General features: G+C 42.8%; 3 protein-coding genes across 4 annotated transcripts; all 3 read left to right on the top strand.

The window, feature by feature from the left end:
* Window positions 1-1,571: 1,571 nt before the first annotated feature.
* Window positions 1,572-9,454, top strand: LOC109547395 (late cornified envelope protein 7A-like). Of its 2 annotated transcripts, none has more exons than XM_073807543.1 (2): window positions 1,572-8,222; window positions 8,860-9,454. In XM_073807543.1, exon 2 carries the CDS (start codon window positions 8,881-8,883, stop codon window positions 9,262-9,264), a length of 384 nt encoding a protein of 127 aa, XP_073663644.1. In that variant the 5' UTR covers window positions 1,572-8,222; window positions 8,860-8,880; the 3' UTR covers window positions 9,265-9,454. The 2 variants fall into 2 exon arrangements, with proteins under 2 accessions (XP_073663644.1, XP_073663639.1); XM_073807538.1 differs by having other exon boundaries at window positions 1,573-8,222; window positions 8,718-9,453.
* Window positions 9,455-33,078: 23,624 nt separating this feature from the next.
* LOC101337469 (uncharacterized) lies at window positions 33,079-36,454 on the top strand. The gene is made up of 2 exons (XM_019919821.3): window positions 33,079-33,208; window positions 34,475-36,454. Exon 2 carries the CDS (start codon window positions 34,498-34,500, stop codon window positions 35,989-35,991), a length of 1,494 nt encoding a protein of 497 aa, XP_019775380.2. The 5' UTR covers window positions 33,079-33,208; window positions 34,475-34,497; the 3' UTR covers window positions 35,992-36,454.
* A 9,081-nt stretch (window positions 36,455-45,535) lies between these two features.
* LOC117313366 (uncharacterized) lies at window positions 45,536-48,908 on the top strand. Its single transcript, XM_073793986.1, has 2 exons — window positions 45,536-45,557; window positions 47,004-48,908. Exons 1-2 carry the CDS (start codon window positions 45,536-45,538, stop codon window positions 48,443-48,445), a joined length of 1,464 nt encoding a protein of 487 aa, XP_073650087.1. The 3' UTR covers window positions 48,446-48,908.
* Window positions 48,909-72,089: the final 23,181 nt, after the last annotated feature.

Below are 72,089 nucleotides of genomic sequence, written 5' to 3'. Positions count from 1 at the left end.
CCAGACCTAGATTCCACACCCCAGAAATCATCTGCTAAACATAGACTCTGCTCAGCTTCCTCCTTCCGCCATCCCGCCTTAGCAGACTCACTTCCCAGGAGCAATCTCATCACATGGCTTGGGCATAAAGCATGAGATCACAGACACCTTGTGTGGGACTATAGGCATGAGAAAGCCTCATTCCATACCCAGGCACGGATTAGGACCAGTTTGGATTCTCTCGATGAATCAGGGTAGGAGAGGACATAGCATCTCTGTCATAAAACTACATGTAGGAGATCAGAAAACAGTAGGGGACAGCCTATAGGTAGATCAAAGCACACAAGTATTAAATTTGTGACCTAAATAGTTACTATACCTCAGACTAATGATTAGTTCTGAATTTTCTGGTAGATAAAATCTAAAGAGACAAATTATCATATATATATAGTCTTCAAGAGAAGGCTTGCCCTTCCTAACAATGGATTCTAAAAGAAATTGTTTGCAATGATCAGGGATACACTTAAAAACATTATTAGAACAAAATTACAGATGGAGGACAACCACATTGTTTTACCTCCCATTGAGAAAAGCAAGTCACATTAAAACAAATTCCTGCTTATTAACATGGCAGAGAGGGTCAACTGAGAGTATAAGGAAGCCTGAAAACAGAAGGTCTCACAGGTCTAGTCATAGCTTTGTTCACAAAGGATGTAACTCACCCATCTGTGAAACATGGATAATAAAAGTACCTCCATTCTTCATTCTGGTGTGAAATGATGTTCAAATAAGATAAAGGGGTCTAAATAAACCTATCTTACTGCTCTGTTAACCACCTGCTCAGGCTTCTTCTAACACATAACAAGAACAGAACCTAAGTCCCAGACTGCTCTCTCTCTCTACAGATGCTCTGTCAATTCTCTCAAGTCCCTGAATTCTGACGGATCCCTCCTCCTCCCTTGAGCTTCAGTATGCCCTCTCGACATGGACCTGTGATGTCTCCATTCTTCTCCTTCTGATTGAATTCCCAGAAGTTCTACCCTTATCGCTGACAGGTTCTCTCTGTCCTGCTTTGATTGCCAATGGAGTAGAGGGATTGACATACTCTGAACCCCATACAAACTCAGTCCCTGGATCGAACACTAGCTCTACTCATTTTTCTAGTGCCTAGTTAATAAGTTTGCTCTCAGACCCTACAGGCAAATGATTTTTAGGGAACTTTCCTCATTATAGCTTTATATAATAGCTCTGATATATGAGAGCCATTTTTCAAATAGATGACTCCAATTAACCCTGAATTTTTGCCTGATCCATCCCAATGTCCATTGTCACAGCTTGCGGCCTCAACCTATGCATGACTCATGGGGATATTTGGAGGAGATGGTGGTGGACCTGTTGGGGGTGGGAGGTGGGAAGAGTGTCGTGAAACCAGCTTTTCCCAGTCACTGACATGTTCTCATGATATTCATTGTTATTTATAAATCTTTAGAGAAATAAAAATATAGACCCTCAGCACTGAGTGACACTGAACTAGCCAAATAGTAATATAATAATACCAACAACAACACAAAAAGAAACAGCAACAATCTGAGCACCTACTATGTACAACCTGACTTCTAACGACTGTATGCATATTATTTATGTAATCATCACAACAGCTCTATGAAGTAGATGTAATTTTTATCACCATTTTACAGATGAGTAGTCATAGTACAGAGAAGACAAGTGACAAGCCTAACGTTGTACAAATAATAAGTGATGGAACCTGGATTTGAAGCTGGGTGATCCGAGTGCAGATACTAGACATTTAACCCCTATGCTGTGCTCCCAAGAGGATCGTGCTCCCCCTCTGCCCACGCCAAACATAAACACTGGGTGAAGTCAATTGACCTTAAGTGTCATCATAATTCTGCCTCTGTTTTAACTCTGTGAAATGACTTATCTGATCCTTCAACTCTCATGTGTGAAATGAAACCATATAACCAAGCCAAACAACACATTTTATTTGCAGTTAATTCACTCATTCAACAAATGAATAAGTACTGACTCTATGTCAAGAACGGTTTTCGAGGTATTGCCATTATTTCTTTATTATCTGATCTCATGCATTTATTAGATAAAATTTTCTAACAAAAATTACAGAAAGGAAATATCCTACTTTGTGAGGTAATGAGTTCTCCAAATAAAAGCATTTCATTTTAGGCCAGAAAGCATTAGGCATATGGGAGAGGGGATATAAGCACCTGACTAGGTGTTTGCTAAGACCCCTCCAAGGCGGAATGAGTTTGTGAGTTGACAGTGCTCCTTACATCTTTTAACTGCCTGTGAAGATCCCTTGAGGAGCTTGGAGGAAGGGATTAAGAGGCTGAGGAAACACTGCTGCCCGAAGGTTCTAGGGCTGACTTTCATTCTATGGTACTACCATACATACATATTACACTTTAGGACGGTATTTCTCAAACTAGCAGAATCACCCAGAGAATATTTAAACAATGTAAATACTTAGGACCCACCCCTCAGAGATTATAACTCAATAGGTCTTAATTGGGAACCAGGAATCTGCATTTTAACAGTGCTTCCCAGATAGCTCAGATGCACAGAAGGTGTAGAGTCTCTGATCTATAACAGCACCAAGATCAAGACTAAAAGAATTCTTTCCTTGCTTCATGCAGTTCCTTGCTGGGTTAACCCTATTATTCTTCAGCCTAGAACTGTGTGATCTTCACTTGCTCATAAACTTTCCAATATTCAGGTTTTCCATAGGCAGTAACACCTAACTCACAGTGTTGTTCAGAGGAGAAAGTAAAACCTGTGAAATGTAAGACAAATGTGGGGGAATGTGAGGGACTCCCCTTGTGGGACTACTATCTCTAAAGTATGAATGGCTTAGAACTACAGGTTCACAGACTGACAGAGCAGAAAGTCCTGATGCCACAAACTGAGCAACTTGCATGAGGCTTCTTAGTGCCTGCCCCCTATCCTCTTACATTTTATAGAACTGTCCTTCCTAGGTAAAGATAACACTCCTGATCCAACTGGAAACTGGCTTTTCAGTGAGGGGTGGTATTACCATCCCTGCCTTTTCCTTAAGATGTGTTAATTGCAAGCTGAAAGATACAATCTACTGGGTTATCTCTTTTTGACACAGTGGAGAGAATGATGGTGAAGTCTTTAGCATGTGGTTGTGATGAGCCAGAGATATTATGTGTACAGCAGTCACTAAGTATGGGAGGATGGTGGAGCCAAAGATCTGTTCTGTTCACCTTGGTGAACATCAGAAGAGAGGGATGAAGTTATACAAGAGCAGGAAAGCTCTGTTGCTATAGGTTGTGGTGTCTCATTTCTTGGAAGATTTATAAATATCTTCTTGGGATCATTGCCTGGAGGAGAAGCATAGGCAAGGTGATCTCTCTGCATCTTTCTGATCTTAGGACTAAAAGGCATCATTTGTTGGTGACATTTGTAAATACAAACTGCAATAAGAGGTCTTAGTTATTGCTCTACTCACTGAGGTCAACTGAGGGGCCAGGGTAGAGCCCAGGATTCAAAGAGGGATGCTTACATTTGTTACCACAACAACCGTCAAAGATGACTAATCAGAAAGTCACTCAGGTCCTAATATGATCAAGCAGCCCCTAAGCACAGAGGTCTCATCATTACCTCAGAGATCAAGATAAAAACAACACAAATAACCACACTCACTTTACAAGTGAAGACACTGAGGCCTGAAAGAGGCAAATGACCCACAGCTGGTCAGTGTCAGGACTGGGCCTGTGCCTCAGGGATGACCTACTACTTCATTCTAAGGGAGTTTTCTACAGTTGGAGAATTTAGAGAAAGGAGGGGTCGTAATACTGGCACCAGATGACACTGGTGTGTGTTCCCCAATACCACAGGAATAGGACTCAGCAGCCAGGGAATACTTGGGACTGCAATAAAGAATGATGTTTGTACTGTACCTACAGCTTACAGAACCCCACTCAATGCTGGTGTTGGTTTCTTCATTCAAACCACCATCCTATACATGGTGGGCCTACGTCTCTAGTCGACACTATACAGACAGGGGCGGGGGATTGGCTTTTGTGACCATGTCACAGAAGTCATGGGGATGTGTTATGCTGAGCAGATCTTGTCCCTTTCTTCCATCCACTAATTGGGATGGTCTCAGACCCCCGGGGCCAGGTCATTGAACATGGGTCATGTTCATGGGTCATGACTGTTCCTTCTACCCCAAGGAAAGCACAAGCAGCATGGGTCCTTCAGCAATGCAGGTGTGAATCCCACTGCCATTGAGAGGACCATGAATCCTCTCCCAGTGCAGTTTGCCAGAGTCAGACCCACATGTCTGCCTGCCATTTGGAATTCTGTCCCATAGGAGGACTGTTCAAAGATCTGACCACTCAAGTCAGAAAGAAGATCCTTATTTTCCTTTATTTCATCACTTAGGAATTAGCTTGATAAGAATCTCATGCATACCAATGCTGGCCTGATTGGTACCTCACCCTTCCATTAAGGGCACACCCAAGACAGCAGGAATCCAGAGCACGCTTGAATCCTCAGGCAGGCAGGATGGTGAGGAAGTGCTTGGGCAGATGAGGATAGAGTCAAGGAATATATGAGGTCCAGACAGCCCTCGAGGAAGAGAAGACCCTCCATCACCTTCTAACCAGTCCCTCTGTCTACAAGCTCATTAACAAAGAGCTCTCCCGAGTCCAGCTCTGATCCTCACATCAGATTTGTAGCCTGGTTGTCACCATAGACTTCAGCTTAAGTAACCAAATCAAGGCACCTAAGGCCACCTAACCCAAGTAATCTTTCTAAAATAAAAATCTCATCATGTCCCTCCTTTGATTAAAAGGTCAAGGAGGACCCAGTTGTCTCTAGTCAAAAGTTTTTAGGCAGCATGATCTAGTTTTCAGATGAAATTGATTGTTTGCCTCTAATACATAAAGCGGGTAAAGGTGCAATGACTCTATTGCAACAGGGGGTAAATGGAAGGTCCAGATTGCTGTCTGCTCAGGCTCCCCCTCTCAGGTAGCCCAAATTGTCAAGAATTTAGGATAAACGATCATTTAAAATCTGACTCAAAGTTTTTAGGAACCCCCATATCAGTAGAATGGTGAGGGAAAGGAAGGAAACTAAAATGTATTTTCAATGTACTACTTGTCAAACATTATTTGCATTATTACACTAAATAGCTCTATGAGATTCTTATGGTTAACTTTATTTTACAGGTTAAAAAAGAAAAAGAGAGACGAGGCTCAAAAATACTAAATAACATACCCATGGTTCAAAGGCCAGTGCCCCAATTCCAAGACTCATCTTCTTCCAGCTTCTGTGCATGCAAAGACATGAAACTGACACGTAGGCAAGGGTGGAGGCAGGGAGGGAGGGCTGGAAGCACCCCCAGAGCAACAGAGCAACTCATACTGTCTGCAGGTGTGGCTCTCTGAAGAGGTGATGTTTGCACAACCTGGGTAACAGGGTTCCAAAGGATATAATTTTGGAAGCTATTAATCTATAGGCTAAAGTACACAACCCAGCAAGTAAAGCTCTTAATGCTCTGGACCCTCCCTTCCTTTCTGTCCAGTTAGTGTCCCACTTCTTGCTTTTATCCAATAGTATGGCTACTCTGTTTCCAGAAAAGATCAAGCCCTTTCACATCTCCGTGCCTATGCATGTGTTCTGCTTCCCTCTACCTAGAATGCCTGTTTCCCTCTCACCCCCTGACTAACTTGCACTCTGTTTTTGAGCCTCAGTCTTGTTTTATCTGTAACGTGGGATTAACAGCAAGGAACTCAAGAAATAATGTGTTGGAATAATGAAAATAACATGTTTGATGGATGAGAGGTTGAGAATAAATCTTAATTCCCTTCCTTTCTCTCATATCATCCCACTTGTATCATTCATTCCTTAAGGGCAAAGAAGTATCTTAATCTTCGAATTCACAAAATCCTGCACCTAACAGGCACTCAGTGAAAAATTAATGTCATTAAAATGGTCATTTCAAAGTTACTCCAAGAAAGGAGTTTCTGTTGGGATAAATAATTTTTCATTATTTAAACAGTAATTCATTGATGATTTTGGATCAATACAATAGAACAATGTTTTCCAATCTTTGAAAATTATTTGTAATATTTTAGTGGGGGCCATGCAAAGAAGGAGCATAATTTTGCCCATCCCACAGATCTGGGCTTCAATAGCTCACACTCTTAGAGGGAGGGACACGATTAAGCAAGAGTCACATATATACACAATACTCTCTTTTGTCACAACCAGACAAGTTAAATAATTTCCTCTAATAAGTGGGATGAAATAACTAGACTATATGGAGTTGCTTCTTCATCATGTGGCTTACCTTGCAATGTTTCACATCCTCACATACACACCAGCCATCATCTCTCCCCTCTTCATCAAGTTCACCACTGCTCCCAACCTCAGATAAAATAAGTTCAGGGAAAACAGCAAACCAGGAAAGGTAGCACTTGGATGTTAATCCTTGGAGGTCTGATGCTCATAAATGCAAATACACACTTGAAGATGTACTGAGACCATCTGGTCCAGTCTCCTCTGAAACCCAGGGGGAGTAACAGAGCCAGGACTAGATTCCTGACTTCCATTGTCAAGTTCTTGTGGTTCGTTTTTATTGATGACTTTGTCCTGGGAGCAGCCTCCCACACCCGACCCATTTGCTTGCTGCTAACCTGGCCTCCCAGGTACTCTCTCTCCAGGAGTGAAAGGAGAGAGACTTTTGTCTCAACCACAGCTCATTAATTCACTGAGCAAATACTTTTTGAGCACTTACAAGATGTCAGGCATTGTGTAGGTGCTGAGGATAAAGAGTGAACCAGCAAACACTGACATTTCACTCTATCCAGGATGACAGATATAGAAAAATAAATACAAGCATGGTGTTATGAGAAATACCGTAAACTGTGGGAGCATTTCATAGGAGATACAAGGATTCAGAGCAAAGGAATAGGGACAGGCATTAGAAAAGAAAAGGAGCTGATCCTTCTCCAACACAGGAAGTCACAAAGGATGGTTGCAGGCATGAGTAGACTTGGTGGTAGGAAGCGGAGTATTTTACACTTGACGGGTGCTGTTTACCCCATGAAGTAGGGGCAGTATCATCTATCTAGAGGCAGCATCAAGTGTTTCAGAGGTTCAAGAGAGGAGGAAAGGCGTGATGTGTGTGCGCAGTAAATTCAGAGAAGTATACAGGATTGCCAAGCAGTATTTTGGGCTCAACCAGGTGGATGATTATGATCTTAAGATAACGCCAACTTTCCAAAGGATCTGTTTTTGTTTTGTTTTTAATTTTCATAGCAGCTAGGCATAGCAGGGCAGATTCAGCCAGGGTTTGGGTTTTGTCCGTCAAGTGCATTAACAAGCCGAAGGGGCAAGAAAGTTTATTATATTGGCCAAAGAGTGGTTGAAATGATGAACTAAGAAAAGCAAACTAGGAAAGGTTGCTGGTGGGCAGGGCTCTAGTAGGTTCCAGTGGATATAATGAAGGAAGTTGGAAACAAGGAACTGTGATCAAAGAAAGAGGTGGCTGGATTCATGGTCTCAGAGAGTTAGGAGACCTGGCTTCTAGTTCAGACTCTGCAGGACTCAGAGCATCTCCTTCATCTGCTCTGGCTTTCAGTTTCGTCATCCATGTGTGGAGGGTAAATAGTGGCCTGAAATCCTTTCCAGCTGGGCTTTTCTATGAGTCTACATTGTTGGTCAATGTTTTAGGCACTTTGGGATCTGAATCAGATACACTGAGCCTTTGATTGTGGCCCAAGTGTGCTTGGATTATTGGTCCCAAACCTGTTGATCGAGTTTTCAGAAACTCCTTCATATGTTCGGGTGACCCAACATTTGTGGCTTTAGATTTTTATCTCAAGCATGAGTTGGATTCCTCCAGAAACCCTAAATTCAATCCTGAAGCTGCGCCATTATAAACTCCCTTATAAATCACGATCTTCTCATCTTTATGGAAATAATTCCAGGGCTTATGGAGGGGAGGGATGCTCTGGAAAGATACTCATGAACATCCAATAGTGACCCAGTGTGACAAAGTGACGGAGCCACTTGAATGTGGGAAATTGTCATCATAACCACCTGGTTGAGAACAGCTTTCACATGATTTATTCCCTTGAGTTAGGTGCAAGATATGTATAAAAGACGTCAGATCACACTATCTCCTCATTGCATTTGACATATCATCACTTGCCCAAGGGTAGAAGAACAAGGTGAGTGTCCTCATTGATCTGATGGCAATTTGGGGGTGGCTGGGACTGCCACACATCAGCTGAATGAGACAGGTTGGAGAGAATGGGAACCACCTGGTAATTGCAGGAAGATAAGTCTCATGAAGATCATTGGTGTGGCTCAGAAGTAGCAATCCTAGGGGGGATAAATGGTAACCAGAGATTGGGCCAGTGGTGGGGGAGGCTACTTGGTAGGACAAGAGACAGCCACACAGGGCTGAAGGTAGAGCCCATGATGTAAGAATGAAAAGAAGGGAGATGATGAAAACAGGTGGAGTGACCATGGGCTGAGGCTAAACATGTGGTTTCTAGAATGCATAAACCAGATAACGTTATAAAAAAAACTTACGATTTTTGAAACTGCCTAGTGCCCTATGTTACTGCCTTTAAAGTCAGGAGTCGTAGGAGAACCAGGACAGGTAGGAGAAGGTGTTACCAAAGTCTAACTTACCAACTGCCTGATTTCTCCTATGCCAGGAAAGTAGGGCTAATCTGCTGTAAAGACATGGGTCCTGGAACCACAAAATCAATTACAGAACTTCAGACTCTGTAGGAAAAATACTGATACAAATGAGATTTATAATCACTGAACTTTTGAAATATCTGCATTGCTTTATAGAGCAACTGAACATTTTCCAAGATGTCCTGCCAACAAAACCAGCAGAAGTACCAGCTCCCTGCCAAGTGCCTCCCCAAATATCCACACAAGCACCCCCCAAAGGCTCTTCAGGCCCTGGCTCCCTGCCTGCCTCCTGCCCCTTCCTGCTGTGTCCCCAGCTGCTGTATTTCTGGCTTTGGAAGCTGCTGCTCTCTGGTGTCCCACCGGTTTCCAAGTGTCTACCTATGCCAGCCCCAGCCTTCCAACTGCTGTGAGGTGGAACCCTCTGGATGTTCCAGTTGCTGCCATAGTTTTGGGGCTACAGCTGATCTGCAACCTTGGAGGAGCAAAAGAGCCACAGCCAAAGAACAGTCTGGAGCTGACATCACTTCTCACTCTCGGTTTTATTCGTCCCTCTCCTCCTGAATTAAGCTGCCTAGATGTGTACATAATGGATTCCTCTTTTTCCTGAAAATCTCACACTTCCTGGCCTTAGCTCTGGTCCTAGGTCAAGAAGACCTGAACGCTGGAGAAAACTCTACTTCCCAAAGCCTTATCAGTGTGCACAAATAAAGCTTATCTTTCCTGGCACCCAAAACTAATTAGAGTTTGTTGATTTCCCCCATCCTCAGCTTTGAGGAGCTTCCAGGAACCTGGATTCCTTAAGCAGATTCCCACAAATAGCCACCAGATGGGAAATTCCCTCTAGGTAGACCCTGGGTCTGAGCAGCCTGAGAGGGCTGTGAAAAAAATATCCAGAGGGGAATAAGAAGGGGATGTTCCCAAAGTATCAGTGACCCTGTTCCACTGCTATTGCCACATTTGCTACCATCACTGAAATTTCTTCCTACTCATAAAGGACACGATACTTCCCAGTCCCAGAACTTAGCCTCCAGATCATTTTTATTTGGGGGAATCACATGCTTAAGAAGGAAATGCCACAGGGGTACATGTAGTCTTCAGATCTCAGTTCAAAAAGCCATGAAAAACGCTCTCCTTGAGTGAATCCTCCTGACTGAGTCCCTCATGCCTTCTCTTCACACAGGCGCGAGAATCTGGTGGGAATGTACACCACGGTCCAGTGAGCATAATATCCCCGAGAGACATTTGGGCCTTGGTGTTGCTATCCACCCTATGTGATTTCTTTTCCTCCTCTATTTAATGGGACAAATGCCATGGGTTGGGGGGCAAGTTCTCAAGGTACTTTTTCCAACCCAACAGTGGGCCATAGGCAACAGCAATGCTCTGCCCATCCTTCAGGACTATGGTTCTTTTTTAAATTTTTATTTTATATTGGAGCATAGTCGATTAACAATGTTGCATTAGTTTCAGGTGTGCAGCAAAGTGATTCAGTTATACATGTATCTCTTCTTCTTCAAATTCTTTTCCTATTTAGGTTATTACAGAATATCGAGCAGAGTCCCCTGTGCTCTACAGTAGGTCCTTGTTGGTTATCTATTTTAAATATAGCGGTGTGTACATGTCAATCCTAAATTCCCAATCTATCCCTCCCCCCTCCTCCCCCTACCCTGGTAACCATAAATTCGTCCTCTAAGTCTGTGAGCCTGTTTATGTTTTGTAAATAAGTTCATTTGTATCATTTTTTTAGATTCTGCATATAAGCAATATCATATGATATTTGTCTTCTTCTGTCTGACTTACTTTACTTAGTATGATAATCTCCAGATCCACTCATATTGCTGCAAATGGCATTATTTCATTCTTTTTTATAGCTGAGTAATATTCCATTGTATATAGGTACCACATCCTCTTTATCCATTCATCTGTCAATGGACATTTAGGTTGCTTCCTTGTCTTGGCTATTGTAAACAGTGTTGCAATGGACACTGGGGTGCATGTATCCTTTCGAACCATGTTTTTCTCCAGATATATGCCAGGAGTGGGATTGCTGGATCATATGGTAGCTCTGTTTTTAGTTTTTTTGAGAAACCTCCATACTGTTCTCCATAGTGGCTGTACCAATTTACATACCTCCCAACAGCGTAAGAGGATTCCAGTTCTTCCACACCCTCTCCAGCATTTACTGTTGGTAGATTTTTTGATGATGGTCATTCTGATTGGTGTGAGGTGATACCTCATTGTAGTTTTGATTGCATTTCTCTAATAATTAGTGATGTTGAGCACAAAAGCATAATATTAAAATGGCCAAGACAATTCTAAAAACCAGGAGTAATTTGCAGGGACTAGCTCTACCGGATATTATATATTTATAATATATTATGAAGCTGTTATATAGATAGTGTGGTACTAGACCATGAATATACAGACAGATCAATAGGACTCAATGGGAAGCTCAAAGCTGGGACCAAATATATAGGGGAAATTAATTAATTATCACGTAAATTGCATAACTGGGCAGTTTCCAGAAAAAGAAATATTATGGCTCCCAAGCATAATGAAAGAAAATTGAGCTGACTTACTAAGAAAAACTCAAACCTACTCTGAAATATCAGTTTTAACTTATCAGGTTGATAGAGCACAATTAGTTTAATAATGAATTCATTGTGTGAGTTTGTGGGGAAATATGCAGTTTTACACGTTGTGAGGAATGATGTAAATTGGTGAAACATCCATGGAAGAAAAATTGACAACGTCTCTCAGTTTTATCTTTTGAGGAAGCAACTGCACTTAGGGAAATGTATGCTATATCCATTCTCCCCGAGGCACGATGTATGTACAGTGTGTCACCACAGCATTGTTTGCAAGAGCTCAAATTGGGAATTCCCATGTGTCTCTAGATTATTATTCAGACAGCAAACTGAATGAAGATACTCTTTATGTACCGAAATGGAATGATCCCCAACATGAGAAAAAGCAGTGAGCAAAACAATGTGGAGTTTCTCTTATTTTGTTAAAAGAAGGAAAGGTATACATGTTTGTGTGTGGCTTTTAGCATATAAAATATCCCTGGAAAGATATTTGAGAAACTGATTGCTATTGGATGAAGGGATTGGAGTAGCAGGGAGAAATTGCACTGTGTATCCTTTTTACCTTTTGCGTTTCAAACCAGATAAATATATGATAACAATGGATAATATCAAAGGAGAAGTACAGGAAGCTGGGCCTCAGGGACCTGAACCCAGAAGTGAGAGACCACAAGGATTTGCTCCATTACAGAGCAAACTGGACTCAATTTTCTCATCACCAATAAATTTAGCTCCTATAACTAAAGAAGATGGTCATAATCATCCCTAATTTTGATGACAGAGGCAAAAAAAATAAATAAATAGGAGGTAGGAGTGGGGCTGTGAAGGGACACATTCTGTTAGTTTGGATGATGTTTGGAGAACAGACTTTAAAAACAGGTTTCTCACCTTGTGCAAATGAAGTTCGGAGTTATAGCAGAGACCACAGCCCACACACAAAAAAGTAACTAACAATCAGCATTCATGCATTCAACCAACATTGTTTATTCCCTATATGTCAGGGACTATTCTAGAAGCTTGAGGTGAGTCCGTGTGAAAAAAAAAAAACCTTTGCCCATTTGGAGGTGACATTTTGGTGAGAGAAGAAAGACAATAGACAAAAACAGAGCAAAGAAATTATACGTAGAGTATATTGTATGTATACAAAAAGTGTTACCTAGGAAAAGAAAGTAGAACTGTATAAAGGTGATTGGAGTGAGGGAAAGAGTAGCAGATTGTAATTTTAATTAATTAATTAATTGGGGGTATAGTTGTTTTACAGTGTCGTGTTAGTTTCTACTGTACAGTGAAGTGGAGTTCCCTGTGTATACAGCAGGTTCTTATTAGTTATACATATTAGTGTATACATGTCAATCTCAGTCTCCCAGTTCATCCCACCCCTGACCTCCACCCCTTCTTTCCATATGTCCATACGTTTGTTCTCTACATCCGTGTCTCTATTGGCAGATGGTAATTTTAAATAGGAAGATGAGGATGTAATATCTCACTTATAAAGCCACATTTAAGCAAAGACTTGAAGGAAGCAAGGGAGTTAGTGATGAAGATCTCTTGGGGAGACTATTCCAGCCAGTACAAGCAAAGGGCCCCAGGTGGAGGGGTGTGGTGTTTATGCTGAGCTAGAAATGAATAAAATAGAGTCCTTACCCCTCCAAGGGATCCTTGTTTCTCCCATGTTTAGAACCCCTCAGTGGCTCCCATTGTCCTCAGGTTAAATCCAAACCCTTTCCCATGGCGTATAAGGCCCTCATTGGTACAGTGTCCACCCTTTCTCCTTTCTCCCTGCTGTGCTCCAGCCACACCGAGCTTCTCCCCTACACAGGACACCTCCATGTCCCACTCTCTATCTCCCGTTGCCACCCAATCCCTGCTTAAACATCACTCCTTCCGGAAAGCATGCCAGACCCCAAACCCGACCCCATGTGCTCCCTTGGCAACCTGTGCTTCCCCTGCCATCATTCTCATCACATAGTACTGACGCCGTCTACTGTCTCTACACAGAATTAAAAGAGCTTTGAGAATGTCAGCTATTGAGCTTGTACACTTCATGTTCAGGATGGAGCCTGGTAGACAGTAGACAGTATATATGTGTGCGTTAGGCTTATGTCTTAGGTAATCGAACCATTATGTTTTTTTTTTTAACATCTTTATTGGAGTATAATTGCTTTACAATGGTGTGTTAGTTTCTGCTTTATAACAAAGTGAATCAGTTTTACATATACATATGTTCCCATATCTCTTCCCTCTTGTGTCTCCCTCCCTCCCACCCTCACTATCCCACCACTCTAGGTGGTCACAAACCACTGAGCTGATCTCCCTGTGCTATGCGGCTGCTTCCCACTAGCTATCTATTTTACATTTGGTAGTGTATATATGTCCATGCCACTCTCTCACTTCATCCCAGCTTACCCTTCCCCCTCCCCATGTCCTTAAGTCCATTCTCTAGTAGGTCTGTGTCTTTATTCCCGTCTTGCCCCTAGGTTCTTCATGACCTTTTTTTTTTTTTTTTTAGATTCCATATATATGTGTTGGCATACGGTATTTGTTTTTCTCTTTCTGATTTACTTCACTCTGTATGACAGACTCTAGGTCCATCCACCTCACTACAAATAACTCATTATGGGTTTACTCAAGAGCTGCCTGTGCCCTTCAGGAGAGAAGAAACCAAGGGGAACCCTGCTATCCAGGCAGCAGGGGGTGCCGGTGAGTCAGTCACAGTCACAGAATACTGGGGAGAGAGAATGACAAGGTCACAGAGGCTTAGAACCTCAGAAGCTTGGCATCCGGAGGGAACAGAAACCATTTGACTTCTGATAGTCATGGATTCACTAGGCTGCTGAGGGCGGGGGCATATCTGCTGCCAGTCCAGGGAAGACAGTTTTTGGAAGCCAAGCATGAGAACCACGAATTGAAAAGAGACAAAAAAGAAGTGTCCAGAGCAGGTAACCCGGAGAAAACTTGTCGATGGGTCCTGCCTTCATGGCTGTCCATTCATCCATTCATTCATTCCTTAGTACTGAAGTCCACATAATGTCATACACTGTGTTAGATGCTGAGAACAGTGGCGAGCAGGACAGCAAGGATGCCTGTGCCCATGAAACTAACAGACCAGAGGAGAAGCCAGACAATTAGGGAAATCATGATAAAAATGTAGCGAGAAGTGTAGGGAGCACCAAGAGCTTATATCAGGGCCACAAACCCTACGGGTTAGTGTTGTTTTCCTCAAGTGATGTGTAAGCTGAGACTTCAGGTTTGAGTAATATTCAGTGAGGGTGTGGGGATAGATGTTCTAGGCCATGGGAAGAGCAGTACAAAGATCCAGACAGAGGCCAGCAGGATTTAGCAGGGATCTGCTCTGGGCCAGTCTGATGACATGGAAGGAACAGTGGCTAGAGATGAGGCTGGGCTGCTGGGCAGAGGTCAAGGAGAGGGCAGTGAGACAAAGGAGAGAACACTGGCTCAGAACGCATGGGACCTGAGGGCCTTGTCCTTTCCCTCCCTGTGCTTTAGTGCACAGGACTGATTCCTAAGATGCTCTCCATCTTTGATGCAGCACCCCACCCCCAATCGGGACCTGTTCCCGGGACCTGCCCAAAGGGAATGTGCTGGGAGGGGATGTCTGGAAGCAGCCAGGTGAACCCCTGGATGGGAGCTCTGGGTACCCTCTGGCCACTGGGATGAGAACTGCCCCTGTAGAAACAGCCCAGCCTGGACTTGGAAGGATGGAGTCTGACATGCTGGACTTCCTGGTGGACAGGAGGCTCCCAACTGTCAGTCCAGGGGCACTGGCTACAGAGGGATAAAGGTAAGCCACAGACACAGAGGAGGAGAGAAAGAGAGAATGGAAAACAGTGACAGAGAGAGACAGAGAGGCAGGGAGAAGAAATTGTAAAGGAAGCAAAACATGCACAGAGAAAAGCAACAAAAAATTTTAAAGGGCTCACTGTCCACTCTCCCACTCCCCACCTCCCTCCCACCCCCACCTTCTTCTCTACCCTGGTCTCAGGTCTGACCCCCTCATGGGACAGATTCTGACAACACGGAGACTGCGCCAGATACCAGGCTCCTTGCACACGCTCACGTGCGCGTGCGCACACACGCACATGCACAAGCTCAGCCCCCAGGGCTCCAGGGAGCCCAAGTGCACACAGACTTTCTGTCAAACAGCTTCAAAGACCATGGAGGAGGCACCGAGCAAGGCTCCTATGGCCCTTAACTCTCCCCTCTTTTTCCCCATTTTCCTGCTGATGTCTGGGTTCTATTTTCATATCTGTGTGTCTCCTTTTGCCCTGCTTCTCCTTCCTCCTCCATCCCGGGCAAGTCAGGGCATCGACAGGGCAGAACTCTGCCACCTCAGCCTCTCTGCAGCGTCTCTTGACCTGGAGGGAGGGACTGTGTCACTTGTGCCCTACTCCCACCCCTTAGGAGTCCTGGTCCAGTGTCGTGTGCCTAAAACTGAGCAGAGACCTCTTCCCGGATGACAGAATTAGTTCCTGAATAACTGGCAGGCATAAGGTCACAACTGAATTGAGGCCAACACCCTACCCCACAAATCACTTTTGCCTCTCAGGTGAGAACCTGCCCCTGACCCAGCTGAGGCTGCAGCCAGACTGCCAGGGACCTGGGAGTGTGGAGAGTGCAGACCCATGGTAGGGACCCCGTGAGGTGACCCTTCTCAGATTTCTTTTCCTCCTGGTGCTCTAGCTCAGGAGATGCACAGCCTAGTGGACCCCAAAGGGTAGCCACCCCGGTCTGTCCTCAGCCAGCAGCAAGCAACACAGTGACATCCTCCTCAGGCTCATGGCGGTGGCTCCTTCCCCCAGAGAAACCCCACGCCCAGCTCAGTGGGGCCCAGCTTGCACACCCGAGCTGAGTGAGGTGGATCCCCAGAAGCAAGGGCTGAGCTATGGGCCTGACACCCATCATCTGAGACAGCCGAGGCCCTGGGTCTACAGCAAAGTGTGTCATCGGACAGGTTTCCTCCAGGAACCACCTAATGTAAGAATCCCGCACACCTTCTGGGAACCAGATCTGCCTTCAGTGGCAAAGAGGGGATGGTAAGGCTTTCCGTCCCACCCAGGGAACCCTCAGGGAGCCTTTGGTGTGAGGGGGAGTTGTAACTCCTGTCCCCAGGAGTCCCCCCATCCTCACGACACAGAGAAAAGAACAGAAAGATGAGAGCCATGGCTTTCTCAGCACCGGATGGAGTATTTGGAGTAGGGCTGGGAGGGGGTGGTGGATGGCAGGGCAGGGGTGGGATAGAGGACGGGGAAGAATCCACCGGCAGGAGGGACTGAGGCCAGGACAGAAGCAATCTCCTTAGGAGTTATTCACACAGACTCCAATTTTAAAGCCTGATGAACAAATACAATGAAATCTGTTTGGTCCAGCCACGCAGCCATGGTCATAAACTTCAAGTTCTTCCTACCTTGTTCTTGTGCTTCTGCGTGGACACACACACACACACACTCACACACAGGTGGGTGCACACATGCACACACAGATAGATACACAAGTGTGTGTGCCTAGTGGAAAGCCCACGGCAGTAACTGGTTCAGCTTAAAAAAACAGTTTGGAAGGACTTCCCTGGTGGTCCAGTGGTTAGGACTCTGCACTTCCACTGCAGGGGGTCTGGGTTTGATCCCTTGTCGGGGAACTATGATCCCACAAACTACGCAGTTTAAAAAATTTTAAAAAATCAAAAAAAAAAAAAAAAAGAAAAATCATTTTGGGCCAGTGGCTTATCTGTGGGTTCTGGAGGCTGGAGGGTGGTGGCAACTTGATCTCAGCAATTGTCACTTGAACTCCCACACACATCCTCCTCCATCCGGGTGACAGGCTCTGACAGACCTGGCACCTCCCTGATGTGGGTGTGTGGACTTGTGGGATGAGCCCCCATCCGGGGTGCTTGCTCATTTCTTCTCCTCCACGTCTCGCCCTGGGCTAGAAGACACCCCAGGTCCCTCTGCCTGCTGACTCTGGGCCACTTCTAGACACTCTGTCCTGCTCTGGGACCTCCCAGTGGCTTTCGTCCACGTGCCATAAGAGCGACTGGGCAGAAACCATAGCGGTGCTGCCCTAGGGGTCATATATTGAGTCCTAGATGTGTGGACTTAAGGAGAACTTTCCTGGATTTCCTGGGTGGGAGGTAGGTGGGTTGATAAGGAGCAAAGAAAGAGTTGTTTGGGTTTTTCCTACTCCTAGAAGAATCGGGAGATTACAGAAGCCCTGAATGGTTGAATTAGAGGACATCTACAAGGTCCAGTTGTTTCCTCTTCACCCCTAACGCTGCCCCCACACAAAGGAAGAGATAAAGGTCAGAGAGGTGAAGAGAGCTGCCCTGCCCCCTGGCTCAGGAGTCATAGAGCCAGACCTGGAACTCGGTCCTCCATGCCAAGAGCAATGACCTTTCTGTCTCCTTTGCTGGAAACGTCCCCAAGGCAGACACTTCCTACGTGCTGAGGGGCGTGGGGGGGATGATGCTTTCAGGAAGGGCAAGACAAAAGATCCATCTGTCTCAAGATAGTCGGTCACCCTAGAAATAGTCCTGTTGCACCTGGGTCCCTGGGTACCATGTTGGACACCAGACCAAGCACATGCTCTGGGTTGGGATGGAACCTGACTTGAATCCACTTACTAGCAACTGAGGTAGATCTCTGAACTTCAATCATACTGATAGGTAAGATGGGGTGAAAACACCAACTTCTCAGGCTGGCTGTAACCCTTCATGAGATGAAGTTCTTGAAGTGCCTGCCACTGGACTCAGACTCGGCTGCCAAGGGTCACACTCTTCCTCATTAGCTAAGAGACCTTAGGCAAAATTCTTACATATTCCGGTCTTTCCTTTTCTATCTGGAAAACGGCTCCCTAGTGAGGAACCAGCACACTGACCCATATGAAGGCACAGAACTCTGGGACTGGGTTCCCTCTGAGCATCCAGCCTTGCTTTCCCAGCGCTGGTCTGTGTCATCACTCTGAAGATGGATGTATCTGGGGGTCAAAGAAGAGGGGAGTGAATGCAGGCAGCCAGCTTTCCCTCTGAAAATGTTCTTTTTGTTCTAGGACCTCCAAAACTTGAGAAGAGGTGTGACCAACCAAAATGCAACCCAAGCTGCCCACCGAAATGAAGCCCATGCTGCCCGCCGAAGCCTCTGTGTTACATTCAGCCCACGTGCTGCTGTTTGGAGCCCAAGCCTGGGTGCACGTGCCTTAATAAGGAGACTGATCCCACTGCACCAAAAACTCAGAACAATAACTCCCTAAGCCAACAGCAGTCCCAAAGTCCAGAACTGGTGCCCAAATCAGGTCCCCAGGGGCAGAAGCAGCCAAACAAGTAGACTGTCACAAACAAGTGGATGGTGCCATGCCCACCACCTGGTAGAGTCAGGCTAGACCTACTTTTAGAAAAGCTGATTCTCATTGACCACCAATTCCTCCCAACCAGAAGCCCCTATTTCCCTTCATAGCCTCCCAACCTAGGGAGGCCCCAGCTGGAAATGGAAGGTTGAAGAGGCTAGAAACATCTTGCCTAGCGATCCTGATATTAGATAGCACAAAAATAAAAGAGCAATACAAAATTGCCTCTGTTTCCTCCTTTACCTATAAAACCATCTCCCTTGTCCAGCCTAAGTCCAAGAAAATATTCTAGGCATGTCATCAAGGGCCCAGGACCCAGAAAACCAGAGTCCAGAAGTACAAGGCCTCTGCTGAGCCAGAATTAGTGTGACTGACTCATCCCTGTTTTAAAATGAAAGTCCCACGTTCCAGGAATCCCTCCAGTCCCAGGAAAAGGGGGCGGCCAGTCACCTAAGAGCAGGAATTCCAGTGCCCCTGGGCCCCTGCGCACCACCTTTGAGGTCAAACCAGCAAGAGCACATGCCGAGGAGTGATTCCCCTCCCTTATCCCAGAGATTTTCGTAGAGATAGAGCTCTCAGGACTCAGCACAGCACTGCAGCTGGCCCAGGCAGCAGAGTCTTATGGCATCAATACCAGCTCTACGATGGTGGAGCAAGTTGTTGGACCCACTCAGGCTCCATTCCCTCATCTGTAAAATGAGGGTAATGGTACTTACTTCAAAGGGTTTTTATGAGAATTAAATGGGATCATTCATTTAAAGTGCTTGACATAGGATCTGACACATCATGGATACTCAATGCATTGGTTCTCCTCAAACTTCCCTCTCTGTCAACAGGTCTCTATTACTCTCCAAAGAAGCCACCATGCTCCAGCAATTTGTTCCCAAAACACACCTCCGTTAATCTAGGTGGACAGGTAGAAATAGAGAAATCAGTCTCATTCACTATACTTGTAAACTTCATTTTTTCCTGCTTTCTTGGTATACAGCTGACATATTCATCACCTTCAGAATTTTTCTAATGACCTTTTGTGTTTCTTCCCTCATGATTCTCCCTGCCCACCAATCTCCAGAAAACAACTGATCTACTTTTGGTCCCTATAAGTTAGTTTGAACTTTCAAGAATTTTATACAAGTGGTATCATCCAGTATGTATTCTCTTATGCCTGGCTTCTTTCACTTAGCAAAACTACTCTGAGACTCAAACAAGTTGTTGCATGTATCAATTGTTCATTCTTTTTTATTGCTGGGTAGTAAATGCCCTCATTGTACGGATAACACCACATTATGTCTATCCATTCATCTATTGATGGACATTTGGATTGTTTTCAGGTTTTGACTATTACAAATAAAGCTGCCCTGAACGTTCATGACAAGTTTTTGGATGGGTATATGATTTCATTTCTCTTGGATAGAGACCTAAGAGTAGAATAACTGGTAGAATAACTGGTATGGTAGGTATATGTTTTACTTTTTAAGAAATTGCCCAACTGTTTTCCAAACTGCTTGTGCCGTTCTACATTCCCACTGAAAGTACGTGAGAATTCTGGTTGCTGCACATCTTTGCCAACATTTTGTGTGCTCAGTTTTTTATTTTTAGACATTCTAATTGACATGTGTTAATTGAGTTTAATTTGCATTTCCTTAATGGCTACTGGTATGAGCATCTTTCCATGTGCTCATTTGTCTCCAGGTATCTTCCTTGGTGAATTATCTGTTCAAATATTTCCTCCATTACTTTGCTGAGATGTTTGGTTTCTTATTACTGAATTCTGAAAGTTTTTAAAAGATATATATATACATTTTGATATAAGTCCCTTATCAGATAAGCTATCTGCACATATTTACCCCAGTCTGTGGCTCATCTTTTCATGCTCTTAAAGAGTTTCTTTCAAAGAGGAGGAGTTCTTAATTTTGACAAAATCCAATTAATTTTTTTTCTTTTATGGATCTTGCTTTGGGTGTCGTATCTAAGAAATCTTTGCCTAATCCTAGGACACAAAGGTTTTCTCCTATGTGTTCTTCTATAAGTTATTTTTTGTATATGGTGAAAGTTTTGGACAAAGGATTTATTTTGGGGGGGCAGTGTGGAGGGGCATATAGGGATATTCAATTGATCCTTTCTCTACTGAATTGCCTTTGCATCTTTGTCAAAAATCAACTGACCATATTTGTTTGTATTTACCTCCAAATTCTTATTTTGTTACATTGATCTATTTGTCCTTCCTGACACTCTCATCTTATTTACTATAGCTTTAATGTGTCTTGAAGTCAGATAATGTAAGTCCTCTAATTTTGTTCCTTTTCGAAGTTGCTTTAGCTATTCTAGGTCCTTTGCACTGCCATATGAATTTTGCAATAAACTTGTCCATTTCTCCAAAAAAAAAAAAAAAAAGAAAGCCTGCTGAGATTTTGACTGGGATTGAATTAAATCTGTAGATTAACTTGGAGAGGAATGGACATCTTAACAATATTGAGTCTTTCAATTCATAAACATGGAATATCTAACCATTTATATAGGTCATTTTAATTTCTTTTTAAGTTTTGTAGTTTTCAGTGAAAAGGTTTTGCACATATTTTGTCACATTTTCCCTAGGTATTTCATCTATTTTGATCATAATTTAAATGGGGTTTTTAATTTCAGTTTCTGATTATTCATTGTCAGTATATGAAAATGCAATTTTTGTATAATCTTGTATACTGCTTATTAGTTTCAATAGCTTCATGTAAATTCCATAATATTTTCAATATATGTGATCAGGTCATCTGAGCATAAAGAGAGTTTTACTTTTTCCTTTCCAATCTGGATGCTTTTTATCTCTTTTTTTTTGCTGCCATTTGAGGATGGTCCTTCTCTTTCTACTTTGCTGGGAGTTTTTAACAAAAAATGGATGTTGAATTTTGAAAAATATTTTCTTCTGCATCTATCGAAATGATCATACAGTTTTTCTCTTTTGGTCTATTAATATGGTGAATTACATTGATTGATTTTTTTTTAACATCTTTATTGGAGTATAATTGCTTTACAATGGTGTGTTAGTTTCTGCTTTATAATGATTGATTTTTGAATATTAAAACAGCCTTGCATTCCTGAGTCAAACCCTATTTGATTGTGCTGTTAGTCCTTTTTACATGTGTTTAAGTTTGATTTGCTAAATTCTTGTTACCTTTTTGCCTCTATGTTAAGGAGAGATATTGGTCTATAGTTTACTTTTCTTGTAATGCCTTTTTCTGGTTTTGGTGTCAAAATAATGTCCTTATGAAGTGAGAAGTAGTACCTTCTCTTCAGTTTTCTGGAGTAGCTTGTGGAGAATTTGGTATATTTCTTCCTTAGGCGTTTGGTAGAATTCACCAGTGTTTCTTTGTGGGAAAGTTTTTAATTTAAAATATAATTTCTCTAACTGATTTAGAGTTTTTCAGATTATCTATTTCCTCTTGAATGAACTTTGCTAATTTTTTTCTTTTAAGAAATTTATCCATATTATTTGTTTTTGAATTTGTTGGCATAAAGTGTTTTATAATATGTCCTTAACATTTTTTAATACCTATAGAATTTGTAGCAAGGTGACCTCTTTCATTGCTTTTTTAAAAAAATTATTTATTTTTATTTATTTATCTTTGGCTGTGTTGGGTCTTTGTTGCTGCACGTGGGCTTTCTCTAGTTGTGGTGAGCGGGGGCTACTCTTCGTTGTGGTGCACAGGCTTCTCATTGCGGTGGCTTCTCTTGTTGCGGAGCACAGGCTCTAGGTGCATGGGCTTCAGTAGCTGTGGCATGTGGGCTCAGTAGTTGTGGCTTGCGGCTCTAGAGCGCAAGCTCAGTAGCTGTGGCACACGGGCTTAGTTGCTCCGCGGCATGTGGGATTTCCTGGACCAGGGCTCGAACCCGTGTCTCCTGCATTGGCAGACGGATTCTTAACCACTGCACCACCAGGGAAGTCCTTTCATTTCTGATATTGGTGATTTATGTCTTCTCCCTTTTTTTCCTGCTTAGTCTGGCTAGTGTTTTCAACAATTTTATCAATCTTAAAGAATCAGCTTTTTGTTTCATTGGTTTTCTATGTTGTTTTCACTTTTCTGTTTCACTGATGTCTGAGCTGATTTTTATTATTTCCTTTCTTCTGCTTACTCTGGGCTTACTTTGTTCTTCTCTTTTCTAGTTTCTTAACATGAAAGCCAAGGCCATTAACTTGAAGTCTTTCCTCTTCTAGTATGCACATTTAATGTTATTAATTTTCCTCTCAGTACTGTTTTAGCTAGTTTCAAAATTTTTTTATATGTTGTGTCTTAACTTTCTAGATCAAAAGACTTCCTAACTTTTTGAGTTGTCCTTTGATCTATGTGTTAGCTATGTTTTTTTTTTTTTTGCCAAATGTTGGGAGATTTTTAAAAGATCTTTATGTTATTTCTAATTTTATTCCTCTGTAGTCAAATAACACACTTTGTATTACTTGAATCCTTTTAAACTTATTGAGACTTGTTTTATGGGCCAGAATATGCTCTATCTTGGTGAATGCTCCAGGTACACTCAAAAAGAAAGTGGAATCTGTTTTGCACGGAATGTTCTATAGTGTCAATTACGTTAATTTTTGTGACAGTGTGATTTCAGTCTTCTATATTTCTAATGATGCTATGGCCACTTATCAATTATTAAATGAGTAGTGTTGATATCTCTGAAGATAACCATAAACTCTTCTATTATTTCTTGTAACTCTAACAGTTTTGATTCATATATTTTGAAAACTTTTTATTAGATGCATAAATATTTAGGGTTTATTATATCCTCTCCATAAATTGCCTCATAATCATCACAGAATGACTTTCTTTGTCACTGGTGATATTCTTTGCTCTAAAATCTACTTTCAAGTCAATTTAGTCACTTCAGTATTCTTTTGATTGGTATAAGCAAGACATTACTTTTTCCATCACTTTATTTTCACCCTATTAGCATCTTTATATTTAAAATGGGTTCCTTCTAGATAATATATATTTGGGTCTTTTTTATTCAATCTGATAATCTCTGCTTTTTAATCAGAGTATTGAGATCAATACTTTTAATGTGATTATTGATATGGTTGAGTTTAAATCTACCATCTTACTATTTGTTTTCTATGTCTCACCTATGTTCTGTTTTCTTTTGCCTTTGTTTTTCCTTTCCACTGAGTCTTTTATATAATCCCATCTCACCTCCTCTGTTGACTTACTCTCTATAACTCTTTGTGTGATGTTGGTGGTTAAATTGTGTTGTACAGATCCATCCTTCACTTAGGATAGTTTACCTTCATATTACACCACTTCACTTGCAGCCTAAGAACCTATAAACAATATTCTTCCGTTTCTTTCCTTCTGACCTTTGTGCTTTGGTGTGATACACTTTTCTTTTACATATGTTAAAAACCTCGTAATACATTGCTATCAATTTTGCTTTAAATAATTATTTATTCTCCAAGTAGGTTTAAATAGTAAGCAAAAAAGTCTTTTGTTTTTATCCAGGTAGAGTGCTCTTTCTTCCTTTGTGTGGATCTATAATTCCATTTTATATCACTCCTATTCATCCTGAAGGATTACCTTTTTTTTTTTTTTTTTTTTTTCGTTACGCGGGCCTCTCACTGTTGTGGCCTCTCCCGTTGCGGAGCACAGGCTCCGGATGCGCAGGCTCAGCGGTCATGGCTCACGGGCCCAGCCGCTCCGTGGCAAGTGGAATCCTCCCGGACCGGGGCACGAACCTGCGTCCCCTGCATCGGCAGGCGGACTCAACCACTGCGCCACCAGGGAAGCCCATGAAGGATTACCTTTAACATTTCTTAGAATACAGAGTCTTCTGGTGTTAAATTATTTCAGCTTTGAAATGTTTGACAAAGTCTTCATTCTATAAAGATATTTTACTGAATATAGAATTCCAATGTATATATAGTGTCTCTTCCAGTACACTTGCTCTGCTATTTTCTGGCTTGCATTGTGAAGAGTGAGCAATTTGTTCTTACTCTTTTTCCCTCTGTAATATGACCTTCCTTGTGCAATGTGTCTTTTTCTGTGCTGGTTTTTGTGATTATTTTCTTTATCACTTGCTAGAAGCAATTTTATTTTGATGTGATAATATAATTTGTTTCACATTTCTTGTGCTTGAGCTCACTAATTTTTTGTATCCGTGTAGATCCCCCCACCCCGGTTTGTAAACATTTCAGTAATTGCCCTCCTACTCCATCTTTCAGGGACTTCAGCTATGCTTGTACTAGGCTGCTTGATATTTTCCCACAGCTCACTGAAGCATTGTTCCTTTTCTTTTAAAATTGTCTTTCTGTATTTCATTTTGGATCATTTCTAAGTGAGATAAGTCAGACAGAAAGACAAATACTATATTTTCTCACTTATGTGTGGAATCTTAAAAAAAAAAAGCCTCATTGAGACAGAGTGAAGTGGTGGTTGGCAGGGACTGGGTGGGGGCAGGTAGGGGAGGGAATAGGGGTAGAAACCACCATTTATAAGGTAAATAAGCTCTGGGAATTTAATGTACAAAATGGTGACTGTAAGCAACAATATTGTCTTATTTATTTGAAAGCTGCTAAGAGAGTAACTCTTAAATGTTCTTACCATACACACAAACAAATGGTAATTATGCGATAAATATGTTAACTAACCTTATCGTGGTAATTACTTTGTAATATATACGTGTATCAAAGCATCATATTGTATACCTTAGACTTACATGATTTTTATCAATTATATCTCAATAAAGCTGGAAAAAAGAAGAACCATTTCAATGGCAGAAAACTCAGGTTAGGAAGGTGCAAACTGGGGAGACTTAAATGTTTCCTCTCCCCTCCACTCAACACTAGATCAATTGCTGTTTGCTTGATTAAGCATTGGATGAAGTGGTTGGGTTACATTTAGGAGTCATAGACAAAAATTACAAACTGAATTTTTAAACTCTGATATCCTGCTGCACACACCAGAGATGCTTGTACTATGTGAGACCCAGGAAGCTGCAATGGCAAGTTAAGCATGGAAGATGGGGCTCCTTGAACCTCAGCCAGACTGAATGCTCCTCCTTCCCCAGTTAAAATAATACTATACTTACCCTGGCTCCAGCCCCCGTCATCTTTCTTGCCTCCTGGAGGTGGGCATAGCACAGACCCTCCAGAAGGGCTGGGGCTGGCTTGGCTCTATTAGCCCTCAGTGCCTGCAGGGATGCCAGGACTGTCTCTTCTAGTCTCATCCCTGAATGCAGATTTCACACTTTTGTTTGGCCTCATGGCCAGTTAGATCCACCTGCTGCTTGGAACGACTTAGAGGCAGGGGCAGAGGATGGCTGGAATTCCTGTATTGCTAGGGCTGGAGGCAGGGAGAGGAGAAATGAAACTCTAAGCACAGAAATACCACCAAAAAGCGCCAGGGCAGACGCAGGAGGAAAAATGGGGTCCTGGTTTTGCTCTCTAAAGCTTGAGACTATGAATGTGGAGGAAGGAATGTTTACAAAGTCACATGATCACTACTGCTACAAAGAAGGAGAGACTATGTAGGGGGGTGAAATTTTGGAATATTTTAATCCCATCCTTTCTCTCACACAAGACTCCCTGAGGAGCCGTCTTCCATCTTGCGAGCAGCACAGACCCCAGAGGAGGGTCTACGGCTGGATCTTCAAAACAAAAATTAAGTTTCTAAGCAGGATTTTGGGATTCATGGCACAGATCTAAAATCTTCTACTTTCCAGAAAGCAGTCTTAAAATAATCTGAGGGGTAAGAGGAGAAGGAATGGAAGAGGGGATCTTACCTTGCCTGAGGTTAAGCCAGAGTTGACTGAGTTTATCCGGACTTGAATGCATTAAGTTTTCTCTCATCAAGAACAGTGACTAGATATTAGACGTTAAATTTATTTATGGGAAAACACAGTTACATCTTTTTAACATGAGTAGACATTCCTTCCAGAAGTATTTACGTAGGTGACAGACATATTGGACATGTTGAGGAGACCATGTGCCAAGTACGGTCCCAAGTATTGGGAAAGTCGAGAAATTAATACAGTAAAGAGCTCTCCTCTCATGAACTTACATTCTAGCGAAGGAAGAACACAAGTAAAAACCATAAGTTCAAATGATGACGAGCACTCTAATGAGATAAATAGCATGTTGGAGTGAGCGGTCTATTTTAGATAGGGTGGCTGGAGGAGCCATCTCAGGGAAGTGACATTTCGAGTAGAGGTCTGAATGAGGTGCAGAAGTAAGTCATGGAGATATTTGCAGAAGAGGTCTCCAGGAACAGAGAAGAAGTGGGAAAGTCCCAGCCTGGATCCAAACCTCCACAGGCAGGAGCAGAGGAGTGGGAAGATGGGGTTGAAATGAACATGGGCTGTAGAGCTGTCAGGGTCTCATGGACTTTGGTCTGTCAGTGACGACTTCCCAGCAGAGGAAGGGTAGAGTCATGAGCAGAGTTTAGAAGATGCTGGAGGAAGGGAATCAGCACTGGCTATTCTCCCATTTATCTGCTTCTCTTCCCTATAAGACTTTTTGAAAATGCTGTCTATTCTCACTGTCCCAAGCCCTCTCTTCTCATTCGCTCTTGAAGTCACTGCAATCTGGCTTTCATCCTCACCTCTGCCCTTGACTGCCTTTGTCAAGGTCTCCAATGGACTCCATGTTGCCCAGCCCAATGGGTGTTCTTGGTCCTCATCTTTACAGCATTTCCTCCAATTGTTCATCCCTTCTCCTCAACGTCTCCACTTGTCTTCCGGGATACCCCATTCTCCGGATGGGTTTCTTACCTGCTCCTTCTCAGTTTGTCCCAATTTTCTTGACTTGTTCCTTCTCATCTGACCCCTTGACACTGGAGTAATTCAGGGGATGGTCCTGAACCTCTTCTCTTTACTATCTGTATTCATTCCCTTGATGACCTCATCCTGGCTCATGACTTCACATGCTATTTATACACTGATGATTTCCAAATTTATGTCTACAGCATGAACCTTCTTCCGAACTCCGCTAGTATATCTAACTGCCTACTTGACAATTCTACTTGGGTGTGTCTAATGGGTATCTCAAACTTAACACGTCACAAAGCTCACTGTTGATTTTTCCCACAAAGCCAGCCCCACCCCTGGTCTTCTCTATATCTGTTAAATGGCAGCTCCATCCTTAGTCATTCATTCAGGCCAAGAATTTTTGAGTCATTGTTTGCTCTCACCTATACCTCACATCTAATCTGTTAGTGAGTATTACTGATTCTATTGTCAAAGCATATCTATAATCTGACCACTTCTCCCTGCCTCTGCTACTGTTACCCGAGTTCTAAGCAGCTACTGTGTGGCTGTGGTTGCCTCTTACGGTTCTACCTGCTTCCACCCTTGCCAGAGAGATCCTTTTAAAGTAAGTCAGATGATGCCAATCCTCTGTGCAGTACTCTGCAGTGGCTTCTCATCTCATTCACTGTAAAAGCCCAAGTTGCTGCATGATTTCTCCCACTGCCTGGCATCACCCACTCCTCCACCCTCACCTCTGACAGCTCTTTCCCTCATTCACACATGCCCAGCTATACTGGCCTCCTTGCTGGTTTCAGAACATGCCTTAGGGACATGGCCCCTGCTGTTCCCTCTCCCCCCACTTATCCTCACCTTGACCTCATTCCTTCATGTTCTTGCTGTAGGCCTTTCTTGACTACTCCATTTAAAATACACAACATCCCCTCCCTGAGCGCTCCATAAACCTCTTCTTTGCCCTATTTTTCTACACAGTATTTCTAACACGCTTTATATTCCAGGCATGTGTTTATTTCACTTGCCACCTGCCTCTCACACTGGAATGAAAATTTTAGGAGGGTGGGGACTTTCACCTGTTTTGTTCAAGGCTGTACCCCTAAGTGTCTGGAACACAGGCACACGGGAAGCTCTCAATCTGCTCTCAATGGACAAAAGATCAATAAGGCAGAAGGTGATAAAGGGACTTCCAGCACAGAAGCACAGAGGTGAGTAAAGGTGAACTCAGGAGATGAGAGGATCTGGACCTGGCCGGGACCTGCCACTGACCCGCTGTGTGATTCCTGCCCTTCCTTCCCGTCTCTAGACTGTGTCATCCTTCGTGAAGCCAGGGTTGAACTTGATGACCGTAAAGGCTCCTCCAGCACCAGCTTTCTCACATGTGGATCTTAAGCTGGTAAAGAAGCTGGTTTGGTGGTGCCTGGGGCCTGAGGCTCCCAGAAGTACTGGAGGCTGGACCACAGGGGAGAGAAAAGGCGAGGCTATAGCCGAGCACACAAGGACTTGCCTGTAAGAGGAAGACCTGGGCTTGCCTTTCTCCCCTAAAGACTTCTGACTTCTCTCTCTCCTTCCTGCCCTCCCCCCTCCACCCCACTCCAAGCAGGCTTTCTAGTAAAACCTGAGTGGCAGGAAAATAACTTTTCGGCCACTCCTGCAGTTTCCAGCTAAGGCGTCTTCTGGTTTGCAGCTCTTCAATCTTCCTCTGTGGCAACCCTGGACGCTGCTTCTCCGGTATCTCCGGTATCTATTGCACCTGGTGGACATCTCTGCCTTCCCTGGTGGAGAGGCTGGCCTGGGAGCAGACACACCCACGCTTGCTCCACGTGCTGGCTGGGGGACCCCTGCTCTGAGCCTCAGCTTCTCGTCTGCGAAGTGCAGAGGGTTAAATGAGATAGTGGGTGAGGCTTGTTCAGCACCACATCTGGTAAACAGTAGGCTTTGAAGGTTTGCCTCCTCTGCCTCCTCCCCAGGGAGACTCACAGCCCTGGCCTGTTCACCCCTGCATCCATGCCTAGGCCAGTTAGTTGTGTGCTCATGTGGCATGGCATTGAATCGTACCCATCGCTCTGTTCCTGTACCTGTCTTCCCATCAGATGGGAGCTTCCTGGGAACGGGAGCCGTGTCCCCCTAAATCTGGGGCTTTCTGAGGTCAGGGGTTGTAACTCCCTGGGAGGTTGGGGTGGTAGCCAAGGCCCTCCCCAGTACACTGACCCAACTGGGGCCCCAGAGACCAAGACTTGCCTTGACTCTGCATTGTGGCCTGGTTTGATGCAGAGAGTAAGCAGGAGGCGTGTTTTAGGGAAGAAGGAAGAGGCACTATTTGATACTCTACACCAGACAGACCCATCTGGATGCCTGGAGCAGTTAGACAGCTTAATGACAGCCAAACAATGCACAAAGACAAAGAACAGATGAGGTTAGAAAAGGGCCACACTGGGGCTGAGCAGGACCCCAGCAAGACAATTAACTCCTCTTGGTGAAAGCCTCTTCTCCAGGATCAGATGATGCCAATCCTCTGTATAGTACTTTTATGTAGCCCAGAATGTGATTTCCCAGGGAGCCCCAGGGGAGGGCATCCTGCCAGCTGGAGGAAAGGACACTGAACAGCTCCTTTTCTCTGCTACTGATAAACTTTCCTGGCTTTGCCCCACTTTTTGCACCAGGGGCAGAACTGTGACTGTTCCTCCACAGGGATCAGATTCACAAACAAGAGCCAGCGATGGGGACTGAAATTGGGAACCAGCAACCCCGTAGACCAAGGAGGGGAAGCCAGAGGAAGACATAAGGAAGGCAACCAGGGCACATCACACAGGCCAACCCAGGAGGCTAGAGAGGAAGAATCAGCCTCTTGGCCCTTTCTTGGTCTTCTCTCCCTTCTTGGAGCAGCAGACGGGCATAAAAGACAAATGAGGCATGGAGGTCAGGTTCAGGAGGCCATGGAGAGGAGAGTGAGGATTCTGGGCCTGTGGGAAGGTGACCAGTGTGGGCTGCAGATTGTTAGATGATGTAGGCAACAGTGCGCTGAACAGAGGAGGAGGCCTCAGGGGATGGAGAGGAAGTTAGTGGCCTTAGAGGATGGAGGTATTGCCTCTTCGGGAAACAGCTTAGTCATGGTGACCCAAGGTGGGAACATGAGACCTCCTGGTCCAAGTCTGCCTCTCAGGACCATCTGCCATCACCCCGTCCCTTACAAAGAGTTGTCCTCATCCATTCACATCCCCCAGGAAGTGAAATTCGTGACCCATTCCTCCTGCCCCCACAGCTAAGCAACAGTTCAAGAAGGTCGTTTCTTTTGGAGAGTTTCTAGCTCTGCAAGAGAAAGAGCTGGGGCCTCTTTGAGCTGGGGATGAGCTGGCGTCAGGGCCTCTGCATGTGTCATGGGATATGAGCTCATCCTCATTACACTGGGCGGGGGATGGACAGTTACCCGGCCTCTTCATGTGGGCCTGTGGGGTCACTCGCACAGACACCGAGAGGATCTCCCCTGTACACATGCCTGTCTGTGCCCCAGATGGGGCAACCTGAGGGCAGAGCATGGGGCCTCTGAGCCCCTAAAAGGCTGGGGCTCCTCCAACCCCTCCCCTGCACACACACACGTCAGCTCCATGCTTCACCCTCCTCACCACACCCTAGCTTTGCCCAGTGACCAAAGACTCACACACACTGTCTTCCCTGCAAAGCTCTCATTATGCTATGAATCAGAGGGCGGGAGGTAGATCTGGCAGGTACTAGCCCCTGGAAACCCATAATACCAGTGTGGCTACCTGGGACTGACTGTAATGAGCTGGGGAGGGGCAGATTCCTCCTGTGTGATGTCAGCAGCAGAGCACAGGGCATGGGTGCCCATGTGTGAGGATACAGGGTTGGTTTTGCATGGGGGAGGGGGATGGCAGGGGGCAGGGTGGAGAGGGCTTTCCCAGCCCCAGAAGATGGCCATCCCTGTGCTAAGGCGGAGAACATGTGAGGTCCCAGGTGGGCTCAGGGACCAGAGAGGGCATGAGCAGAGGGTAGTATTCTGGAGGCAGGAGTCCCTCCATCTGTCTTTCCAGACTAAGCCCCAGGAGCATGGCAAAATTAGCACCATAAATAGATCTATTTGGGGCTGGGAGGGAGGTGCCTGTGAGGAAAACTATGGGGAAATCAGAATGAATCTCAAAGTTAGCCCCAGAAATGAGTATTTTCCTTGATATTGTTCTAATATTTCTTTTTTGATTAGGTTGTGAAGAAGAGAGTTCAAATGATGTTCATAAAATAAGCTATTAACCAATCATTAAAAAGAAAGGCAAGTCACAGTTCAGTTTTGTTTACACACACACACACACACACACACACACACACACACACCCACCACTAAAATGCTCAATGGTAATTGTCTCCAGGTGGTGAGATGCACTGTTCTTTCATTCCTTCGACAAATGTTTATAGAGCACTGATTATATTCGACGGTTATGACAGGTTTTGGGGACATAGTGGAAAACACACCAGGCAAAACTCCTGCCTTTTAGAGCTTATTTTCCAGTGGGAGACATGGGAAATAAACAAGTGAACAAAAGCATATAAAAGGGCCCTCAATTGTTCTTAGTGAAATGAAGTGAACCAGGGAATAACTCTCTAGATGGGGTCTCAGGGAGGCTCTCTGGCAGGTCCCCACATTTACAGTGAAGGTGAAAGACACAGAGAGCCCCCAGAGGTGGAGAGCACTGGGCTTGTCCTAGTAACTGAGGACCCTCAGCGAGGGTCTTTGAACCTGAGGCAGTGGTTTGGATTGTATTCCAGGAGTGTTAGGTCATCATCAGCACCGGGGAGGGACAAACAAGCTCTAATCCCCACTCTGAAAGCTGGCTTAAGCTATTTTTAGAGAGTAGTTTAGAGAAAGTAATGGATGATCTAGTTTTGATTTTATACCTTCATGCATTTCCCCAAACATTGTATGAAATGTTTGTTTTATCACCATAAGAAGCAATCCTTATTATTTAATTTTTATGTATTATATATTTATTTTAAATATATATATATATATTTATATATTAAAGACTTAGAATGGTCCATGCTTTGGAGTTTTGGTGAGCATGGCGTTCTTAGAAACTTCTGTAACTACAGCCTTCAGCATAGGTCCTGGATAACTTCTAGCACATGGTAGCACCTGCAAAGCCTTCTGCTTGACTTTTTGGGCCTAAAGTTGTCAGACTCAACCCTACCCCATCCCAGGAAAGAGTTTATTTCCACACAGAATGGAGTTATAGATGTGTCTCGAGAGCAGATGGGTTATGGACTAGTGGCCAAGAGAATCCCCCAACAGCCCCATCCCTTCATGAGAAGTGATTCCTCTGACCTTTACACAATATCTCCAGACTGGACATCCCAGAAAGACATATAACTTTCTATTCTGTGCCCTTGGAAATGAATCCCACAGCCTAACAATGAGGAAAAACCCATTTTATAGGTGGAGAAAGTGAGATTCGGAAGAAAAGCTTGGCTGAGGTCACAAAACAGGAGGAAAAGGGGATCAGGTTCCTGAGATGCCTCCCCTCACCTACCTGTGCCCAGGTCGCGAGGATCACAGGAGTGAATGAGCCCCCAGAGCCCTCTGGCCAGGCAGGAGCTGTGTGTCCCTGTGAAAAGGGGCCCTGACGGGTTTTTTGCTTAAGGTTACTATGATGAGTCAGGAAGGGGCTAGAGGAAATAGACCAACAGGAGTGGTGAAACCAGTCCATCTCCTTCACCTTGGGAGAGAGGCGAGGCTGAGGAACAGTATAAAGGGCACCCCGGACCCTGCTCGGCTCAGTGTTCCACTAGAAGCTTCTGCAGCCATCCTCACTGTGAGTCAGGTAAGTGTTAGCTGGCAGAACCAAGGTTGGGACCAGGGGTCTCCCACGGGCCAGAACACGGCTGGGGGTGGCCAGCCAGGTGGGTGTAGGTATCATTTGTGTGCTGGATTCAACAGGACTACTGTCCTTCTTGGAGGGCTCAGGTCACTGTGCTGAGGGCTAGGTGCCATGGTATGGAAACACAGAACAGACAGCAATCTCCTCCTACCCCATACTTTCTTGGGACCGTATTTTAGAGAGAGAGAGAGAGAGAGAGACAGAGAGAGAGAGAGAGAGAGAGAGAGAGAGAGAGAGAGAAAGAAAGGCAGAGAGACAGAGAGGCAGAGAGACAGAGAAATAGAAAGAGACAGAGAGAGGAGTAAGATGGGGATAAAGGGGAAATATGGCCAGTTTCTCTCCTGATTGATTTGGGCTGACTGTGATTTTGCCTTCTTTATGGAGGCAGGGTGTCCGGGGACATGCTTGTAACTCTTGGCTGTGCTACCAAAGGGAGAAATGCAGCATGGGGAACACTTTCTATTTGGAGAACCCAGGCTGAGCAGGGACAGGGAAACCCAGCTTAGAAGTAGGAGACTTGAAAGAACCAACTCCAACTCTCAGCAACCTTCCAGCCCCCTCCCACCACCACCAGCTAAAGCTCAGATGGTCAGGAGAGAAAGCAGCTCTGGAGCTGAATAGGCCAATCTGTTCATTTTACAGAGGAGAAACCTGAGGTCCAGAGGGGCTAAATGACTTTCGCAGAACCACACAGCATTTCACTGGGAGATTTAAGCTGAGATCATGTCATGTGACTCCAGTCCAGGGCGTGCACCCTCACCTCTCAGATCCTCTCGGGATGGGCTACTGATTTTCCAGGACTCGGGAGTTCTCCAGGAGACCTTTCTTTTCGTGGCACCTTCCCTCTTCCTGTCATAATCCCAGAGCTCATCTCTCTTCTTTGTACATGAAGGTCAGAAACAAGGGAGAGACAAGGATAGGCAAGAGCAGGAGGTGAAGTGGTACCAGCCCACCTTTGCAGAGCACCTCTGGAGAGTCCTCTTTGTTGTCTCTTGGGAACAAGAGGCTCCCAGGAGGGCCTTTCCCTGCCCCTCTCCATTCCTACCCTTCACTCTGCTGCTTCTGGGGAATGATAGCCCAGCGTGGGTGGGAGAGTACCCCCACCCAAGGGAAGAGAGGATGCTGAGAAACCAGGCGCTGCTGCATATTTCCAGGGGTTCATCTACTTCCTCGCCTTCAATTAACCCTCTGACCCATCCTAATTTTCAGGTTGACCTAAAGCAGCTTCCAAGATGTCTCAGCAATGTACTCTGCCAGTGACCTTGCCACCTGCCCCCAGTAAGGAGCCCCTCAAGCCTGTTTCTCCTCCCACCAACATCCAGCAGGAGCAAGTGAAGCAGCCAACTCCACTGCCTGCCCTATTCCAGGAGGTATCCTCGGAGATCCCAGGGAAGGATCCCATGGAGCTCGGGAAGAAACACACAACTCCTGTGAAGGAGGTGTCCAAGAAAGAGTGTGAGCCACGGCAACAGGAGCCACAGCAGCAGGAACAGCAGCAGCAGCAGCAAAAGTCAGAGGAGCAAGGAAAGCATGTGGAACAGCAGCAGCAGCAGAAAGAGTCAAAGGAGCAAGGAAAGCCTGTAGAACAGCAGCAGCAGCAGAAAGTGTCACAGGAGGAAGGAAAGCCTGTAGAACAGCAGCAGCAGCAGCAGCAGCAAGAGACACAGGAGCAAGGAAAGCCTGTGGAACAGCAGCAGCAGCAGAAAGAGTCAAAGGAGCAAGGAAAGCCTGTGGAACAGCAGCAGCAGCAGCAGAAAGAGTCCCAGGAGCAAGGAAAGCCTGTGGAACAGCAGCAGCAGCAGAAAGAGTCCCAGGAGCAAGGAAAGCCTGTAGAACAGCAGCAGCAGCAGAAAGAGTCACAGGAGCAAGGAAAGCCTGTAGAACAGCAGCAGCAGCAGAAAGAGTCACAGGAGCAAGGAAAGCCTGTGATACAGCAGCAGCAGCAGAAAGTGTCACAGGAGAAAGGAAAGCCTGTGGAACAGCAGCAGCAGAAAGAGTCACAGGAGCAAGGAAAGCCTGTGGAACAGCAGCAGCAGCAGAAAGAGTCAAAGGAGCAAGGAAAGCCTGTGGAACAGCAGCAGCAGCAGCAGAAAGAGTCCCAGGAGAAAGGAAAGCCTGTGATACAGCAGCAGCAGCAGAAAGAGTCACAGGAGCAAGGAAAGCCTGTGGAACAGCAGCAGCAGAAAGAGTCACAGGAGAAAGGAAAGCCTGTGGAACAGCAGCAGCAGCCACAGAAAGAGTCACAGGAGAAGGGAAAGCCTGTGGAACAGCAGCAGCAGCAGCAGAAAGAGTCACAGGAGAAAGGAAAGCCTGTGATACAGCAGCAGCAGCAGAAAGAGTCCCAGGAGCAAGGAAAGCCTGTGGAACAGCAGCAGCAGAAAGAGTCACAGGAGCAAGGAAAGCCTGTGGAACAGCAGCAGCAGCAGCAGAAAGAGTCACAGGAGAAAGGAAAGCCTGTGGAACAGCAGCAGCAGCAGCAGCAGAAAGAGTCACAGGAGAAAGGAAAGCCTGTGGAACAGCAGCAGCAGCAGCAGCAGCAGAAAGAGTCACAGGAGCAAGGAAAGCCTGTGGAACAGCAGCAGCAGCAGAAAGTGTCACAGGAGCAAGGAAAGCATGTGGAACAGCTGAAACAGGAGAAGAAGGTCTTGGGCCAGCAGCTGGATCAAGAGCTAGCAAAGACAGATGAGCAACTGGAAAAGAAAGGGGAGCAGCAGCTGAAGCAGTAGGAGGGGTTGCTGAAGTAGCCTCTTCTTGTCCCAACTCCTGGCCAGGTCCAAGAGACCAACCCAGTCCAGCGACTGAAGGGAGAAGTCTTGACCCTAAAGAAGCAGGAGGTGTAGTGTCCCCCAAATATAAGTAACCACCCCTAGGGGCCCAGAGGCCCCTGGAAATCCCACACAAGTGAAGAGAGAGCCAGTGGCCTGGCTTACCTCCAGTCCCCAGCCTGGGTGGCCCACCTTATCTGTGAACCTACCTGACCCTGTCCTTCTGCATGTCCCTTGGATAGGGCTTGGCGGGGAGGGGAGCTATTGCCCAGCACCCACCCCTGATGAGCCCAATCCCAACCTCAGGTGTCCAGAGCCTCTGCTTGAAGAGACAGTGACTACAGCAACTCTGACTGCATCCCCACTACTATTGTTGAATCTGTGAGTGTGTACAATAATACAGAATAAATGCTGGAAGACCTGGGATCCTGTATTCTCTTTGGCTTTTTACCCTCTGTCGCTCACCATATAGAAACCTGTGTGGGGGTTAATGGTTGCAAATGACTCTTGGCCAATTTCCAAAGGAGGACAGACATTTTGACCCCTTTTTAATTCTGCTCCCCAAACCATTCAATACATTCAACAGCTTCTAAAAATGAGATCACAACAACACCAAAAGAAAACAAAACAACTTCATTCATGCACCTGAAAGGAGCACTTAGCAGTCATGAAACAACTTCATTCATGCACCTGAAAGTAGCACTTGGCAGTCATGAAGAGGAGATAGGTTATTCTGGTTGGGGGAAGAGGATCTATTCATCTCAGTTCAACACTGCTTTACATTATAGCCCCGGAGCCCAATCCTAGCCCATGGCCAAAGGCACGGGGAGGGAGTGGAGGCTCCACCTGGGTTCTGGTCCCTGCCCAGGTTTTCTCTCCATAGAATGTCCTCATGGTTTCCAAGAGTCTTACTAACTGCTTCCATGGTTAAGGAAGACTTTAGGAAAGCAAAGAAGCAGAACTGGGCAAGATGGGGAGAGGAGAGACTCCTGGAACTGGTCTCTGAAGGAGAAAGTGACAGTGTCACTAAAGGAAGTAAAGGTTGGGCCAGCTGGAATCATGGAAGCCAAAGTGCTGAATAGCCTGGAGAAATACAGATCCAAGGTCATTGCAGTGGTTACCCTCCCTGACATTTCTGTAGCCTTTCCTGCCATCAATCACATCAGGACGTGGGGGCTCCCTCCTTCCTGGGAATCACCTGGCTCTAACTACTTAACCACATCATCTCAGGCAGGTTGTCTCAAGTTACCCAAAGCTATTTCATCACAGCCATGAGCATATGTCAGGGACATCCCTTTTGAGACTGCCATAGGCACCCAAACTCAATAGGTTGAAGGGCACTTAGTATCTCTTACTGCCCACCCAACTCCAGGGACACCCACTGTCATTCCTCCTTAGGTATTCTCTCTCTCGGGTAATGATACCTTCTCTGCATTCACCGAAGCCAGAGACAACACATCATTCTCCACTCCTTTCCTTTGCTTCCCTACTCTCCAGCAGAGACCAAGTCCTTGCTATCCTTACCCACACCTCCCAAGCTTTGACTGAGGTCATTTCTCACCTGAACTATTGCAATGGCCCTCAAGCTGTTCTCCTTTGCTCCCTGTCTCCACACACCCTGCAATCCACCCATCACACAGAGGACAGGGTGTTCTACTTAAAATTCTGATCTAACTACCTCACTCCTGAGTTAATGCTTGTCAGCGGCTCTCATTATTCAGAGGATGAGAATGAAGGCTCAAGTCCTCCTAACAGGACAAGAGTTAGAAGGAAGTCTGAGTAGAACTGGTTGGGGAGATTGGGGGCACAGTGAGAAGTAATCAGAAACACCCAGAATATGTGCAAATGTTTTTGAAGTCTTAGGTTTTGATTTTTTCGTAGACCTTATTTCTCTGTTATTTTCTTTTTTTAATTTGTTTATTTAACTATAGTTGATTTACAATATTGTGTTAGTTTCAGCTGTACAACTTCAGATTCTTTTCCATTATAGGTTATTACAAGATATTGAATATAGTTCCATATGCTATGCAGCAAATCCTTGTTGTATATCTATTTTACATATAGTAGTAGGTGTAATAGACCTTTCTTTAGAACAGTTTCCAATTTATGAAAAAGTCAAGAAGACAGTAAAAAGAGTTACCATACACATCACACCCAGTTTCCCTTATTATTAACATCTTGCATTAGTATAGCACATTTATTATTATAATTAACAAAACTGTATTGGTACATTATTATTAACTGAAGTTCAAGGTTTATTCCTATTATTTTAGTTTTTACCTACTGTCTTTTCCTGTTTCAGGATCCCATCTAGAATATCACATTACATTTAGTTGTCTTGTCTCCTTAGGCTCCTCTTGACTGTGACAGTTTCTCACTTTCCTTGATTTTTGATGACCTTGACAGTTTTGAGGGGTCCTGGTCAGGTATTTTATAGAATATCCCTCAAATTGGGTTTGTCTGATGTTTTCTTCATGATTAGACTGGAGTTATGGGTTTTTAAGAGGAAGACCACAGAGGTAAAGTGCCTTTTTCATCACATTATTTAAAGGGGACATACTATTCACATGATTTATCACTTTGATCACCTGGCTGAGGTAACATCTATCAGGCTTTGCCACTCTCCTCATCCTCTCTCCAACATCCCATATTACTGTACTGTATTCTTTGGAAGGAAGTCACTGTGCAAAGCCCACAACTAAGAAGTGGGGAGTTGGGGCTTCCCTGGTGTTACAGTGGTTGAGAATCTGCCTGCTAATGCAGGGGACACGGGTTCGAGCCCTGGCCTGGGAGGATCCCACATGCCGTGGAGCAACTAGGCCCGTGAGCCACAACTACTGAGCCTGCGCGTCTGGAGCTTGTGATCAGCAACAAGAGAGGCCGCGATCGAGAGAGGCCTGCGCAAGGCGACGAAGAGTGGCCCCCGCTTGCCACAACTAGAGAAAGCCCTCGCACAGAAACGAAGACCCAACACAGCAAAAATAAATAAATAAATTAATAAACTCCTACCCCCAACATCTAAAAAAAAAAATGTGGGATGTTAAGCTCCCCATCACTGAGGGTGGAGTGTCATCATAAATTATTTTGAATGTCCTGTATAGGAAATGTATCTCTTCCCTCTCCTTATGTATGTATATATGTATGGACATATGCACTTAATCATTTATTTATGTCAGCATGTACTCATGAATATTTATTTTATACTTTGGGCTATAACCCAGTAGTACTTTATTTTCTCTTTCATTGTGGTGAAATAAATATTACATAAAATTTACTATATTAATCATTGTACAGTTCAGAGGTATTAAGTACATTCATGTTGTCGTGCAACCCTCACCACCATCCATCTTGCAAAATTGTAACTCTGTACCTATTAAACAACAATTCCCCATGACCTTCTCCCCGCAAGCCCTGGCAACCACCGTTCTACTTTTTTTCTTTTTTTCTAATCTCCCTTTTTCCCCTACACCACTGTTTCTTGTAACCACTATCCTCCCCTCTGCTACTATAAGTTCAGCTTTTTTGGTCACAAATATCAGGGTTTCCTCCCTTTCTAAGACAAAATAATATATCATGTATTATATCTATATTACATCAAAATATAATATAATGTTATATACCACATTTTCTTTATCCATTCATCCACTGACATTTAAGTTATTTCCATATCTTGGCTATCATGAATAATGCTACAATGAACATGGGGTATCTCTTCAAGATACTGATTTCTAAATGAAAAAGAAATGAAGGAAACAATAGCAAAGATCAATAAAACTAAAAGCTGGTTGTTTGAGAAGATAAACAAAATAGATAAACCACTAGCCAGACGCATCAAGAAAAAAAGAGAGAAGACTCAAATCAATAGAATTAGAAATGAAAAAGGAGAGGTAACAACTGACACTGCAGAAATAAAAAAGATCATGAGAGATTACTACAAGCAACACTATGCCAATAAAATGGACAATCTGGAAGAAATGAACAAATTCTTAGAAATGCACAACCTGCCAAGACTGAATCAGGAAGAAATAGAAAATATGAACAGACCAATCACAAGCACTGACATTGAAACTGTGATTAAAAATCTTCCAACAAACAAAAGCCCAGGACCAGATGGTTTCACAGGCGAATTCTATCAAACATTTAGAGAAGAGCTAACACCTATCCTTCTCAAACTCTTCCAAAATATAGCAGAGGGAGGAACACTCCCAAACTCCTTCTACGAGGCCACCATCACCTTGATACCAAAACCAGACAAGGATGTCACACAGAAAGAAAACTACAGGCCAATATCACTGATGAACATAGATGCAAAAATCCTCAGCAAAATACTAGCAAACAGAATCCAACAGCACATTAAAAGGATCATACACCATGATCAAGTGGGGTTTATTCCAGGAATGCAAGGATTCTTCAATATATGCAAATCTATCAATGTGATAAATCATATTAACAAATTGAAGGAGAAAAACCATATGATCATCTCAATAGATGCAGAGAAAGCTTTTGACAAAATTCAACACCCATTTATGATAAAAACCCTGCAGAAAGTAGGCATAGAGGGAACTTTCCTCAACATAATAAAGACCATATATGACAAGCCCACAGCAAACATCATCCTCAATGGTGAAAAACTGAAAGCATTTCCACTAAGATCAGGAACAAGACAAGGTTGCCCACTCTCACCACTCTTATTCAACATAGTTTTGGAAGTTTTAGCCACAGCAATCAGAGAAGAAAAGGAAATAAAATGAATCCAAATCGGAAAAGAAGAAGTAAAGCTGTCACTGTTTGCAGATGACATGATCCTATACATAGAGAATCCTAAAGATGCTACCAGAAAACTACTAGAGCTAATCAATGAATTTGGTAAAGTGGCAGGATACAAAATTAATGCACAGAAATCTCTGGCATTCCTATATACTAATGATGAAAAATCTGAAAGTGAAATCAAGAAAACACTCCCATTTACCATTGCAACAAAAAGAATAAAATATCTAGGAATAAACCTACCTAAGGAGACAAAAGACCTGTATGCAGAAAATTATAAGACACTGATGAAAGAAATTAAAGATGATACAAATAGATGGAGAGATATACCATGTTCTTGGATTGGAAGAATCAACATTGTGAAAATGACGCTACTACCCAAAGCAATCTATAGATTCAATGCAATCCCTATCAAACTACCACGGGCATTTTTCACAGAACTAGAACAAAAAATTTTGCAATTTGTATGGAAACACAAAAGATCCCGAATAGCCAAAGCAATCTTGAGAATGAAAAAAGGAACTGGAGGAATCAGGCTCCCTGACTTCAGACTATACTACAAAGCTACAGTTATCAAGACGGTATGGTACTGGCACAAAAACAGAAAGATAGATCAATGGAACAGGATAGAAAGCCCAGAGATAAACCCACGCACATATGGACACCTTATCTTTGATAAAGGTGGCAGGAATGTACAGTGGAGAAAGGACAGCCTCTTCAATAAGTGGTGCTGGGAAAACTGGACAGGTACTTTTAAAAGTATGAGATTAGATCACTCCCTAACACCATACACAAAAATAAGCTCAAAATGGATTAAAGACCTAAACGTAAGGCCAGAAACTATCAAACTCTTAGACAAAAACATAGGCAGAACACTCTATGACATAAATCACAGCAAGATCCTTTCTGACCCACCTCCTAGAGTAATGGACATAACAACAAAAATAAACAAATGGGACCTAATGAAACTTCAAAGCTTTTGCACAGCAAAGGAAACCATAAACAAGACCAAAAGACAACCCTCAGAATGGGAGAAAATATTTGCAAATGAAGCAACCGACAAAGGATTAATCTCCAAAATTTACAAGCAGCTCATGCAGCTCAATAACAAAAAAACAAACAACCCAATCCAAAAATGGGCAGAAGACCTAAATAGACATTTCTCCAAAGAAGATATACAGACTGCCAACAAACACATGAAAGAATGCTCAACATCATTAATCATTAGAGAAATGCAAATCAAAACTACAATGAGATATCATCTCACACCAGTCAGAATGGTCATCATCAAAAAATCTAGAAACAATAAATGCTGGAGAGGGTGTGGAGGAAGGGGAACACTCTTGCACTGCTGGTGGGAATGTGAATTGGTTCAGCCACTATGGAGAACAGTATGGATGTTCCTTAAAAAGCTACAAATAGAACTACCATATGACCCAGCAATCCCACTACTGGGCATATACCCTGAGAAAAACCGAAATTCAAAAAGAGTCATGTACCAAAATGTTCATTGCAGCTTTATTTACAATAGCCCGGAGATGGAAACAACCTAAGTGCCCATCATCGGATGAATGGATAAAGAAGATGTGGCACATATATACAATGGAATATTACTCAGCCATAAAAAGAAACGAAACTGAGCTATTTGTAATGAGGTGGATAGACCTAAAGTCTGTCATACAGAGTGAAGTAAGTCAGAAAGAAAGAGACAAATACCGTATGCTAACACATATATATGGAATTTAAGAAAAAAAAAATGTCATGAAGAACCTAGGGGTAAGGCAGGAATAAAGATGCAGACCTCCTAGAGAACGGACTTGAGATTATGGGGAGGGAGAAGGGTGAGCTGTGACAGGGTGAGAGAGAGTCATGGACATATATACACTAACAAACGTAGTAAGGTAGATAGCTAGTTGGAAGCAGCCGCATGGCACAGGGATATTGGCTTGGTGCTTTGTGACAGCCTGGAGGGGTGGGATAGGGGGGGTGGGAGGGAGAGAGACTCAAGAGGGAAGAGGTATGGGAACATATGTATATGTATAACTGATTAACTTTGTTATAAAGCAGAAACTAACACACCATTGTAAAGCAAATATACCGCAATAAAGATGTTAAAAAATAAATAAATAAATAAATAAATAACCTCTATGGAAAAAAAAAAAAAGATGATACAAATAGATGGATAGATATACCATGTTCTTGGATTGGAAGAATCAACATTGTGAAAATGACTCTACTACCCAAAGCAATCTACAGATTCAATGCAATCCCTATCAAACTACCACGGGCATTTTTCACAGAACTAGAACAAAAAATTTTGCAATTTGTATGGAAACACAAAAGATCCCGAATAGCCAAAGCAATCTTGAGAATGAAAAAAGGAACTGGAGGAATCAGGCTCCCTGACTTCAGACTATACTACAAAGCTACAGTTATCAAGACGGTATGGTACTGGCACAAAAACAGAAAGATAGATCAATGGAACAGGATAGAAAGCCCAGAGATAAACCCACACACATATGGACACCTTATCTTTGATAAAGGTGGCAGGAATGTACAGTGGAGAAAGGACAGCCTCTTCAATAAGTGGTGCTGGGAAAACTGGACAGGTACTTTTAAAAGTATGAGATTAGATCACTCCCTAACACCATACACAAAAATAAGCTCAAAATGGATTAAAGACCTAAACGTAAGGCCAGAAACTATCAAACTCTTAGACAAAAACATAGGCAGAACACTCTATGACATAAATCACAGCAAGATCCTTTCTGACCCACCTCCTAGAGTAATGGACATAACAACAAAAATAAACAAATGGGACCTAATGAAACTTCAAAGCTTTTGCACAGCAAAGGAAACCATAAACAAGACCAAAAGACAACCCTCAGAATGGGAGAAAATATTTGCAAATGAAGCAACCGACAAAGGATTAATCTCCAAAATTTACAAGCAGCTCATGCAGCTCAATAACAAAAAAACAAACAACCCAATCCAAAAATGGGCAGAAGACCTAAATAGACATTTCTCCAAAGAAGATATACAGACTGCCAACAAACACATGAAAGAATGCTCAACATCATTAATCATTAGAGAAATGCAAATCAAAACTACAATGAGATATCATCTCACACCAGTCAGAATGGCCATCATCAAAAAATCTAGAAACAATAAATGCTGGAGAGGGTGTGGAGGAAAGGGAACACTCTTGCACTGCTGGTGGGAATGTGAATTGGTTCAGCCACTATGGAGAACAGTATGGAGGTTCCTTAAAAAACTACAAATAGAGCTACCATATGACCCAGCAATCCCACTACTGGGCATATACCCTGAGAAAACCGAAATTCAAAAAGAGTCATGTACCAAAGTGTTCATTGCAGCTCTATTTACAATAGCCCGGAGATGGAAACAACCTAAGTGCCCATCATCGGATGAATGGATAAAGAAGATGTGGCACATATATACAATGGAATATTACTCAGCCATAAAAAGAAACGAAACTGAGCTATTTGTAATGAGGTGGATAGACCTAGAGTCTGTCATACAGAGTGAAGTAAGTCAGAAAGAGAGAGACAAATACCGTATGCTAACCCATATATATGAAATTTAAGAAAAAAAAATGTCATGAAGAACCTAGGGGTAAGGCAGGAATAAAGACGCAGACCTCCTAGAGAACGGACTTGAGGTTATGGGGAGGGGGAAGGGTGAGCTGTGACAGGGCGAGAGAGAGTCATGGACATATACACACTAACAAACGTAGTAAGGTAGATAGCTAGTGGGAAGCAGCCGCATGGCACAGGGATATTGGCTCGGTGCTTTGTGACAGCCTGGAGGGGTGGGATAGGGAGGGTGGGAGGGAGGGAGACGCAAGAGGGAAGACGTATGGGAACATATGTTTATGTATGACTGATTCACTTTGTTATAAAGCAGAAACTAACACACCATTGTAAAGCAATTATACCCCAATAAAGATGTTAAAAAAAAAAAAAAGATACTGATTTCATTTTCTTTAGATATATACCCAGAAGTGGTATTGCTGAATCATATGGTAGTTCTATTTTTAATTTTTTGAGGAACCTTCATATTGTTTTATATAATAACTGTAGCAATTTACAGTCCTACCAACAGTGTACAAGGGTTCTCTTTTCTCTACATCCTTGCCAACACTTGTTAGCTTTTGACTTTTTTATAGTAGCCATTCTAACTGGTGTGAGAGGATATCTCATTGTGGTTTGATTCATATTTCCCTGCTGATAAGTGATGCTGGGAATCTTTTCATATTCCTTTTGGAAACAGTATGGTGGAGAAACTGAGATTCAGAAGAAAAGCTTGGCTGAGGTCACAAAACAAGAGGAAAAGGGGACCAGGTTCCTGAAATGCCTCCCTCACCTCCCTGTGCCCAGGTCGCGAGGATCACAGGAGTGAATGAGCCCCCAGAGCCCTCTGGCCAGGCAGGAGCTGTGTGTCCCTGTGAAAAGGGGCCCTGACGGGTTTTTTGCTTAAGGTTCCTATGATGAGTCAGGAAGGGGCTAGAGGAAGTAGACCAACAGGAGTGGTGAAACCAGTCCATCTCCTTCACCTTGGGAAAGAGGCGAGGCTGAGGAACAGTATAAAGGGCACCCCGGCCCCTGCTCGGCTCAGTGTTCCACTAGAAGCTTCTGCAGCCATCCTCACTGTGAGTCAGGTAAGTGTTAGCTGGCAGAACCAAGGTTGGGACCAGGGGTCTCCCACGGGCCAGAACATGGCTGGGGGTGGCCAGCCAGGTGGGTGTAGGTATCATTTGTGTGCTGGATTCAACAGGACTACTGTCCTTCTTGAAGGGCTCAGGTCACTGTGCTGAGGGCTAGGTGCCATGGTATGGAAACACAGAACAGACAGCAATCTCCTCCTACCCCATACTTTCTTGGGACCGTATTTTAGAGAGAGAGAGAGAGAGAGAGACAGAGAGAGAGAGAGAGAGAGAGAGAGAGAGAGAGAGAGAGAGAGAGGAAGAAAGGCAGAGAGACAGAGAGGCAGAGAGACAGAGAAATAGAAAGAGACAGAGAGAGGAGTAAGATGGGGATAAAGGGGAAATATGGCCAGTTTCTCTCCTGATTGATTTGGGCTGACTGTGATTTTGCCTTCTTTATGGAGGCAGGGTGTCCGGGGACATGCTTGTAACTCTTGGCTGTGCTACCAAAGGGAGAAATGCAGCATGGGGAACACTTTCTATTTGGAGAACCCAGGCTGAGCAGGGACAGGGAAACCCAGCTTAGAAGTAGGAGACTTGAAAGAACCAACTCCAACTCTCAGCAACCTTCCAGCCCCCTCCCACCACCACCAGCTAAAGCTCAGATGGTCAGGAGAGAAAGCAGCTCTGGAGCTGAATAGGCCAATCTGTTCATTTTACAGAGGAGAAACCTGAGGTCCAGAGGGGCTAAATGACTTTCGCAGAACCACACAGCATTTCACTGGGAGATTTAAGCTGAGATCATGTCATGTGACTCCAGTCCAGGGCGTGCACCCTCACCTCTCAGATCCTCTCGGGATGGGCTACTGATTTTCCAGGACTCGGGAGTTCTCCAGGAGACCTTTCTTTTCGTGGCACCTTCCCTCTTCCTGTCATAATCCCAGAGCTCATCTCTCTTCTTTGTACATGAAGGTCAGAAACAAGGGAGAGACAAGGATAGGCAAGAGCAGGAGGTGAAGTGGTACCAGCCCACCTTTGCAGAGCACCTCTGGAGAGTCCTCTTTGTTGTCTCTTGGGAACAAGAGGCTCCCAGGAGGGCCTTTCCCTGCCCCTCTCCATTCCTACCCTTCACTCTGCTGCTTCTGGGGAATGATAGCCCAGCGTGGGTGGGAGAGTACCCCCACCCAAGGGAAGAGAGGATGCTGAGAAACCAGGCGCTGCTGCATATTTCCAGGGGTTCATCTACTTCCTCGCCTTCAATTAACCCTCTGACCCATCCTGATTTTCAGGTTGACCTAAAGCAGCTTCCAAGATGTCTCAGCAATGTACTCTGCCAGTGACCTTGCCCCCTGCCCCCAGTAAGGAGCCCCTCAAGCCTGTTTCTCCTCCCACCAACATCCAGCAGGAGCAAGTGAAGCAGCCAACTCCACTGCCTGCCCCATCCCAGAAGGTACCCTCGGAGATCCCAGGGAAGGATCCCATGGAGTTCGGGAAGAAACACACAACTCCTGTGAAGGAGGTGCCCAAGAAAGAGTGTGAGCCACGGCAACAGGAGCCACAGCAGCAGGAACAGCAGCAGCAGCAGCAGCAGCAGCAGCAGCAGCAGCAGCAAAAGTCAGAGGAGCAAGGAAAGCATGTGGAACAGCAGCAGCAACAGCAAGAATCACAGGAGCAAGGAAAGCCTGTGGAACAGCAGCAGCAGAAGAAAGTGTCACAGGAGCAAGGAAAGCATGTGGAACAGCAGCAGCAGCAGAAAGAGTCCCAGGAGCAAGGAAAGCCTGTGGAACAGCAGCAGCAGCAGCAGCAGAGTCACAGGAGAAAGGAAAGCCTGTGATACAGCAGCAGCAGCAGAAAGAGTCACAGGAGAAAGGAAAGCCTGTGGAACAGCAGCAGCAGCAGAAAGAGTCACAGGAGAAAGTAAAGCCTGTGGAACAGCAGCAGCAGCAGCAGAAAGAGTCACAGGAGAAAGGAAAGCCTGTGATACAGCAGCAGCAGCAGAAAGAGTCACAGGAGAAAGGAAAGCCTGTGGGACAGCAGCAGCAGCAGCAGAAAGAGTCCCAGGAGCAAGGAAAGCCTGTGGAACAGCAGCAGCAGCAGAAAGAGTCACAGGAGAAAGGAAAGCCTGTGATACAGCAGCAGCAGCAGAAAGAGTCACAGGAGAAAGGAAAGCCTGTGATACAGCAGCAGCAGCAGCAGAAAGAGTCACAGGAGAAAGGAAAGCCTGTGGAACAGCAGCAGCAGCAGCAGAAAGAGTCACAGGAGAAAGGAAAGCCTGTGGAACAGCAGCAGCAGCAGAAAGAGTCACAGGAGAAAGGAAAGCCTGTGGGACAGCAGCAGCAGCAGCAGAAAGAGTCTCAGGAGAAAGGAAAGCCTGTGATACAGCAGCAGCAGCAGAAAGAGTCCCAGGAGCAAGGAAAGCCTGTGGAACAGCAGCAGCAGCAGAAAGAGTCACAGGAGAAAGGAAAGCCTGTGGAACAGCAGCAGCAGCAGCAGAAAGAGTCTCAGGAGAAAGGAAAGCCTGTGATACAGCAGCAGCAGCAGCAGAAAGAGTCTCAGGAGAAAGTAAAGCCTGTGGAACAGCAGCAGCAGCAGAAAGAGTCACAGGAGAAAGGAAAGCCTGTGATACAGCAGCAGCAGCAGCAGAAAGAGTCACAGGAGCAAGGAAAGCCTGTGGAACAGCAGCAGCAGCAGAAAGAGTCACAGGAGCAAGGAAAGCCTGTGGAACAGCAGCAGCAGCAGCAGCAGAAAGAGTCACAGGAGCAAGGAAAGCCTGTGGAACAGCAGCAGCAGCAGCAGAAAGAGTCCCAGGAGCAAGGAAAGCCTGTGGAACAGCAGCAGCAGCAGAAAGTGTCACAGGAGCAAGGAAAGCATGTGGAACAGCTGAAACAGGAGAAGAAGGTCTTGGGCCAGCGGCTGGATCAAGAGCTAGCAAAGAAAGATGAGCAACTGGAAAAGAAAGGGGAGCAGCAGCTGAAGCAGTAGGAGGGGTTGCTGAAGTAGCCTCTTCTTGTCCCAACTCCTGGCCAGGTCCAAGAGACCAACCCAGTCCAGCGACTGAAGGGAGAAGTCTTGACCCTAAAGAAGCAGGAGGTGTAGTGTCCCCCAAATATAAGTAACCACCCCTAGGGGCCCAGAGGCCCCTGGAAATCCCACACAAGTGAAGAGAGAGCCAGTGGCCTGGCTTACCTCCAGTCCCCAGCCTGGGTGGCCCACCTTATCTGTGAACCTGCCTGACCCTGTCCTTCTGCATGTCCCTTGGATAGGGCTTGGCGGGGAGGGGAGCTATTGCCCAGCACCCACCCCTGATGAGCCCAATCCCAACCTCAGGTGTCCAGAGCCTCTGCTTGAAGAGACAGTGACTACAGCAACTCTGACTGCATCCCCACTACTATTGTTGAATCTGTGAGTGTGTACAATAATACAGAATAAATGCTGGAAGACCTGGGATCCTGTATTCTCTTTGGCTTTTTACCCTCTGTCGCTCACCATATAGAAACCTGTGTGGGGGTTAATGGTTGCAAATGACTCTTGGCCAATTTCCAAAGGAGGACAGACATTTTGACCCCTTTTTAATTCTGCTCCCCAAACCATTCAATACATTCAACAGCTTCTAAAAATGAGATCACAACAACACCAAAAGAAAACAAAACAACTTCATTCATGCACCTGAAAGGAGCACTTAGCAGTCATGAAACAACTTCATTCATGCACCTGAAAGTAGCACTTGGCAGTCATGAAGAGGAGATAGGTTATTCTGGTTGGGGGAAGAGGATCTATTCATCTCAGTTCAACACTGCTTTACATTATAGCCCCGGAGCCCAATCCTAGCCCATGGCCAAAGGCACGGGGAGGGAGTGGAGGCTCCACCTGGGTTCTGGTCCCTGCCCAGGTTTTCTCTCCATAGAATGTCCTCATGGTTTCCAAGAGTCTTACTAACTGCTTCCATGGTTAAGGAAGACTTTAGGAAAGCAAAGAAGCAGAACTGGGCAAGATGGGGAGAGGAGAGACTCCTGGAACTGGTCTCTGAAGGAGAAAGTGACAGTGTCACTAAAGGAAGTAAAGGTTGGGCCAGCTGGAATCATGGAAGCCAAAGTGCTGAATAGCCTGGAGAAATACAGATCCAAGGTCATTGCAGTGGTTACCCTCCCTGACATTTCTGTAGCCTTTCCTGCCATCAATCACATCAGGACGTGGGGGCTCCCTCCTTCCTGGGAATCACCTGGCTCTAACTACTTAACCACATCATCTCAGGCAGGTTGTCTCAAGTTACCCAAAGCTATTTCATCACAGCCATGAGCATATGTCAGGGACATCCCTTTTGAGACTGCCATAGGCACCCAAACTCAATAGGTTGAAGGGCACTTAGTATCTCTTACTGCCCACCCAACTCCAGGGACACCCACTGTCATTCCTCCTTAGGTATTCTCTCTCTCGGGTAATGATACCTTCTCTGCATTCACCGAAGCCAGAGACAACACATCATTCTCCACTCCTTTCCTTTGCTTCCCTACTCTCCAGCAGAGACCAAGTCCTTGCTATCCTTACCCACACCTCCCAAGCTTTGACTGAGGTCATTTCTCACCTGAACTATTGCAATGGCCCTCAAGCTGTTCTCCTTTGCTCCCTGTCTCCACACACCCTGCAATCCACCCATCACACAGAGGACAGGGTGTTCTACTTAAAATTCTGATCTAACTACCTCACTCCTGAGTTAATGCTTGTCAGCGGCTCTCATTATTCAGAGGATGAGAATGAAGGCTCAAGTCCTCCTAACAGGACAAGAGTTAGAAGGAAGTCTGAGTAGAACTGGTTGGGGAGATTGGGGGCACAGTGAGAAGTAATCAGAAACACCCAGAATATGTGCAAATGTTTTTGAGGTCTTAGGTTTTGATTTTTTCGTAGACCTTATTTCTCTGTTATTTTCTTTTTTTAATTTGTTTATTTAACTATAGTTGATTTACAATATTGTGTTAGTTTCAGCTGTACAACTTCAGATTCTTTTCCATTACAGGTTATTACAAGATATTGAATATAGTTCCATATGCTATGCAGCAAGTCCTTGTTGTATATCTATTTTACATATAGTAGTAGGTGTAATAGACCTTTCTTTAGAACAGTTTCCAATTTATGAAAAAGTCAAGAAGACAGTAAAAAGAGTTACCATACACATCACACCCAGTTTCCCTTATTATTAACATCTTACATTAGTATAGCACATTTATTATTATAATTAACAAAACTGTATTGGTACATTATTATTAACTGAAGTTCAAGGTTTATTCCTATTATTTTAGTTTTTACCTACTGTCTTTTCCTGTTTCAGGATCCCATCTAGAATATCACATTACATTTAGTTGTCTTGTCTCCTTAGGCTCCTCTTGACTGTGACAGTTTCTCACTTTCCTTGATTTTTGATGACCTTGACAGTTTTGAGGGGTCCTGGTCAGGTATTTTATAGAATATCCCTCAAATTGGGTTTGTCTGATGTTTTCTTCATGATTAGACTGGAGTTATGGGTTTTTAAGAGGAAGACCACAGAGGTAAAGTGCCTTTTTCATCACATTATTTAAAGGGGACATACTATTCACATGATTTATCACTTTGATCACCTGGCTGAGGTAACATCTATCAGGCTTTGCCACTCTCCTCATCCTCTCTCCAACATCCCATATTACTGTACCGTATTCTTTGGAAGGAAGTCACTGTGCAAAGCCCACAACTAAGAAGTGGGGAGTTGGGGCTTCCCTGGTGTTACAGTGGTTGAGAATCTGCCTGCTAATGCAGGGGACACGGGTTCGAGCCCTGGCCTGGGAGGATCCCACATGCCGTGGAGCAACTAGGCCCGTGAGCCACAACTACTGAGCCTGCGCGTCTGGAGCTTGTGATCCGCAACAAGAGAGGCCGCGATAGTGAGAGGCCTGTGCACCGCGACGAAGAGCGGCCCCCGCTTGCCACAACTAGAGAAAGCCCTCGCACAGAAACGAAGACCCAACACAGCAAAAATAAATAAATAAATTAATAAACTCCTACCCCCAACATCTAAAAAAAAAAAATGTGGGATGTTAAGCTCCCCATCACTGAGGGTGGAGTGTCATCATAAATTATTTTGAATGTCCTGTATAGGAAATGTATCTCTTCCCTCTCCTTATGTATGTATATATGTATGGACATATGCACTTAATCATTTATTTATGTCAGCATGTACTCATGAATATTTATTTTATACTTTGGGCTATAACCCAGTAGTACTTTATTTTCTCTTTCATTGTGGTGAAATAAATATTACATAAAATTTACTATATTAATCATTGTACAGTTCAGAGGTATTAAGTACATTCATGTTGTCGTGCAACCCTCACCACCATCCATCTTGCAAAATTGTAACTCTGTACCTATTAAACAACAATTCCCCATGACCTTCTCCCCGCAAGCCCTGGCAACCACCGTTCTACTTTTTTTCTTTTTTTCTAATCTCCCTTTTTCCCCTACACCACTGTTTCTTGTAACCACTATCCTCCCCTCTGCTACTATAAGTTCAGCTTTTTTGGTCACAAATATCAGGGTTTCCTCCCTTTCTAAGACAAAATAATATATCATGTATTATATCTATATTACATCAAAATATAATATAATGTTATATACCACATTTTCTTTATCCATTCATCCACTGACATTTAAGTTATTTCCATATCTTGGCTATCATGAATAATGCTACAATGAACATGGGGTATCTCTTCAAGATACTGATTTCATTTTCTTTAGATATATACCCAGAAGTGGTATTGCTGAATCATATGGTAGTTCTATTTTTAATTTTTTGAGGAACCTTCATATTGTTTTATATAATAACTGTAGCAATTTACAGTCCTACCAACCTTGTACAAGGGTTCTCTTTTCTCCACATCCTTGCCAACACTTGTTAGCTTTTGAGTTTTTTATAGTAGCCATTCTAACCGGTGTGAGAGGATATCTCATTGTGGTTTGATTCATATTTCCCTGCTGATAAGTGATGCTGGGAATCTTTTCATATTCCTGTTGGAAACAATATGGTGCTGACATAAAAATAGACACTTAGATCAATGGAACAGAATATAGAACTTAGAAATAAATCCATGTTTATGTGGTCAACTAATTTTTGACAAAGGCGCCAAGAATAAACGATGGAGAAAGGATAGTCTCCTCAATAAATGGTGTTAGGAAAATGGATATCCACATGGAAAAGAATGAAATTAGACTCTCAGATTGATACACAAAAAACAACTCAAAATGGATTAAAGACTTAAGGGCAAGACCTGAAACCATCAAACTTCTAGAAGAATATATAGGGAAAAAGTTCCTTGGCATTGTTCTTGGCAATAATAGTATGGATCTGACACCAAAGGACAGAAAACAAGAGCGAAAATAAACAAGTGGAATGCATTAAACTAAGAAGCTTCTGAACAGCAAAGGAAACCATCAACAAGATGCAAAGCAAATTAAGAATGAGAGAAAATATTTACAAACCATATATCTGATAAGGGGCTCATATCCAAAGTATATAAGGAACTCTTACAACTCAATAGCAAAAAACAAAAATAAAACAAAACAAACAACAAATAATCTGATTTTAAAATGGGCAAAGGATCTGAATAGTATTTTCTTTAGTTTGTTGCTCAGATTGTTCCAGCTTTGGCCATCAGGAGCTCTTTCAGTTGGCTGCTATATCCTTCATTAAACATCAATGTGGAGTTTAAAAATTTTTTTTATTTTCTGTTTTTTCCTTTGTTTTGTCTTTTGAACATTTCCATCCTTTCTGGTGCTACAAGGTGCTCCAGGCACATCTTGTATATTCCTGCCCCAGTTCTAGAGTCAATAATTTCTTCAAGGAGCCCTTGTTGATTTTACTGGATAATGGTATTAGAAACTAAGATATAGGTACTTGGTGTGCTCATTGCTAGTAGTTTATTATTTCTTTTGGGCCCTCTCGGCTGACAAAGGAAATATATGTGTGTATACTAACCCATGTGTACGTACATGTGTGTGTGCATTTTTATAAGTAACCATCTATATTTATAGAATATTAAGCTAAACATAGTTCATATTAAGACCTCCAACTGTAATCCATTATCACACAAGCCTCTTCACATTTCTCATCTGTAAATTCTGACTCCAGCAGTGAGAAACATCACACCCACCATCCATTTCTTAGTTGCTCATTTCCAGTTTACATTTATAGCAGAATCAGAATTGTTAACCTGAAACCCCATACTTCCAGTGTAAGTATCCTTATCAACTATATCGCAGTGCTTAAGAGCAGTTCCTTTGCCTTTAAAAGTCCTACAGATTTCTCTCATCTCCAAAGTTATTTAAGTTAGCATCTTTTTCTCTCACCCCCTCGATGAGGTAGTTTCATACATTTGTAACACAGATTCTATTGTCACAGTGTGTATTCCTTCCTAGGATACCCCAATTTCCTAATTTTTTAAAATTTTGCATACATTGTTTCACTTTTTGTACTATAAAATTCTACTGGTTTTGACAAATACATAATGATATATATCCATTATTACATTATCATACAGAGTATTTTCACCACCCTAAAAGAGAATCTCCTATGCTTCACCTATTCAACCCTTTCCTTTCTATTGCTGAACCCCTGAGAACCACTGATCTCTATAGTTTTGCCTTCCTAGAATGTCATATAATTGAAATCATGCAGCATATAGCCTTTCAGACTGGCTTCTTTGACTTAGATATAGGCAATTAAGGTTCACCCATGTCTTTTTGTGGTTTGATGGCTTATTTCTCTTTGTCACTAATATTCTATTTTATGGAAGTACCACAGTTTGTTTATCCATTCACCTATCAAAAGACATCTTGGTTGCTTCCATTTTTGGGCAATTATGAAAAAAGCTTCTATAAATCTTTGTGCGCAGGTTTTTTTTTGTGGACTTAGGTTTTTAAATCAGTTAGGTAAAACCCCTATGAGCACAGTTGCTGGAGTGTATGGTAAGACTATGTTTAGCTTTGCCAGAATCAGGTATTCTCTCTTCCAAAGTGTCTGCAGTATTTTGTATTGCCACCAGCAATGAATGAGAGTTTCTGTTGCCTGGCATCTTCATCAGCATTTGATATTGACAACTTTATGGATTTTAACCATTCTAATAGGTTTGTAGAGGTATCTTATTGTTTTAAGTTGCAATTCCCTAATGAAGAATGACGTTGAGCATATTTTCATTATACTTATTTGTTATCTATCTTCTTTTGTGAGGTGTCCTGATCTTTTGCTCATTTTTAAATTAAGTTGCTCATTTTCTTATTGTTGAGTTTTTAAAATTCTTTGTATATACTGGGTTGATCAGACATGTGTTTTAAAATATTTTCTCCCAGTCTGTGGCTTAATAGTGTCTTTCACAGAGCACAAGATTTAAATTTTAATAAAGTCCAACTTATTAATGTTTTCTTTGGGCAATCATGGTTTGGTGTTGTATCTGAAAACTCACCAACATGAAATGGGATAAAATCAGAGAGGTAAGAAAAGATCATATGTGACTTTGCATGCCAAGGCAATACATTTGGATTTTATTTTGGAAGATCACAGAAGTCATTAGAGGATTTGAGCAGGGGGGCAACCTGATTTACATTTTTTAAGAGACCACAGCTCTGAAGAGAATTAATTACAGAGGCAGGCACCAGTGAAAATAGGGTCTAGAGTGGTGGTAGATGAGAGCTGCTTTGATTAATGAAATGTGGTAGTGGATACCTGTTGTGATTAGAAAATGTTAATTTCCTTAAAATGCATAAATTTTTTAATTAAAAAAATAAATATTAAAAAATAAAAACTGATCAACAATCCTAAGGTCACTTGGATTTTCTTCTAGGTTACCCTATAGAAATTTTATAATTTTACATTTAGGTCCATGATCAATTTTAAGTTAATTTCTATGAAAGGTGTAAGATCTGGGTCTCAATTCATTATTTTTGTATATGAATGTCCAATTGTTCCAACATGACTTGTTGAAAAGATTATCCTTCTCCACTGAAATGCCTTTGCTCCTTTGTCAAAGATCAGTTGACTATGCTTGTGTAGGTCTAGTTTTGCTTCTCTATTCAGTTACATTAAACTGTAGATCTACTCTTTCACCAATATCATGCTGTTTTGATTACTGTGCTTTATAATAAGCCTTAAAATTAGGTAATGTCAGTCCTCTAACTTTGTTCTTCTTCTTTAGTCTTGTGTTGGCTATTTTGAGTCTTTCACCTTTTCATATAAACTTTAGAATCAGTCAGTTGATATTCACAAAACAGCTTGCTAGGATTTTGTTTTGGATTACATTGAGTCTATAGATCAGTTTGGGAGGAATTCATATCTTGACAATATTGAGTCTTTGCATCCATGAACATGGAATATCCTTCCATTTGTTTAGATCTTTGATCTCTTTCTTCGGATTATTGTAGTTTTCACATATAGATCCTGTACATATTTTATTAGATTTTTACCTAAGTTTCTTTTCTTTTTTTTTTTTTTTTTTTGGTAAGTGGCATTATGCTTTTAATATCAAATTCCATGTGCTCACTGCTGGGATATAGGAAAACAATTGACTTCTGTATATTAACCTTGTATCCTGTGATCTTGCTATAATTGCTGTTAGTTCCAGAAGGTTTACTGTTGTTGATTCTTTGGGATTTTCTTTATAGACAGTCATGACATCTGGTAAGTGCTCCCATGTGCTGGTACATATTTCCTGCAGATCGATCAGTGAATAATTATTCCCTCCCTTAGCAGGGCCAGCATTAACTCAGTTGGCTTTGCTAAGACTTGAACCAATGGCCAGGAGAGGAGGTGGGGGAGATCTTAAGTTAGATGATAATGCCTTACAAAGCATCTGCTTCAGGTGAATCCTCTTCATATCTTCAGCCAGTGGGGATGTGGAGACTGATATCTTCTATCCAAGGAGAGTGGCCTGCTTTTGCAAGCTGAGAAAATTCAGAGGACTCTGGAGTTCAGTGTTACCAAGCACAGACGTGAATATGTTCCCATCCCAAGTTTTGAGGTTCCATTCTTTCCCTGTTAGAGACCTGCCCTTTGTATAGGAAACATGTGGATGCTATAAATTCAGCTTTCTATAAAGGTTACTATTAGGTCCTAGGCCTGGCGTTTAGCACCATCTGCCCTTTGCAGTTGATGAGGGTGTCTTTAAACACTATTATGGATGCCTTCTGACTTTCACATCACGTCTTAAGATAATGAGTGGATGACCTGAGTTTGTCATTTTTTTCTCTTTAAAGCACCAATAGCGGGGGGAAGGCGGAAGATGGCGGAAGAGTAAGACGCGGAGATCACCTTCCTCCCCACAGATACACCAGAAATACAACTACACGTGGAACAACTCCTACAGAACACCTACTGAAGGCTGGCAGAAGACCTCAGACCTCCCAAAAGGCAAGAAACTCCCCACGTACCTGGGTAGGGCAAAAGAAAAAACAGAGACAAAAGAATAGGGACGGCACCTGCACCAGTGGGAGGGAGCTGTGAAGGAGGAAAAGTTTCCACACTCTAGGAAGCCCCTTCGCGGGCGGAGACTGCGGGAGGCGGAGGGGGGAGCTTCGAAGCTGCGGAGGAGTGCACAGCAACGGGTGCGGAGGGCAAAGCGGGGAGATTCCCGCACAGAGGATCGGTGCCGACCGGCACTCACCAGCCCGAGAGGCTTGTCTGCTCACCCGCCGGGGCGGGCGGGGCTGCGAGCTGAGGCCGGAGCGCAGGGAGAGGACTGGGGTTGGCGGCTTGAACATAGTCTGAAGGGGTTAGTGCACCACAGCTAGCCGGGAGGGAGTCCGGGGAAAAGCCTGCACCTGCAGAAGAGGCAGGAGACTTTTCCTTCCCTCTTTGTTTCCTGGGGCGTGAGGAGAGGGGTTTAAGAACGCTGCTTAAAGGAACTCCAGAGACGGGCGCGAGCCGCGGCTAAAAGCGCGAACCCCAGAGACGGGCGCGAGCCGCGGCTGAAAGCGCGGAATCCAGAGACGGGCGCGAGCCGCGGCTGAAAGCGCGGAATCCAGAGACGGGCGCGAGCCGCGGCTGAAAGCGCGGAATCCAGAGACGGGCGCGAGCCGCGGCTGAAAGCGCGGAATCCAGAGACGGGCGCAAGCCGCGGCTAAAAGCGCGGACCCCAGAGGCGGGCGGGAGACGTTAAGGCTGCTGCTGCCGCCACCGAGGGGCCTGTGTGCGAGGTCACTCTCCACACCCCTCCTCCGCGGAGCCTGTGCAGCCCGCCACTGCCGGGTTCCCGGGATCCAGGGACAACTTCCCCGGGAGAGCGCACAGCGCGCCTCAGGCTGGTGCAAAGTCACGCCGGCCTTTGCCACCGCAGGCCCGCCCCGCACTCTGTGCCCCTCCGTCCCCGCCGGCCTGAGTGCGCCAGAGCCCCCAATCAGCGGCTCTTTTAACCCCATCCTGTCTGAGCAAAAAACAGACGCCCTCCAGCGATCTACACGCAGTGGCAGGGCCAAATCCAAAGCTTAGCCCTGGGAGCTGTGAGAACAAAGAAGAGAAAGGGAAATCTCTCCCAGCAGCCTCAGAAGCAGCGGATTAAAGCTCCACAATCAACTTGATGTACCCTGCATCTGTGGAATACCTGAATAGACAACCAATCATCCCAAATTAAGGAAGTGGACTTTAGGAGCAAGATCTATGATTTTTTCCCCTTTCCTCTTTTTGTGAATGTGTATGTGTATGCTTCTGTGTGAGATCTTGTCTGTATAGTCTTGCTTCCACCATTTGTCCTAGGGTTCTATCCGTCCATGTTTTTTTTTTAATTTTTTTTCTTAATAATTAATTTTAATAACCTTATTATACTTTACCTTCGTTCTTTCTTTCTTTCTTTCCGTCCTTCCTTCCCTCCTTTAGACAACGAATCATCCCAAATTGAGGAGGTGGTCTCTGACAGCAAGATTTAGGATTTTTCCCCATTTACCTCTTTTAGTGAGGGTGTATGTGTATGCTTCTGTGTAAGATTTTGTCTGTATAGCTTTGCTTCCAACATTTGTCCTAAGGTTCTTTCCGTCCCTTTTTTTTTTTTCCTAAATAAGAAGTTTTTAATTCAATAACTTTATTATACTTTATTTTATTTTTACTGTATCTTCTTTCTTTCTGTCTTTTTTCCTTCTTTCCCTCCTTCCTTCCTTCCTCCCTCCCTCCCTCCCTCTTTTCTTTCCTTCTTGCCTTCTTTCCTTCTTTGCTTCTTTCTTTCTTTCTTCCTTCCGTCCTACCCTCCTTTCCTTCTTTCTTTCCTCATACTTCTACTAATTCCCTCTACTTTTTCTCCCTTTTATCCTGAGCCTGTGGATGAAAAGCTTTTGGTGCTCCAGCCAGGAGGCAGGGCTCTGCCTCTGAGGTAGGACAGCCAACTTCAGGACACTGATCAACAAGAGACCTCCCAGCTCCACATAATATCAAACGGCGAAAATCTCCCAGAGACCTCCATCTTAACACCAGCACCCAGCTTCACTCAACGACCAGCAAGCCACAGTGCTGGAAAACCTATGCCAAACAACTAGCAAAACAGGAACACAACCCCACCCATTAGCAGAGAGGCTGCCTAAAATCATAATAAGGCCACAGACACCCCCAAACACACCACCAGACGTGAACCTGCCTACTAGAGAGACAAGATCCAGCCTCATCCACCACAACACAGGCACTAGCCCCCTCCACCAGGAAGCCTACACAACCCACTGAACCAACCTTAGCCACTGGAGACAGACATCAAAAACAGGAGGAACTACAAACCTGCAGCCTGCAAAAACGAGACCCCAAACACAGTAAGATAAGCAAAATGAGAAGACAGAAAAACACACAGCAGATGAAGGAGCAAGATAAAAACCCACCAGACCTAACAAATGAAGAGGAAATAGGCAGTCTACCTGAAAGAGAATTCAGAATAATGATAGTAAGGTTGATCCGAAATCTTGGAGATAGAATGGACAATAGATTGGACAAAATGCAAGAATCAGTTAACAAGGACCTAGAAGAACTAAAGATGAAACAAGCAACGATGAACAACACAATAAATGAAATTAAAAGTACTCTAGATGGGATCAATAGCAGAATAACTGAGGCAGAAGAACGGATAAGTGACCTGGAAGATAAAATAGTGGAAATAACTACTGCAGAGCAGAATAAAGAAAAAAGAATGAAAAGAACTGAGGACAGTCTCAGAGACCTCTGGGACAACATTAAACGCACCAACATTCGAATTATAGGGGTTCCAGAAGAAGAAGAGAAAAAGAAAGGGACTGAGAAAATATTTGAAGAGATTATAGTTGAAAACTTCCCTAATATGGGAAAGGAAATAGTTAATCAAGTCCAGGAAGCACAGAGAGTCCCATACAAGATAAATACAAGGAGAAATATGCCAAGACACATATTAATCAAACTGTCAAAAATTAAATACAAAGAAAGCATATTAAAAGCAGCAAGGGAAAAACAACAAATAACACATAAGGGAATCCCCATAAGGTTAACAGCTGATCTCTCAGCAGAAACCCTACAAGCCAGAAGGGAGTGGCAGGACATACTGAAAGTGATGAAGGAGAAAAACATGCAGCCAAGACTACTCTACCCAGCAAGGATCTCATTCAGATTTGATGGAGAAATTAAAACCTTTACAGACAAGCAAACGCTGAGAGAGTTCAGCACCACCAAACCAGCTTTACAACAAATGCTAAAGGATCTTCTCTAGGCAAGAAACACAAGAGAAGGAAAAGACCTATAATAACGAACCCAAAACAATTTAGAAAATGGGAATAGGAACATACATATCGATAATTACCTTAAATGTAAATGGACTAAATGCTCCCACCAAAAGACACAGATTAGCTGAATGGATACAAAAACAAGACCCTTATATATGCTGTCTTCAAGAGACCCACTTCAGACCTAGAGACACATACAGACTGAAAGTAAGGGGATGGAAAAAGATATTCCATGCAAATGGAAGCCAAAAGAAAGCTGGAGTAGCAATTCTCATATCAGACAAAATAGACTTTAAAATAAGGACTATTAAAAGGGACAAAGAAGGACACTACATAATGATCAAGGGATCGATCCAAGAAGAAGATATAACAATTGTAAATATTTATGCACCCAACATAGGAGCACCTCAATACATAAGGCAAATACTAACAGCCATAAAAGGGGAAATCGACAGTAACGCATTCATAGTAGGGGACTTAAACACCCCACTTTCACCCATGGACAGATCATCCAAAATGAAAATAAATAAGGAAACACAAGCTTTAAATGATACATTAAACAAGATGGACTTAATTGATATTTATAGGACACTCCATCCAAAAACAACAGAATACACATTTTTCTCAAGTGCTCATGGAACATTCTCCAGGATAGATCATATCTTAGGTCACAAATCAAGCCTTGGTAAATTTAAGAAAATTGAAATTGTGTCAAGTATCTTTTCTGACCACAACGCCATGAGACTAGATATCAATTACAGGAAAAGATCTGTAAAAAATACAAACACATGGAGGCTAAACAATACACTACTTAATAATGAAGAGATCACTGAAGAAATCAAAGACGAAATCAAAAAATACCTAGAAACAAATGACAATGGAGACACAACGACCCAAAACCTGTGGGATGCAGCAAAAGCAGTTCTAACGGGGAAGTTTATAGCAATACAAGCCCACCTTAAGAAGCAGGAAACATCTCGAATAAACAACCTAACCTTGCACCTCAAGCAATTAGAGAAAGAAGAACAAAAAAACCCCAAAGCTAGCAGAAGGAAAGAAATCATAAAAATCAGATCAGAAATAAATGAAAAAGAAATGAAGGAAACAATAGCAAAGAGCAATAAAACTAAAAGCTGGTTCTTTGAGAAGATAAACAAAATAGATAAACCACTAGCCAGACTCATCAAGAAAAAAAGGGAGAAGACTCAAATCAATAGAATTAGAAATGAAAAAGGAGAGGTAACAACTGACACTGCAGAGATAAAAGAGATCATGAGAGATTACTACAAGCAACTCTATGCCAATAAAATGGACAATCTGGAAGAAATGGACAAATTCTTAGAAATGCACAACCTGCCAAGACTGAATCAGGAAGAAATAGAAAATATGAACAGACCAATCACAAGCACTGAAATTGAAACTGATTAAAAATCTTCCAACAAAGAAAAGCCCAGGACCAGATGGCTTCACAGGTGAATTCTATCAAACATTTAGAGAAGCGCTAACACCTATCCTTCTCAAACTCTTCCAAAATATAGCAGAGGGAGGACCACTCCCTAACTCCTTCTACGAGGCCACCATCACCTTGATACCAAAACCAGACAAGGATGTCACAAAGAAAGAAAACTACAGGCCAATATCACTGATGAACATAGATGCAAAAATCCTCAACAAAATACTAGCAAACAGAATCCAACAGCACATTAAAAGGATCATACACCATGATCAAGTGGGGTTTATTCCAGGAATGCAAGGATTCTTCAATATACGCAAATCTATCAATGTGATAAACCATATTAACAAATTGAAGGAGAAAAACCATATGATCATCTCAATAGATGCAGAGAAAGCTTTTGACAAAATTCAACACCCATTTATGATAAAAACCCTGCAGAAAGTAGGCATAGAGGGAACTTTCCTCAACATAATAAAGGCCATATATGACAAGCCCACAGCAAACATCATCCTCAATGGTGAAAAACTGAAAGCATTTCCACTAAGATCAGGAACAAGACAAGGTTGCCCACTCTCACCACTCTTATTCAACATAGTTTTGGAAGTTTTAGCCACAGCAATCAGAGAAGAAAAGGAAATAAAAGGAATTCAAATTGGAAAAGAAGAAGTAAAGCTGTCACTGTTTGCAGATGACATGATCCTATACATAGAGAACCCTAAAGATGCTACCAGAAAACTACTAGAGCTAATCAATGAATTTGGTAAAGTGGCAGGATACAAAATTAATGCACAGAAATCTCTGGCATTCCTATATACTAATGATGAAAAATCTGAAAGTGAAATCAAGAAAACACTCCCATTTACCATTGCAACAAAAAGAATAAAATATCTAGGAATAAACCTACCTAAGGAGACAAAAGACCTGTATGCAGAAAATTATAAGACACTGATGAAAGAAATTAAAGATGATATAAATCGATGGAGAGATATACCATGTTCTTGGATTGGAAGAATCAACATTGTGAAAATGACGCTACTACCCAAAGCAATCTATAGATTCAATGCAATCCCTATCAAACTACCACTGGCATTTTTCACAGAACTAGAACAAAAAATTTCACAATTTGTATGGAAACACAAAAGACCCCGAATAGCCAAAGCAATCTTGAGAACGAAAGAAGGAACTGGAGGAATCAGGCTCCCTGACTTCAGACTATACTACAAAGCTACAGTCATCAAGACGGTATGGTACTGGCACAAAAACAGAAAGATCAATGGAACAGGATAGAAAGCCCAGAGATAAACCCATGCACATATGGACACCTTATCTTTGATAAAGGTGGCAGTAATGTACAATGGAGAAAGGACAGCCTCTTCAATAAGTGGTGCTGGGAAAACTGGACAGGTACTTTTAAAAGTATGAGATTAGATCACTCCCTAACACCATACACAAAAATAAGCTCAAAATGGATTAAAGACCTAAACGTAAGGCCAGAAACTATCAAACTCTTAGACAAAAACATAGGCAGAACACTCTATGACATAAATCACAGCAAGATCCTTTCTGACCCACCTCCTAGAGTAATGGACATAACAACAAAAATAAACAAATGGGACCTAATGAAACTTCAAAGCTTTTGCACAGCAAAGGAAACCATAAACAAGACCAAAAGACAACCCTCAGAATGGGAGAAAATATTTGCAAATGAAGCAACCGACAAAGGATTAATCTCCAAAATTTACAAGCAGCTCATGCAGCTCAATAACAAAAAAACAAACAACCCAATCCAAAAATGGGCAGAAGACCTAAACAGACATTTCTCCAAAGAAGATATACAGACTGCCAACAAACACATGAAAGAATGCTCAACATCATTAATCATTAGAGAAATGCAAATCAAAACTACAATGAGATATCATCTCACACCAGTCAGAATGGTCATCATCAAAAAATCTAGAAACAATAAATGCTGGAGAGGGTGTGGAGGAAGGGGAACACTCTTGCACTGCTGGTGGGAATGTGAATTGGTTCAGCCACTATGGAGAACAGTATGGATGTTCCTTAAAAAGCTACAAATAGAACTACCATATGACCCAGCAATCCCACTACTGGGCATATACCCTGAGAAAAACCGAAATTCAAAAAGAGTCATGTACCAAAATGTTCATTGCAGCTCTATTTACAATAGCCCGGAGATGGAAACAACCTAAGTGCCCATCATCGGATGAATGGATAAAGAAGATGTGGCACATATATACAATGGAATATTACTCAGCCATAAAAAGAAACGAAACTGAGCTATTTGTAATGAGGTGGATAGACCTAGAGTCTGTCATACAGAGTGAAGTAAGTCAGAAAGAGAGAGACAAATACCGTATACTAACCCATATATATGAAATTTAAGAAAAAAAAATGTCATGAAGAACCTAGGGGTAAGGCAGGAATAAAGACGCAGACCTCCTAGAGAACGGACTTGAGGTTATGGGGAGGGGGAAGGGTGAGCTGTGACAGGGCGAGAGAGAGTCATGGACATATACACACTAACAAACGTAGTAAGGTAGATAGCTAGTTGGAAGCAGCCGCATGGCACAGGGATATTGGCTCGGTGCTTTGTGACAGCCTGGAGGGGTGGGATAGGGAGGGTGGGAGGGAGGGAGACTCAAGAGGGAAGAGGTATGGGAACATATGTTTATGTATAACTGATTCACTTTGTTATAAAGCAGAAACTAACACACCATTGTAAAGCAATTATACCCCAATAAAGATGTTAAAAAAAAAAAAAAAAAAAAAAGCACCAATAGCATGCAGCAACAACTGCCCAAGCCCACTATCCTTATGGTTACCACTTCTTCCATATACCTCAAATGTCAAAGATATTGCACAAACCAGTGCATCACCTTCCATTGGATCTTGCCTCAATGCACCATAAAAGATAGTGTGCAACATGCCAAGAGCCCCCAAAACCAGTGAAGGGAGTTTTGTTTCCTTCCAGCCAGCAAGCAAACCAACTCCAAAATTCCACCACCAGAATCAGCTTCCTGGAACCACAGCTGATATCATCTCCCACCCTGAGATGAGGATTTATTTGCAAGTAATTTATTAGGGTTGTGTTCCTAGCGGAAACTAGTCAGGGAGTAGGAGAAGCAGGACTGTGAAGAAGGAGTCATGTGGGTGTGGTTTCAGGCAAAGATGGATGGGGAAGGGGAGCATCCATCTGCCCCTACAGGAGAACTCTAGAATGTAGAACAAGTCTCAGAGCTGTGTTGGCAGGAGGCAAGAGAGCTGGGCTGCTGTGCTCTTGCACGTATAAATCACTGGTTGAGGGCCACTCCGGGGAGACATACGATGCCAGGTACCTCAGGCTGTCTGCCTGTGAGGACGGAGCAGATTAGGTTGCTCAAGGGCAGTCAACTGAAGAAGCACCGCCATGTGACCAAATGGAGACAGAACCATACCAAAACCCACGTGGTGCTGAATAACTCCATGAGGATGAGGTCAGCAAAATCCAGATGTGAAACACTCTGTATGACAGATAATAATATACTTTCTTCAGTTAAAAACTTCAAAGGAGGCAAAAAAAAAATGGACAGGGAATCTATACATGAAAATAAGAGATAGATTAACCAATAACAATGTACCTACCTTGTTTTGATCTCAATTCAAATAAATTGTTAGAAAAATAATGACTTTTATGAGATCATTGGAAATGTGAACACTGAGTGGACATTGTATAATAAAAAATATTTTTGGTATTTTTAAGGTGTGATAATATTTACTATAACTTCGGAGGGGAAAAAAAGAGTCTTAATTTGGAGATATCTATAGATAAAGTGACATGAGTCTGGAATTTGCTTTAAAAAAATACTGAAGTGGGACAGTGAATGGGCATATAAATGAAATGAAATTGCCCATAATTTGATAATTATTAAAGCTGGGTGATATACATGACATTCTTTTTACTATTCTGTCCACTTTTGTATATGTTTAAAATTTCCCATAAAATAGTAAAAAATACATTTAAAAATGCTAATATATACAATATAGAAATTGTATCCTTTGTAACTAAACATAGAGTAAAAAAATTAGATTTTTAATTTGAAATGTAAAGAGCAGAGCAGAACTTTTGAAATATTTTATAGAGATGTCTTCGTTTGGTTTCCCCCAAAGAAACACAGTATGAGATAAGTAGTTTTTCTGATAAGTGACCCCAAGAAGCAGAAGTCAGGGGCACTAGAAAGAGTAAAACAAGACAGGAAAGAAAGTCAGTCCAAGGGTGTGTCATTGAGCTGGGTGTTACTGTAGGTACCCACTCGGGAGCTTCTAAGGACTGTGTAGAACGTGGGTCAGAATGGTCCATCTAAGATAGGAAAGGATGTTATCTCTCCTTGGACTCCTGTCTCCTAGTTAGTGGTTGCCGTAGGGGGTGCTAACTCCCTCAGGCTTCCACACTGTTCTTGCACCCACATGATGGGTCAGGCTCCTGTCACTATGCCCTGGGAGAGAAGGAAGAGATCCCTGGTGTGGCTGAAGTGAAGTGCTGTCATACTACCCCTGAGCATATGCAGTTGGCACAGTTACACGCCCCTAGGCAAAAAAGGGGGTCAGGAAAATGGGAAATGGCACATAGAAGGTGTCAGACAGTAAGAATCTAAAAAGTCTGATGGGAGACACTTGGAGACCTTATGGTCAGAGCAGTCTCCCTACTGCAGCTGCATCTTTCCCCAACCCCACTAAAATTATCGCTTCATATAAAGTCTCCCCTTACTAAAAAAAAATACATATAATAAAGTTTGACAGCAACTGAATTATTTTCCTAGTAATTTCCCTTTTTAATTTGAAGTTAAATTTGTTATAAATTTGTTTTTCTTTGCAGTTTCTGCTCTAACTATAGTCATGATCCCCTTTTTTTAATTCCCAGTATTATTTTTTGACTTTTTTACCCTGGTTAATATTGTCAGTCTTAACTAATTTTTTTCATCTGTTCAAATAAGCCATTTGCCTCTGTTGATTCCCCTCTGTTGTATCTTCTTTTTTAAATTTATATATATTTTTTATAAAGCAGGTTCTTCTTTTTTTGGAATTTTTCAATTTTATTTTATTTGTTCTTTTATACAGCAGGTTCTTATTAGTTATCCATTTTATACATATTAGTGTATATACATCAGTCACAATCTCCCAATTCATCCCACCACCACCACCCGCACGCCCCCTACACTTTCACCCTTTGGTGTCCATATGTTTTTTCTCTACATCTGTGCCTCTATTTCTCCCTTGCAAACCAGTTCACCTGTACCATTTTTCTAGATTCCACATATATGTGTTAATATATGATATTTGTTTTTCTCTTTCTGACTTACTTCACTGTGTATGACAGTCTCTAGATTCATCCACGTCTCTACAAATGACACAATTTCGTTCTTTTATGGCTGAGTAATATTCCATTGTATATATGTACCACATCTTCTTTATCCATTTGTCTGTTGATGGGCAGTTAGGTTGCTTCCATGACCTGGATATTGTAAATAGTGCTGCAATGAACATTGGGGTGCATGTATCTTTTCAACTTATGATTTTCTCCAGATAGGAGTGGGACTGCAGAATCATATGGTAATTCTATTTTTAGTTTTTTAAGGAACCTCCATACTGTTCTCCATAACGGCTGTATTAATTTACGTTCCCACCAACAGTGCAAGAGTGTTCCCTTTTGCCCACACCCTCTCCAGCATTTGTTGTTTGTAGATTTTTTGATGATGCCCATTCTAACCAGTTTGAAGTGATACCTCATTATAGTTTTGATTTTCATTTCTCTAATAATTAGTGATGTTGAGCAGCTTTTCATGTGTCTCTTGGCCATCTGTATATCTTCTTTGGAGAAATGTCTATTTGGGTCTTCTGCCCATTTTTGGATTGGGTTGTTTGTTTTTTTTTTATATTGAGCTGCATGAGCTGTTTATATATTTTGGAGATTAATCCTTTGTCCGTTGATTCATTTGCAAATATTTTCTCCCATTCTGAGGGTTGTTTTTTTGTCTTTTTTGTACTTTCCTTTGCTGTGCAAAAACTTTTAAGTTTCATTAGGTCCCATTTGTTTATTTTTGGTTTTATTTCCACTACTCTAGGAGGTGGATCACAAAAGATCTTTCTGTGATTTATGTCAAAGAGTGTTCTTCCTATCCTCTAAGAGTTTTATAGTATCCGGTCTTACACATTTAGGTCTATAATCTATTTGGAGTTTATATTTATGTATGGTGTTAGGGAGTGTACTAATTTCATTCTTTTGCATGTAGCTGTCCAGGTTTCCCAGCACCACTTATTGAAGAGACTGTCTTTTCTCCATTGTATATCCTTGCCTCCTTTGTCACAGATTAATTGACCATAGGTGTGTGGGTTTACCTCTGGGCTTTCTATCCTGTTCCATTGATCTATTTTTCTGTTTTTGTGCTGGTACCATATTGTCTTGATTACTGTAGCTTTATAGTATAGTCTGAAGTCAGGGAGTCTGATTCCTCCTGCTCGTTTTTTATCCCTCAAGATTGCTTTGGCTATTCGGGGTCTTTTATGCCTCCATACAAATTTTAAGATTTTTTTGTTCAAGTTCTGTAAAAAAAGCCATTGGTGATTTAATAGGGATTGCATTGAATCTATAGAGTGCTATGGGTAGTGTAGCCATTTTCACAATATTGATTCTTCCAATCCAAGAACATGATATATCTCTCCATCTGTTTGTGTCATCTTTGATTTCTTTCATCAGTGTCTTATAATTTTCTGAGTCCAGGTCTTTTACCTCCTTAGGTGGGTTTATTCCTAGGTATTTTATTCTTTTTGTTGCAGTGGTGAATGCGATTGTTTTCTTAATTTCATTTTCTGATCATTCATTGTTAGCGTATAGAAATGCAAGAGATTTCTGTGCATTAATTTTGAATCCTGCAACTTTATCAGATTCATTGGTTAGCTCTAGTAGTTTTCTGGTGACATCTGTAGGATTATCTATGTATAGTATCATATCATCTGCAAACAGTGACAGTTTTACTTCTTCTTTTCCAATTTGTATTCCTTTTATTTCTTTTTCTTCTCTGATTGCCATGGCTAAGACTTCAAAAACTATGTTGAATAATAGTGGTGAGAGTGGACAACCTTGTCTTCTTCCTGGTCTTAGAGGAAATGCTTTCAGTTTTTCACCATTGAGAACAATGTTTGCTGTGGGTTTGTCATATATGGCCTTTATTATGTTGAGGTAAGTTCCCTCCGTGCCACTTTCTGGAGAGTTTTTATCATAAATGGGTGTTGAATTTTGTCAAAAACTTTTTCTGCATCTATTGAGATGATCATATGGTTTTCATTCTTCAGTTTTTCAATATGGTGTATCACAGGGATTGATTTGCATACATTGAAGAATTCTTGCATCCCTGGGATAAACCCCACTTGATCATGGTGGATGATCATTTTAATGTGCTGTTGTATTCTGTTTGCTCATATTTTGTGAGGATTTTTGTGTCTATGTTCATCAGTGATAATGGTCTGTAATTTTCTTTTTTGTTTGTAGTATCTCTGTCTGGTTTTGGTATCAGGGTGATTGTGGCCTTCTAGAATGAGTTTGGGAGTGTTCCTTCCTCTACAATTTTTTGGAAGAGTTTGAGAAGGATGAGAGTTAGCTCTTCTCTAAATGTTTGATAGAATTCACCTGTGAAGCCATCTGGTCCTGGACTTTTGTTTGTTGGAAGATTTTTAATCACAGTTTCAATTTCATTGCTTGTGACTTGTCTGTTCATATTTTCTATTTCTTCCTGGTTCAGTCTTGGAAGGTTATACCTTTCTAAGAATTTGTCCATTTCTTCCAGGTTGTCCATTTTATTGGCATAGAGTTGCTTGTAGTAGTCTCTTAGGATGCTCTGTGTTTCTGCCGTGTCCATTGTAACTTCTGCTTTTCATTTCTAATTTTATTGATTTGAGTCCTCTCCCTCTTTTTCTTGATTAGTCTGGCTAAAAGTTTATCCACTTTGTTTATCTTCTCAAAGAACCAGCTTTTAGTTTTATTGACCTTTGCTATTGTTTCCTGTTTCTATTTCATTTATTTCTGCTCTGATCTTTATTATTTTTTTCCTTCAGCGAATTTTAGGTTCTGTTTGTTCTTCTTTCCCTAGTTCCTTTAGGTATAAAGTTAGATTGTTTATTTGAGATTTTTTTTTTGTTTCTTGAATTAGGATAGTATTGCTATAAACTTCCCTCTTAGAACTGCTTTTGCTGTGTTCCATAGGTTTTGGATCATGGTGTTTTCATTGTCATTTGTCTCTAGGTGTTTTTTGATTTCCACTTTGATTTATTCAGGGATCTCTTGGTTATTTAGTAATGTATTGTTTAGTCTCCATGTTTTTGTGTTTTTTATGTTTTTTTCCCTGTAATTTATTTTTAAACTCATAGCGTTGTGGTCAGAAAAGATGCTTGATATGATTTCAATTTTCTTAAATTTACTGAGGATTGATTTGTGAACCAAGATGAGATCTATCCTGGAGAATGTTCTGTGTACACTTGTGAAGAAAGTGTAATTTGCTGTTTTTGGATGGAATGTCCTATAAATATCAATTAAATCTATCTGGTCTACTGTGTCATTTAAAGCTTGTGTTTCCTTATTAATTTTCTGTTTGGATGATTTGTCCATTGATGTGAGGTGTTAAAGTGCCCCACTATTATTGTGTCACTGTTGATTTCCTCTTTTATAGCTGTTTGCCGTTGCCTTATGTATTGAGACGCTCCTATGTTGGGTGCATATACATTTATAATTGTTATATCTTCTTCTTGGATTGATCCCTTGATCATTATGTAGTTTCCTTCCTTGTCTCTTGTAACATTCTTTATTTTAAAGTCTATTTTATTTGATATGAGTATAGCTACTCCAGATTTCTTTTGATTTCCATTTGCATGGAATATCTTTTTCCATCCCCTCACTTTCAGTCTTTATGTGTCCCTAGGTCTGAAGTGGGTCTCTTGTAGACAGCATATATATGGGTCTTGTTTTTTTTTTTTTTTTTCCGGTATGCGGGCCTCTCACTGCTGTGGCCTCTCCCATTGCAGAGCACAGGTTCCAGACGCACAGGCTCAGCGGCCATGGCCCACGGGCCCAGCTGCTCCGCGGCATGTGGGATCTTCCCGGATCAGGGCATGAACCCGTGTCCCCTGCATCGGCAGGCGGACTCCCAACCACTGCGCCACCAGGGAAGCCCTGAGTCTTGTTTTTGTACCCGTTCATTGAGCCTGTGTCTTTTGGTTGGAGCCTTTAATCCATTGATATTTAAGGTAATTATTGATATGTACATTCCTATGACCATTTTCTTAATTGTTTTGGATTTGCTTTCGTAAGTCCTTTTATTCTCTTGTGTTTCCCAGTTAGAGAAGTTCCTTTAAGATTTGTTGTAGAGCTGGTTTGGTGGTGCTGAATTCTCTTAGCTTTTGCTTGTCTGTAAAGCTTTTGATTTCTCCATCGAATCTGAATGAGATCCTTGCCGGGTAGAGTGATCTTGGTTGTAGGTTCTTCCCTTTCATCACTTTAAATATATCCTGCCACTCCTTTCTGGCTTGCAGAGTTTCTGCTGAGAAATTAGCTGTTAACATTATGGGAGGTCCCTTGTATATTATTTGTTGTTTTTCCCTTGCTGCTTTCAATAATTTTTCTTCACTTTAATTTTCATCAGTTTGATTACTATGTGTCTCAGCGTGTTTCTCCTTGGCTTTATCCTGCATGGGACTCTCTCTGCACGTCCTGGACTTGAGAGACTATTTCCTTTCCCACGTTAGGGAAGTTTTTGACTATAATCTCTTCAAATATTTTCTCAGGTCCTTTTTCTCTCTCTTCTCCCTCTGGGATCCCATAATGCAATTGTTTGTGCATTTAATGATGTTTCAGAGATCTCTTAGGCTGCCTTCATTTCTTTTCATTCTTTTTTCTTTATACTATTCTGCAGCAGTGAATTCCACCATTCTATCTTCCAGGTCACTTATCCGTTCTTCTGCCTCAGTTATTTGGCCATTGATTCCTTCTAGTGTATTTTTCATTTCAGTTATTGTATTGTTCATCTCTGTTTCTTTGTTCTTTAATTCTTCTAGATCTTTGTTAAACATTTCTTGCATCTTCTCGATATTTTCCTCCAGTCTTTTTCCGAGGTCCTGGATCATCTTCACTATCATTATTCTGAATTCTTTTTCTGGGAGGTTGCCTATCTCCACTTCATTTAGTTGTTTTTCTGGGGTTTTATCTTGTTCCTTCATCTGGTACATAGCCCTTTGCCCTTTCATCTTGTCTGTCTTTCTGTGAATGTGGTTTTTGTTTCACAGGCTGCAGGATTGTTGTTCTTCTTGCTTCTGCTGTCTGCCCTCTGGTGGATGAGGCTATCTAAGAGCCTTGTGCAAGTTTCCTGATGGGAGGGACTGGTAGTGGGTAGAGCTGGC

This window comes from Tursiops truncatus, chromosome 1 (genome assembly GCF_011762595.2).
Source record: "Tursiops truncatus isolate mTurTru1 chromosome 1, mTurTru1.mat.Y, whole genome shotgun sequence".
In the NCBI taxonomy this organism is placed as follows: Eukaryota; Metazoa; Chordata; class Mammalia; order Artiodactyla; family Delphinidae; genus Tursiops; species Tursiops truncatus.
The sequence above is the reverse complement of the archived record's forward strand: the minus strand, read 5'-3'. Positions and strand labels throughout refer to the sequence as shown.

Excerpts from the sequence above, each read along its gene's own strand:
- LOC101337469 (XM_019919821.3), top strand. The coding sequence starts at position 34,498 with ATGTCTCAGCAATGTACTCTGCCAGTGACCTTGCCACCTGCCCCCAGT.
- LOC109547395 (XM_073807543.1), top strand. The coding sequence starts at position 8,881 with ATGTCCTGCCAACAAAACCAGCAGAAGTACCAGCTCCCTGCCAAGTGC.
- LOC117313366 (XM_073793986.1), top strand. The coding sequence starts at position 45,536 with ATGGCTGGGGGTGGCCAGCCAG. Across the intron at positions 45,558-47,003 it reads GGCTGGGGGTGGCCAGCCAG|CCACGGCAACAGGAGCCACA; the intron begins GTGGGTGTAGGT and ends AAAGAGTGTGAG.